The following is a 71,812-nucleotide window of genomic DNA, read 5'->3' on the forward strand; positions in this document are numbered from 1 at the left end:
CTTTTGTGCCTATATCTATAGTGTATGCATTGTTCATTCACTTTTTCTTCATGTGTGTACAATTTCATGACATTGCGTATCTAGAACTTGCTTGAGACCTCTCGAGGCTACTTTTAGCTTGCGACATGATAGAAAGGATTGAGGCATTAGGACTATATACCACCATGGCCAAAGAAGCATGTGCCCAAAGATATTTACCACTAGATTGCCACTTTGAGCCTATATATATTGTTAGCCTTTTTGTTCATTCGCACCACAAATTCCTACCTAGCCTATACACTTATATCCTACCCTTCCATGGTAGTTGGTGAAGCGATTCGAGAGAATGACTTTATGTTTGAGTGCTTCAAAAGAAAAGAAAAAAAAAAGTCAAAAGTGTGAGGTTACAAAAGAATAAGTGTGGGGGTGAGTGATTTTGTATAGAAAAGAAAGTTCTCAAAAAAAAAAAAAAAAAAAAAAAAAAAAAAAAAAAGTTGTGAAAATAAAAGAAAGTTCAAGGAAAAGAAAAGTAGAAAAAAAAAAAAAAGTATTACGTAATATAGTGTGGGTTGTACATCGGGATGAGAGTGAGTGACTTAGCATTCGAAAGCAAAAGTCTTAAATCTCTACAAGAGAGAGTTGCTTCATCAACTTCTATGGACTTTGTATTTCCTTATCTTTCATTTCTTTTAGCCACTTGCCCTTAGCCCCATTACAACCAAATAAAAGACCTCTTGATCTTGAATGTTGTGGGTCACCTAGCGGAGATGAGATCGAAGAGCAAGCATATGGAGGCGCATGTTGTGAAATTGCTTTTGAGTGAAACACATATAACCCCTAAACACTTGAGCGGTAATATTTAGTGAACCTTTGTGAGTTTAGTGGGTTGTATCGGGTCTTCTATGTGCCTATTTGATTGTGGTGGATTGATTTGACACACGGGTCAACACATGCATATACTTGAGCATTTCTCACATGTGCATCTTAATTGCCTTACAAATTCAAAAATCTTATGTTGTGCTTCGTCTACTTCATGGTCATATACATAATTAGTTCTCCGAGGGTTATGGTTGGAAATGCTAATACTACACTATCTTTATGTTTGTGAGTTTAGATTTTTATATTATTTTTCATTTAGTTGCTTGAGGACAAGCAAAGTTCAAGTGTGGGGGTGTGATTACACGCATTTTTATGCATGTAATCGTATCTAAAACACTATAAATAAGTTAATCCTCAAGTCAATTATTATGTAATTAATCTACTTTTATTTATTTTGTAGGAAATAAGTGGAGTTGCGGAAACGAAATAGATTGACGCGAAAATGGTGCAAATTTGAGTTTTCGACAAAAGGATGAAGTTGTAGATTTGTTAATTGCTTAATTAAGCTTAATTGCTTAATTAAGTTGAATTGGTTAATTAATCAAGCATGCACGTGCAGTTTTGTTTAATTGGTTGGAAACCAATTCCAATTGGACACGTGGCATGGCATGGTTAATTGGTTTAATTAAGCATGATTCTCACCTCATGTTGGCGTCCTCCCCTCACGCGCAGCAAGATTTCTTCCTCTCTTCCTCTATTGTCATGCCACGTGGCCCTAAGTTTAATTATCTCTATATATCCTCTTCTCTTCAACCCTACAGACCAACAGCCGCACCAGACCACACCCAAAAACAGAGGCAGCCCCTTTGGGCTGCTCTCTCTCCTCTCCTCCTTCTCCTCCATTTTTCATAATAGTTTTAGTTTTCTTTTGGATATTCATAAAATTTCTCACACAACCTTCAAGGATTCATCAAAAGCTACAAGATTCAAGCTTTAGGTATTTGTGGGAGTTGTAATTCAAGGGAAGTCATATTAGCTCCCTAGCTAATTGTGGCTACCTTTGTGTTCTCCTACACTTCTATAATCTTTTCTCTTTGAATTTTGTATCTTTGATGTTCATATTTATGGGTTGTGAGTAATTTTCTTGTTGGGTTTTAGGGTTGTGTCCCTAACCCAAATTTTGTGTAAAAGATGTTTAATTTAATGTAATGATGCAATTTTCATATGATGGATGCTTATATCTATTTTTGTTGGGTTAAAATGCATGTCTAGGAGCCTAGTCAACTCTAGGGTGTGTATTTTGAGCATGTCTAGGATGGAGTTAGAGGCTTGACCCCCTCTAATTCCTAAGCTAGAAACCTTCAATTTCGTATTCGAGGGGTTATAAGCATGGTGATTTACACCCGTTGCGTGATTGCGCGGGCGGATCGCTTAGTAGTCTAATTCCTCGATCTCTACGCCTCTTGATGTGAATTAGTGACCCTTGAACCGGCTCTAATTTATGTCAAGTGAGTTCTTACGACCCTTGAACCGGAGTAGGAATACCATGAAAGGGAATTTCGGTCCTTGAGCCTTGAACCGCCTTGGATACGACTACCGCCAAAGTAGGAAATTTGCATCTATATTAGATTAGCTTCCGACACATGAAATTGGGTGAAGGAACCTCCCTAACACCCGACATTCCCATTTATTTGGTTACACTTTTATTAATTTATTTTCATTTTTATTAATTTCTTTACATTTCATTATATTTTTGTTAATCTAAAATCATCTCTTAAAATATTGAATTTCGACTCATTGTAAATATTCATCACTAGACTCTTAGTCTTGATTAGGCTTTGGTGAAAATCAAAGCCGAGCATTGCTAAGGCTTGGTGTCTTAGATTAGCATTTTTATTTATTTTCTTTTGGTTCTTTCTTTGTTTGCTAAGTGTCTTTATTTCCGATTACCCAAGGATTGTGGGTTAGCCACTAATCCCCGTGGTACGATAAACTTTGGGCATAATATTTCCCTATCTTGACAACGATACGTACGCTTGCGTAAATGTGTATCCAAGTCAATGGTCACCCCCACACTTGAACTTTGCTTGTCCCAAGCAAATTAAATGAAATCTAATCCGAAAATTTACTAATTCACAAGCATAAAGAAAGTGTAGTATTAGCCTTTCCAACCATAACCCTCAGAGAACTAATTATGTACATGACCATGAAGTCGACAAAGCATGACATCTTGGATACACATTTACGCAAGCGTACGTATCGTTGTCAAGATAGGGAAATATTGAGCCCAAAGTTTATCGTACCACGGGGATTAGTGGCTAACCCACAATCCTTGGGTAATCGGAAATAAAGACACTTAGCAAACAAAGAAAAGAAAAAGAAAATAAATAAAAATGTTAATCTAAGGCACCAAGCCTTAGCAATGCTCGGCTTTGATTTTCACCAAAGCCTAATCAAAACTAAGAGCCTAGTGATGAATATTTACAATGAGTTGGAGTTCAATATTTTGAGAGTTGATTTTAGATTAACAAAATGTAATGAAATGTAAAGCAATTAATAAAAATGCAAATAAATTAATAAAAGTGTAACCAAATAAATGGGAATGTCGGGTGTTAGGGAGGTTCCTTCACCCAATTTCATGTGTCGGAAGCTAATCTAATATAGATGCATATTTCCTATTTTGGCGGTAGTCGTATCCAAGGCGGTTCAAGGCTCAAGGACCGAAATTCCCTTTCATGGTATTCCTACTCCGGTTCAAGGGCCGTAGGGACTCACTTGGCATGAATTAGAGCCGGTTCAATGGTCACTAATTCACATCAAGAGGCATAGAGATCGAGGAATTAGACTACTAAGCGACCCGCCCGCGCAATCACGCAACGGGTGTAAATCACCATGCTTATAACCCCTCGAATACGAAATTGAAGGTTTCTAGCTTAGGAATTAGAGGGAGTCAAGCCCCTAACTCCATCCTAGACATGCTCAAAATACACACCCTAGAGTTGACTAGGCTCCTAGACATGCATTTTAACCCAACAAAAATAGATATAAGCATCCATCATATGAAAATTGCATCATTACATTAAATTAAACATCTTTTACACAAAATTTGGGTTAGGGACACAACCCTAAAACCCAACAAGAAAATTACTCACAACCCATAATCATAGACATCAAAATTACAAAATTCAAATACAAAAGAGAAGAGAAGTGTAGGAGAAAACAAGAATAATCACAACTAGCTAAAAAGCTAGCATGACTAGTCTTGAATTACAACTCCTACAATTACCCAAGTCTTGAATCTTGTAGAGGAGATGCCTTTGATGAATCTTTGAAGCTTTGGGTGAGTAAATCCTTAAAATCCCTAAAATAAAACTAAAGAAAAGAGGAAAAATGGTGGAGAATGATGGGGAAGAGAATGAGAGGAAAGAGAGCAGCCCAAAGGTTGCCCCTGTTTTTGGTGTGGTGCGCGGCGCTCTCTGTACTAGGGTTCTCCCCGAATGAATGAGAGTTTATACATTATATATATCTTGGTCTCGGTGGTGTGCAGAAAACATAAGATGCAGTTCCATTCATATTAGGACACGTGGCTCCTCTTGATTGGTGCTTGGATTATCTCTTGGACAAGAGACACAGTGAAGCATAATTATTTGATTTTGAAACCAAAAGGGTGGTGTGAGTGCCACGTGATCAGTATCTATCAAGTCTTGAAATCATTGGCTCCCATGTTGACGTACCAAGATACAAAGAGACCGTGGCTAATTAACCATTATGACTTCACCTCACCATGCACTCTAGTGAATTATGCGAACTGATCAACCATAATTGGAGTCTTGAACATTAATCATTGTTGTCCTGTTTCGTTTTTAGTCGAAAACTCCCATTGATATCGTTTTTGCATCGTATTTTGCCGATTTCAGTAATTCCACTTATTTCCTACAAAATATATAAAAATAATTAATTAAATAAAAATTGCTATGAGGATTAGCTTAATTCTAGTGTTTTAGATATAATTACACGTATATAATTGCGTGTAATCAGCTCTACAAATATGTGCCCAATGATCAGACACTCCACATTGAGAACATACATCTCTTTGCTCAAACTCCATTGATTGAGGCACTTTGAAAGCGTCATTAAGATGGCTCTTAGTGTTGGTGGAGCCACCAACATGGCCAGAGGCGTTGCCTCCCTCTCTCTTTCCACGTTGACCTCTTTGATTCCGTGTTCGCCTATTTTGGCGATTACCTTCCCAAGTAGAGCGATTATATGGACCAGAAAGTCCATAAGTATCCCTAATGTTAGGGTTTTGCTCTTGGCGCCTTCTCTTAGGGGCACGACTATAATTGGATTCCGGAATATGCTCTATTTCCACGGATCTCGAATTATAGTTCTTCACAAGGATGTTGTCATACTTTTCAGTGACATTCATAGCTCCAATGAGCTCATGAAACCTTGTGATCCGTCCTGCAGTAACATCAATTCGATAGTTCTTAGCAACCATCAATGCAGAAACGGGGAAGGTAGAGAGAGTCTTCTCAATCAACATCGCATTTGTGATCTCTTTACCACAGAATTCCATTAAGGATTTAATGCGAAGTGCTTCCGAGTTATAGTCAAGAACTGACTTGAAATCATAGGAGCGGAGGCTATGCCATCTCACTTCTAGGTCAGGAAGCAAGGAAGGAGTCACGGACGTTGCCAAATCTTTCTTCGAGTGAGACCCACAGCCTTCTGGGGTCTTCTTCATTCATACACTCGTACTGGAGCGAATCATCCATATGACGAGTCATTAGGATGATGGCTTTCGCCTTATTTGCCTCTAAGGCTGCTCTATTTGCTTCCAAAGCTTGAGCTTGCTCAACAGTTAGCACGTCCTGGCTAGGCTCGAGAATCGTATCCAGGATTCCATCGGCCTTGAGATGCTGGCGGACATCACGAACTCACCTGTGATATTCAGAGCCAGTTGTTCCCAATGGAGCAAAGTCCAATTTGTTCAGGTTACTCATCCTGAAAGAGAACAAGAAATTAGGGTTAGTTTCGGAGCGTGAAAGGCTACCACGAAAACATATAAAATTTCTGAGCGTAGTCGCTTCCAAGAAATTAGGAATTTCCGAGCGTAGTCGCTTCCAAGAAATTCGATTCCAAGAGGGGTTGGATTAGATCGAAACAATGATGTGTGTGGTCGATCGTTTTCTTCTCAACAAACTCTTAAGTTTGGAGGACTCTACAAGCTCCAAGCTTGGAGTGAGCACGAACCCCCACAGTTCGGCTTTTGGTCTCCCCTATGAAGAAGAAAGGGGGGTAGAAGAAGGGAGGTTGCAAGTCCTCGAGAAAAAAAGAAGAAAAGTAATAAAAACTTCAAAAACGGGAACTTTTAGAAAAGTTTACCTTAAAAGATGGCCGGAAAAATGTTGCCAGAAAAGTACTGTAGCTGACCGGAAGTGGCCGGAAAAAGTCACCGGAAACTGCAGAAAGTGGCCGGGAAAGTCGCCGGAAAGTGGCCGGAAAAGTTTCCGGAAAAGTGTTGACCGGTCTTTGACCGGTGGGTTGACCGGTGTTGACTGATCGTTGACCGATGTGGTGATGTGGCAGATCAGTTTGGCGGCTTGGCGGCTAGGTGGCTTGGCTTGGCGGCTTGGCGGCTTGGCTTGACGGCTTGTCTTGGCGGCTTGGAGCCTACTGCAAGTGGGCTCAAGTTTTGGGCTGCAGCAAGTGGACTTGGGCTGTGGCTTCCTCCTTTTTTTTTTTTTTTTTCTGACGGTTCAGGTCATGAAGATTCCGGTGGCCGGTTCGGATATTTTCCGGCCGGTTCTGGAGGCGGGGCCGCCGGTTCTGGACTCCTGGAGTTGAGATCTTCAAGGTGGGCGGCGGTGGTTTCTGGGATTTGAAGGCTACGAATTTAGGATTTCAGGGTTAGGGCTCGTGCTGATAACGTGTTGTAGAGAAACTGAAATTGAGAGGAATTTGCTGTGTATTCTCATTGATAATAGGGGCCTCTTTATATAGAGGATTACAATGCATAGAATCTCAATCATACAAGGAAAGTAATTCTACATTGATTAGGATTCTAGATCCTTCTAATTAAATCATATTACCACTAGGTCAAGTAACCTAGAGTTTGGGCTAAACACAAATTAGGTTTTCCTTCAACAAAATTATGTTTTTTTTACCTTATTTAATTAAATTAACATATTTTAATATAATATTCATCAAAATTATACTCATATTATATTTTAGTCAATAATAGTGAAAATAACACTCCCATATAGCACCTCATGGTTGGAGATGAGAATTGAGTCCTATATGAATAGTGCAACAAGGGGGTGCTAAAATGAGAATAGCACCCCCAAATGGTGCCAATGGTTGGAGTTGCCCTTATAGTACATCCGTCCATTATTCCGTTAAAAATGCCTACGTGGCGGTCATGTGACATTCATGTGAGTAAAATGGTAAGGATAAAAGGCAATTTCTGGAATGCGCCCTACGTAGGGTGCGCCCCAGACGGCCGTTAACGAAAGGCCAAAATAGTCATTAAACATTTCACAAACGACAAGGTGGTTGCAATGGGTAAAAATCTCTCTTACTGTGGCGCCATCCATCTCAACAGAGGGGTGCAATGGTCATTTAACATTGAGTTCTCACGTGCCAATCAGCAATGTAGTCGTCGACTACCTAATCGAAGAGGAAGGCACTGAGTGAGGACTGACACCACACATCGGTTGAAGTTGAATGAGAAATCGGAGGTGGAAGAACAGTCGGTGGAGGAATGACAAAGAAGCTATGTGGAACAGTATTGCCTCAATCACCTCCTTGGTAGGGTCTCATGACTCATCTTCCTCCGAACCTTTGTAATTGGCTTCGACCATAACATGAATCTTTGGCCACTTTCCTGTGTCTTCTCCCTTTGCTCTCCGTTTCCATACTTAACGAATTCTGTGTTTATGAATTCAACCAAATATCAATACACAACTCACAGCACAAATCATCAACTCAACCCGGCCAAACGATCTGGCTTCGTCCTATCATCCTTTCGAGTTCTGGGACCAGGAGACCTACCGGAGAAGAGTCAGAAGTCCGGAATTGCTGCTGGAAACCGAAATCCCAATAAAAATCAGAAGTACCCAAAATACAATTTCTCCAACGATTAATCGAATTGAAGAACTACTTACATAGACGTGAATAGGACGAGGAGTAGACCAACTTTCCTATACCATGCAAGCTGAACCGTCGCCAGAGTCGCCGCCAGCAATTGCTTGAAAACTAGCTGGAATTGCAGCGGCTTCTTGACGTCGTACAGTCGCCGATTAGATGATCTGAGGTCACGGATCGCACCACACTGACGAGAGGGTTCAGCCGCCACGGTTCATCGACCTGAGGTGACCGGAATCAAGAGATGAGGTCTGGTCAAGCTTCCGCGTCGCACGGGGTCTGGTTCGAAGCTTCTGGGTCGTACAATCCCATCTGGTCTTTAATACCCCCACCTAAAATCAATTTCGACGGTTAAGATCAAGCGATGAATAATTTTAATGGCTCAGATTGCACCACGGTATTTTCCATTTTTCTTAAATGATTTTCCATAATTCTAAAACTTTAAAAAATCACTATAAATAGCTTGGGTGTCTAAAAAATTTTGCTGAAAATTCCCTTGCACTTATCGTATCGTGTACTTTATTATCAAACTCTTAAATCGAGGATTTTACCTTGTGAAAATTTCTGCAAATATTCTCGAGCACCTTTTATAATTACCGAGATCGTAAATTAAATCTCAACTAATTGCATTTCCACTTCTTAAATATTTTCCGGGGCTCACAATATACTATATGTTACAACTAATAAATAAATTAGACCACATTAGTAGACATATAAGGATTTTGTGTGATCCAAATAATCGAAATTGAAAATTGATAAATTGGATATTACCAATCTATTTATAACGTATTAATAGGTACTGTGTAAAAAAATTAAATCGTTCTGCCGTCATTTCAACATCGAACATATCGGTCAACCATTTATCTGCTTATACTTATCTAAGGGGAGCGAAACTATGAGAAGATAAAATTTCAAAAACTTTTATATTGGTTGATATAACTTATGTCCATGAGAGTGTGAGAGCTGACAGCTTGAAAAAGTAAAAAATAAAAGAAGATGTATATAAGTAGTTATGTGCATATTAGTTTTATGTATATTTAGGGCTTAAGGTTGACCATGTAGATTGAGATCTAAACTATGACGAAAAAAATTCAAATTTTGACCATCACCATTTCTTTCTGTCACGATAATATCTAACGGTCGAATTTGATAAATTTTATTTCCTCCTCTTTCTTTGATACGGAAGGTATACATTTACAAAGAACTAATAAATTGGACTACATTAGTAGGCATGCAAGCATTTTGTGCGATCCAAATAATCGAAATTGAAAATCGATCAGTTTGACATTACCCATCTATTTATAGTATATTATTAGGTACTGTATAAATAAATTAACCCGATCCGCTATCATTTCTACACTAAATAAAGCGGTCAACTCTTTGTATACTTCTATTTCTCTAAGGAGAGTTGAATCACGAAGAGATAAACTTCTTGAAATTTTTACATTAGGTTATACAACTCATACCCGCGAGAGTGTGAGAGTTGACAGATCAAAAAAATAAGTTGCGAATGAGCAGTTATGAGCAAATTAGTTTTATGTGGCATTTTAGGTTTAGAGTTGGCATAGTAGATTGAGACCCAAATAACTGCGAAAATAACTTAAATTTTGACCATGATCATTTCTTCTTATTATGACGGCATCCAACGGTCGTTTTTGATGAAGTCTATTTCCTCCACATTGTTCCTCATGGAATGCATACTATTTGATACAACTAAAACAAGTTGAGCCACATTAGTAGGCATGTAAGTATTTTATGCAATCCAAATCATCGTAATTGGAAATCGATTAATTTGACATTACCTATCTATTTATAGTGTATTAATAGGTATTGTGTAAAAAAAAACTAACCCGATTCGATTAAATAAAATAGTCAACTCTTTATATGCTTTCACTTTGCCTAAGGGGAGCTGAATCATGAAGAGATAAATTTCCCAAAATTTTTACATTAGGTTATGTAGCTCATGTCCACGAGAGTGTGGGAGTTGACAGTTTCGACTGGCAGTTATGAGCATTTTAGTTTTATGTGTATTTAGGATTTACAGTTGACAAAGTAGATCGAGACCCAAACTATAACGAAAAGAATTGAAATTTTGACTATAACCATTTTTTTATGTCATGATAATATCTAACGGTCGAATTTGATATATTCTATTTCCTTCACCATGTGTTGTCACGGAAGGTATACTTTTACATCTAACTGAAAAGTTAAACTACATTAGTAGGCATGTAAGTATTTTGTGCGATCAAAATAATGAAAATTGAAAATCAATCAGTTTGACATTAATCATCTATTTATAGTATATTAATAGGTATTGTGTAAAAAAAGAAAAAAAAAACTAACCCGATTCGCCATTATTTTGACATTAAATAAAATAGTCAACCCTTTATACATTTTTACTTCCCTAAGGGGGGCTGAATCATGAAGAGACAAATTTCCCAAAATTTTTACATTAGGTTATGTAGCACCTGTCCACGAGAGTGTGGGAGTTGACAGCTCAAAAAATAAGTTGCGAGCAAGCGGTTATGAGCATTTTAGTTTTATGTGTATTTAGGGTTTACGGTTGACCGCGTAGATCGAGACCCAAACTACAACGAAAAGAATTGAAATTTTAACCATAACCATTTCTTTATGTCATGATAATATCTAACGATCGAATTTGATAAATTATATTTCCTTCACCTTGTTTGTCATGGAATGAATACTTTTACACCTAACTAATAAGTTAAACTACATTAGTAGGCATGTAAGTATTTTGTGCGATCAAAATAATGAAAATTGAAAATCGATCAGCTTGACATTAACCATCTATTTATAGTATATTAATAGGTATTGTGTAAAAAAACTAACCCGATTCGCCGTTATTTTAGCATTAAATAAAATGGTCAATCCTTTATACGTTTTTGCTTCCCTAAGGGGAGCTGAATCATGAAGAGACAAATTTTCCAAAATTTTCACAGTAGGTTATGTACCACATGTCCACAAGAGTGTGGGAGTTGACAGCTCAAAAAAATAAGTTGCGATTGAGCGGTTATGAGCATTTTAGTTTTATGTGTATTTAGGGTTTACGGTTGACCACGTAGATCGAGATCCAAACTACAACGAAAATAATTGAAATTTTAACCATAACCATTTCTTTATGCCATGATAATATCTAACGGTCGAATTTGATAAATTATATTTCCTTCACCTTGTTTGTCATGGAAGGAATACTTTTACACCTATTAAGTTCAACTACATTAATAGGCATGTAAGTATTTTGTGCGATCAAAATAATGAAAATTGAAAATCGATCAGCTTGACATTAACCATCTATTTATAGTATATTAATAGGTATTGTGTAAAAAAAAAAATAACCGGATTCGCCGTTATTTTGGCATTAAATAAAATGGTCAACCCTTTATACGTTTTTACTTCCCTAAGGGGAGCTGAATCATGAAGAGACAAATTTCCCAAAATTTTTACATTAGGTTATGTAGCACATGTCCACGAGAGTGTGGGAGTTGACAGCTCAAAAAAATAAGTTGCGAGCGAGAGGTTATGAACATTTTAGTTTTATGTGTATTTAGGGTTTACGGTTGACCGCGTAGATCGAGACCCAAACTACAACGAAAAGAATTGAAATTTTAACCATAACCATTTCTTTATGCAATGATAATATCTAACGGTCGAATTTGATAAATTATATTTCCTTCACCTTGTTTGTCATGGAAGGTATACTTTTACACCTAAACTATTAAGTTAAACTACATTAGTAGGCATGCAAGTATTTTGTGCGATCAAAATAATGAAAATTGAAAATCGATCAGCTTGACATTAACCATCTATTTATAGTTTATTAATAGGTATTGTGTAAAAAAAAAAAAAAAACCCGATTCGCCGTTATTTTGGCATTAAATAAAATGGTCAACCCTTTATACGTTTTTACTTCCCTATGGGGAGCTGAATCATGAAGAGACAAATTTCCCAAAATGTTTACATTAGGTCATGTAGCACATGTCCACGAGAGTGTGGGAGTTGACAGCTCAAAAAAATAAGTTGCGAGTGAGCGGTTATGAGCATTTTAGTTTTATGTGTATTTAGGGTTTACGGTTGACCACGTAGATCGAGACCCAAACTACAACGAAAAGAATTGAAATTTTAACCATAACCATTTCTTTATATTATGATAGTATCTAACGGTCGAATTTGATAAATTCTATTTCCTTCACCTTGTTTGTCATGGAAGGTATACTTTTACACCTAACTAATAAGTTACACTACATTGCCTACTAGTATTTTGTGCGATCAAAATAATGAAAATTGAAAATCGATCAGTTTGAGATTAACTATCTATTTATAGAGTATTGATAGGTATTGTTTAATTTTTTAAACTTCCGCCGTTATTTCGACATTAAATAAATTGGTCAACCTTTTATACGCTTCTAATTCCCTAATGGGAGCTGAATCACGAAGAGATAAATTTCCCAAAATTTTTATATTAGGTTATATAGCTCATGTCCACGAGAGTGTAAGAGCTGATAGATCGAAAGACTAAGATGCGAGTGAGCGGTTATGAGCATTTTAGTTTTATATGTATTTAGGGTTTACGATTGACCATGTAGATCGAGACTCAAACTACAATGAAAAAAAAAATTAAAATTTTGATCATAACCGTTTCTTTATGTCATGATAATATCTAACGGTCGAATTTGATAAATTCTATTTCCTCCATCTTGTTCATTTTGAAAGGTATATTTTTCTGTATTACCAATAAACATGCTAGACAACTAGGATAACTGTTTAAGGATTTTGTGCAATTTAAAAAATTATTGAAAATTGAAACATTTGAAATTAAACAGTAAGTAACTTATTAAAATAAAAATGCTTATTTATTTTAATTAAAATATAAATTTCTTTTATTTAAAAAGTATATCTCCACCTTTTCAAAAAAAAAAAAGTCTATGTCCACTATTTTTTTGTTCGATGAAAGAAAGGCAATCTCTACTATTAAAATCAAAATGATTACTTCTTTTTCTTAGTATAAAAATTAAACATTGAAAAAAGTTAAACAAATTAAATTGCCCTTTACCAAAAAATACCAAATAAATTTGTACAAAAAAAAAAAAAGGAAAAAGAAGAAGCTATATTTGTAGCCCACGTGGCTCAAACCTTTGCAGCCAACACATTTGCTAGGTGTCTTAACCACCATGTCGACCAACCTTAATATCATCCATTCATCTAACCACGTATTAAGAAGCAGGAACTAATGCAACTGAACATAATGGGGTCTGTTCAATACTTCGATCTCTCTCTTCCCCTATACTCTGCCCATCTCTCGACTCGAACTTGCAGCAGCTCTGAAAGCTTGTTGGATAGGAGAATACGCTGTAGGTCTCGAGTGTGGTTGTTGGGGTTATACTGGACCTCGATGGAGGAACCGATATCGGCTTCAGTGATTTCTTCTCGGTCCATAACTCCAGTACGTGTAGCGGAGGCGTTCGATAATGGCCTCGAAATTGATCCAGAATTTGGGACATAGCAACTCATCATCAGGTTTGATAAGGCCCCGAAAAGACGTACGGCACGAATTGTCGTCCACTAATTCAAAGTAGTCACTGGACAAGGCCATAGATGTGTTTATGAACAAGATATGAAGAAAGATGAAGATGATCGAGCCTCAGCCCTTTTTACCTTGTTTCGCATATTACATTAATACCCTCGACTTTCTACACTAACGGCAGCCACTTTACTGATAACGAAAGTTAGTTTTGCAATTACACTACTGCCCTTGTAATTCAAATCGTGTGGACGTGAGCAAGCCACGCGGGACGGGCCCATGAGGGCGCACCCTACGTAGGGCGTATTCCAGCCGCTCCCAGGATAAAATAGTATTTCATTCATATTTAGAAATTATTGAATTTAATATACTGAATATCTATAATTAAAAAAAAATTTTGACACAAAAAAAGAAAAAAGAATAACATCCAATTTATTCTTCACTGTTCTCGGGATACTTGGGGCAATTAATTATTATTATTTTTGAATAAAGGGCTGGTGCGGCTGCCCTCAGTCTTGATTAATGAAATTGCCGAATACAAGGGGGGGGACATTAAGCCTAAATCCCTGATTACAATAAGCAACTAGAGTATTTCCTGAAATAATATCAGGAATCTCTACATAAGACATGTATTCTAACAAGCACCAACTAGCAAAGAGTGCACTATTGGCTACTCCATTTGCTTTGATATAGCAGTGATATAACGGAAAGATAACCCGATATGTAACCCGATTATAACGTAGCATAATTACTATAATCTCAGCTTTCCTACTATGTTGCCGCCAGATGATAAATCTGGCGACACTTAGCTTCACCCTGCCACTAGGCGGAAGCGACCATTTGATGAAGCAAACTCGCGGCCTACCTAGAGCAGACAAGACACTTTGAGTGCATACACAGACACATAGCCCGACTAGTCCTACACAATTATTGTAGGAACTTATTTCTCGCAAAAAGCGGAAACATAGTAAATAGCATAAATAACAAACAACTTTCAAATAAAAAAACCTTAATGGACCTAAGGTGAAGCCCCAGGCCCAAAAACCACAAGGCCTAAGGCAGGCCCACAATCGAAGTAGGTCAACGAGGGCCCAGATAGCCCAGCCCAAACACGGTCCTGCACAGGAAGCACCACCGCCGCCTTCCCATCTCCCAGATCGCCACTCCATGTCCGCTCTCGGACCTCGACCGCCGTCGAACAAGCGTCGCCGACAGAGAACCAGCAGCTGTCATCCTCCACCACTACACCCCCAAAACTCGAGTGCCCAGATCCCTGATGACGAGAAGCACCAGAAATCAGACACCCACTGTCTTCCTTCCCGAACCGACTGTCGTCCTCCCACATCCCTGCTGCAAGATCCGAAAGCCCGACTAACTCCACACAACCGGACATTGCCTTCTGCCGCGCACCCCCTCCCAGTGCAGGCACCGCCATAAATCGAAATCCAAATAACTTGGACCCTCGCCGGCCCATTCTCCGATCATCAGACCAAATCCCAGACCCCACATCTCGCCCGACCGCAGTGCAGCCGGACGAGAGCTAGAGAAGACGGCGACAAACTTTGGCTAACCTAGCGCATGGAGCACGTACTAAGAGAGAAGTACGTTGTTTATTCTGATGGGGCAATTAATTTAAGTACTCTTGGTTTTGTTCAGTTTCTTTTTTATGAAAATTTAATATATATTAATTTGGGTCAACTAATGAGATAACTTTTTTCTCGAACAATTAATAGGATTAATCAATGGAGATGGTAGGTAAAAGAAATATAAAAAATAGGTGTTTAGTTTAGTTTAATAAAAAATTTGTAAAAGAAATATAAAAAATAGGTGTTTTACGATTTTACTCATACTTTAACAGAATAATTGACAGAAGTACTAAAATGGCTAACGGAGGGATAATACAAGTAACACTAGACTCCCCAAAAAGTACATTTCGTGATAGTTCAGGTACCATATAAAGATTTTACCCTAAAGATAAACCATCAGGATGAAACGACGATGGTAATATATATCCCTACTTCCACGACACGTCGTTTTATCACCGTTGAATGATATGCTAGCTTGTCTTCTTCCTAGTCAGATCATTCCGACACAGTTGAACTGCTGAAGCTCAAAACCAATGAAGGCGGTAGTGGTAACGACCCCCGGCGGACCGGAGGTCCTCCGAGTACAAGAAGTAGAAGACCCAGAAATCAAGGACGACGAGGTTCTTATCAGAGTGGAGGCCACCGCGCTGAACGGAGCCGACACTTTTCAGAGGAAGGGACTGTACCCACCACCTCCGGGGTCCAGTCACTACCTGGGCGTCGAATGTTCTGGAACCATCGAGGCCGTCGGGAAACACGTGTCAAGATGGAAAGTGGGTGATCAGGTAATCTGGAAAAAAAAAAATGATCTTATGCTAGGAATTGGTCAGTTTTGGATGTAAAGTTTAGAGGCATAAAAATGTAATGATATTTGCTAAAAAGGGATTGGAATCAGTAGTATTCAATGACCCTATTGTTACATTCGGTTAGAGAAATGGGATTTGACGGATTATGTAGGTGTGTGCTTTACTTAATGGAGGAGGGTATGCTGAGAAGGTGGCTGTTCCGGCGGGACAGGTTCTACCGGTTCCACCTGGGATTTCTTTGAAGGATGCTGCGAGCTTTCCGGAGGTGGCGTGCACTGTCTGGTCCACCATTTTTATGATGAGCCGGCTATCTTCGGGCGAAACACTTTTGGTAACTTGCTTGCATATTGTAATCTGGTGTATTAATGTTACATTGGAAATGTTGTTTTCTAAGTTACAAACATCTCTGGTTGCTTTTTGTTTCTGTATTGAATCACTTGCAGTATTTGGTTTTCCCAAATTGTAGCTTGATACTTTTTCGTGATGATGTATGGAATGTGCTACTAGAAGTAAAATTTCTATCATGTCGATAATATCTTTATGTTGGTATCTATGGCACTGTTTTTCTTATATTGTCTTGAACAAAGCTTTAGATCTAGGCATAGAATAATTGAACAAGTGAATTGTTTTAGCTTTGTGTATCTCCATAACAGAGGTGAAATTTCAGGTTCATGGGGGTTCCAGCGGAATCGGTACATTTGCTATTCAGATTGCTAAATACTGGGGAGTAAGGGTATTTGTCACAGCAGGTAAGCCATACATTTTCATATGTGGAACAGAATCAGTTTTCAGGTTTTCACATTTAACGTTATTGATCTTGGATCATCAGGTAGTGAGGAAAAGTTAGCAGCTTGTAAGGAGCTTGGGGCTGACGTAGGTATCAATTACAAGACGGAGGACTTTGTTACACGGGTAAAGGAAGAGACAGGCGGCAAAGGTTTGTTCTATGTATTAACGCCCGATTAATATTACGCAAGAGCATTACTATACCTTTTTGTGTTCTTTCAGTTACTGTTGAGTATGAAAAACATATTGGTATATGCTCATTGGCAGGTGTTGAAGTCATCTTGGATAGCATTGGGCAAGCCTATTTTAAATGTAACCTTGACAGCTTAGCTTTTGATGGGAGGCTTTTTGTCATTGGGACACTGAGTGGCGCTGTCTCAGAAATAGATCTTCGTATGGTGCTTTCAAAGCGCCTCACCATCCAAGGTACTAAAATTTTTACTTGGTTTTAGTACCGTAGGCTTTTTGCCTCATATATTGTTTTTCAGAAATTTCTCATATACAGATGATAGAGTATCTATGATAGTTTATGATGAAATCTGACTTTCATTTGAGAGGAAAATACTTTGTGGATACCCATGTTTGAAAATGATTTGTGATTTTTAAGTATCCTTGTGGCTATCAATATCAAGCATTTCCAGAAGTTCTCTTATGCTTAGTATTGTGACCTTTTATGGAGTTGATGTTTCTTAATTAGCACGATGTGTTTTCTTCGACACTTCTGTTCCTTTGTTCCTTAATAGTGTTCTCTCAGTACATTACTACATTTCAGTATTACATGTCATCTTGCATATCTGCTTCCACAACAGTGATCAAATCTTGAGTTCAGTATTAAGTATTAACACCTTAGTGATAACCCTCCTCTTTTGCAAAGGGTTACCGCACTTTGTTTAGATACCTCTAAAATATTGTTGTTGTGCATGCAGCGGCTGGTTTGCGATTCAGAAGTCCAGAAAACAAAGCAGTAATTGTTAGAGAGGTGGAGGAGAACGTGTGGCCTGCAATTGTGGCTGGCAAGGTGAAAACTGTTGTCTACAAGCGTTTCCCATTATCTGAAGCCGCTGAGGCTCACCAGCTATTGGAAACTAGCCAGCATATTGGAAAGATACTACTTTTTCCGTGATGCTTCTGACCTCATGCACCCAGGTTCTACGTTCTGGGAATAAAGCAAAGGTTAATGTGACTGTGGTTTTGCTATGTTTATGTTGTACTCTTATTTTCTGATACATGAATCTTAGTCTATCATACGGTTTGTAATTTCGTGCTTCATGCTAAACTGATTCATCTCGATAAGTAATGATACTGTATACTAACATTTGTGTTCTTGCCTAGTGTTAGATTAATGTTACTTATTTCTTCCCCAGTAAAGTGCCAAACAAAATGATAGGGACAATATATATCGGAGTGTGAGTATTATTTCACAAATCTGAAGCACTATAAATTAGGGACCAAAGGAAAATAAAATTCTCTCAATCCTTTGCTTGCAAGGCATGCTTGTGAGCTACTGTTGACCAAAGACAAAGCCAACTAGACCGTCGGCATAAATTGAGGTTGAGGACTGAAAATGAAATTAGTAATAACAACTAGGCCTCAAGAAGAGACTCCCAGCAATGGAGTCACCCAACTAGCGTCCGTATGCTACTATGTTCTCGCCAACGGCGTCATGAGGGCTTCTCTGGTCATGTGCGTTGCTGCCTTCCCCACCGTCTGTGCTCTCGACATGGTAAGGATCAATTTTCTAATTTTGGAAAGTGATTAGGTTGAACTTTTATAGAAAGCAAATAGTGAATGGAAATTTCTTGCTTAGAACTCTGTTTTTGGTGCTTTGATATATACAGAGCCATTACCATTACCTTGATATGACATTGATTCAGTGCTTTGTGTGAAATTGTTTTCTACATTTTGTATTAACCTTGCATTGGCATTATTAAGGTGAAGATAAGGCGCAAAATTTTGTATTAACCCAAAATCTTCATCAAGAATTTGTTTGGTGAAGATAAGGGGCATTGAGTGTGTGGTTTTAACTACGATAAAAGTGATTTTGATTGTATTCCGTGGGCATAATTGTTGTTGTTGAATTCTCTATATACTTCATCTTGAATAATAAGTATTGAAAGAACTTCATTGTTGTGTTAATTTATGTCTGGATTCCATATTTTACATGCAATGCATTATTGTACATTTAAAACTGAATTTGCTTCTCGATCTATTACATCGGTCAATAGCTACTCAATCCCCGTTTAGCAAACTTAAAATAGTTGGTAGACAATTTTGTGGTCCTTATATGTAATTGTATGAGTAGAGTTCATAACATAAAAGAAACATGAATTGGTGGTGTAATCGGTCTCTAAGAAGACCATCTCGATCACTGTCTGATATATCAAATTCTATCAGGGATCTTATTAATTTGCTCAACTGCTTGGGTCCCGCTACCATATCGGTTGTTCTAGCGCTTATCTTGTCCGATAAAGTGATTTTAGGGTGTGACTATTGATGTCTAATTTGTTTCACTTTATAGTATTCACTCTTTCCCTTAATCTTTTTGGTCAAAGGCTATTGAATCATGTCTTGGTAATTGCAAGGACTATCACTTCAAAAGTATGTAGTAATCTTTGCAAACAAATTACAGAAGAAACCAAGGGTTAGTTATGACCGCTAATGACTCCTATCATCGAGAGAGAGAGAGAGAGAGAGAGAGAGAGACTTTTTGTAACTGGATAGTTCATAGTTGATGTTATTACAAAATCTTATAGAATCGTCATTTCACTCTTTTCTTTTCTTTTTTTGGGTTAAATGGGATGATGGGGAATATTTTTTGTTTTTGTTTTAAGAAACTTAAATAAAAGTGTCCTTGACCTATAGCACTAAAATACACTAAAACTAGCCCACTTACACCACTTCAATAAAAATAGACAATTATGTCATTCAATCATGGATTTTGTGGTCACTCACCATTGGATTTAATATCACGGGTTGAGATTAAAAGAATTAATTTAAGTGTTTCAATCTCAACCGTCAAAATTAAATTTAAGGGTCGGTGACCACAAAGTTTTGGATCACCTGGTGATTGTGTGATCATCGTTCAATAAAATCTGTGTAGTGCTTGAAGTGAGTACGCCCACCTTTTGAAAAGTGTCTTACAAATCAAAATAAAGTGAACTTTTTAAAAAGTGTAATCTAATTTGCTAGATCATATTTAATAGGGTTTTTGTCCATTTACCCCATTTCTAAGTATTTTTTTCCCACTTTACTCCATTAAGTTTTTTTAATTCCTCCTACACAAAACACTCTAAGGAAGTCTTCCCTAATAAACCATTAATTTTTTTTTAAGAATATTTTACCCTCATCCCTTTGTTACTTAGAGAGAGAGAGAAACCATAGGAGACTTCGGTAGAGCCCCGGATTCTGGTCACCGATCGTCGGATTTTGGTCAAATTTCTCCTGAATCCGATCACCGGTAGCCGGATTCAGGTCACCAGCTGCCGCCCACCGGACTTTTCTGAAAACCTCTCTGGAGGTCCTCAAAGAGGTTGTCGGAGATTTCATAGGTCGCCGGAAAGGTCTATTGCCCCCAATAGTATATTGCCCCACAATAGACGTCTATTGCCCCCCAATAGAGGGGCAATAAACCTCTATTGCTCCCCAATAGATGTCTATTGCCCCCTAATAGAACTTTCGGTAGCCTGAATGAGAACTATTCTTTATAAAATTAGACAAATAAAACTTTGATTAAAGAAAAAAAACAAAGAGATTATATCAATTTTAAAACGTCTATTGCCCCCAATAGACATTCAAAACTTTTTATTTTCTTTCCTTCTGTCCCATTACTTAAAAAAATAAAAAATCTGATTTGAGCACCCATGTCCTCTTCTCCTTTCTGGTTGCAGTCGAACTCGAACCCAGTAGTCGGAGTCGAACCCATGTTTACACTTGAGGCCTGCGTCTGCCCAAAGTTACCCAAAAAAAAAAAAATTGGGCACCCACGTCTTCTTCTTCGCCGGTTGCAGACCGGGAGCGGAAGCGAGTTCGCCTCCCACACTCCAGAAGACCGCTCCCACCGCCGGTTGCAGTCCAATTCCAATACTCTATCCAAAACTCTAACACAACTCTCCAATTCACCACCGCCATCTCTCAACTGCTTTCTCGAATCATCCAGTAGCTCCGCCCGCTCTTCGAAACCATCACTTTTCGCTTTCTCCTTCTCTATGCTCTCCAAATCGAAACTCCCCCGCAAGCCTCCGAAATCCTATCGATCAAGCTTTGAAGTAGCAGCAGAAACTCGGTGCGCAAACGCAGACTGGATGTGGACAAGCAGGTGGTCGGCGACGATGGTGACTCAGAAAGAGTTCACAAACGAAGCCGAGACCTGTTGCCCGTCACCGCCACCAATTTTGAGACTGCCCTACGGTTCCCAGTCGGCTCCGCCACTTTGAACTTTGATGCTGGATGTAAGTGTCGGGAACCAGATTTTGGAGGGGAGAGAGACAGAAAGGAGAGATCGATCTGCAGAATGAGGAGCAAGGACAATGATGTAGTTTGTTAATTAGGTGGAGGGTAGAAAAGTCAATTTACTTTAAATTGGGTAAGTGGAAATAAAAATTTGTTACTGGGGTAAGTGGGATAATTTTGGCTCATTTTGGTGCTTTTGGTCAAGGACCCTATTTAATATGGAAATCTAACTTTGCTAAAAGTGAAATTCAACACATTTAAATGTGAGCCAAATTATGAAGGAGAAATTTTAAGAACTATACATGACATATGGGCCATTCCGAAGTTCGACACATTAGGTTTCAAAGAACTAATATTGGTACATGAAGTTACAATTCCGACACACTTTTAGTACATGACGTCAATAACACTGTTAACTCTATGCAATTATTCAATTTTCAAAGGGTGATTTTGGATTTTCCTCTCTCTCTCTCTCTGAGCTACTTCAAGCTACACATTTTCTTCAAAAGCTTCATCCCATCATCAGTGATCTTACCACACATCTTTAGTACCAATTTGTTGAGCGTTTTCAAGGTAGACCCAGTTGCCAAACAACTCAATCCACGATCGGTAACGTTGCAACATCTCTTCAACTTCAAAATCGTAGCCGAAGACGAAGCAATTGCTCTAAGAGCTGGATCCCCAATCAAGTTATGTCCCAATTCCAAAGAGTGATGATCGGGAAATGGGAAGAGATTGTGGAATTATGTGATTGGGGACTTGGGTTTGATGGGTTTGTTGAGAAGTTAGATGGGTGTATGGAGGAAAAAGCAGAGGAGAAATGAGTTTGGTAGGGTGAGGTGTTTGGGTCTCAGTTGGAAAGCCAATATTATTGGTGAAAACAAAGAAGACTAACATGAAGAAGGGATTGCAGAATTTGGGGTTTTAAGAAATGGGTTTTGGCCACCGGTGAGGTAAAAGTGGTTGGGAGGAAAGGTTATTAGAGACATGTAATCAACTTCAACCTTAATTCTGCATTTTCAGTTTTGATGGGTTTGTACTCTCTCTCTCTCTCTCTCTCACTCTCTCAACAACCACACCTTAAGAAGCTTGCTCTTCCCAGATTTCTAGATCATGAGCTCCTTCAGCAGCACCACCAACTTCGACAACCTGATGCTCCAAATCCTCATGGGTCGCCTTCAAATCCAACCCCCAACCACCACCAATAACAACTCATTCCTTTCCCAAACCCTTGAAGACCTCCTCTTCGAAGCCGCCAATCTCTTCAGCGGCGACGACGACAACCACAACAGACCCAGCTCGCCAAGGAGAAGTCCAAGCTTGGGTAGATTAAGAATATGTAATGGTGTAATGGAGTATTGTGTACTCATTTGGGGAGAGAGAGAGAGAGAGAGAGAGAGAGAGAGAGATGATAGGATCATTTTAATGCGATGTTTTAATAGTTATTTCCTCATATTTTACTTAGTTATTTCCTTAAATAAATAAATTTTAATTTAGTTTCTATTTTTTAGGTACATCGGAGAAAATGACAAGGAAATGAGCTTAAAGACACATGAGAAAGATGTGAGACGTTGGAGATAACAAAGGCAAAGCACAAGGGATGCAGAAATGAGCTGAAATGAAGTATTCCTGGTCCGATTAGGAATCCCAGTCAAAGTAGGAATCCTAATGAGGCTAGGAAACCTGAGGGCACTAGGAGACCATGTGGCTTCAAGATGACTCAAAACTCAAGATTCTTCTAGAATACTTGAGAATTTTCGGCAAAATGAAGAACCCTAGATATTATACGGTCTTGGAGGTAAAATGAGTAATTTTTGGGCATAAATACATGATTTTCCGTGAAAATAAAAGAATATTCAAGAAAGTGACGTTTTTGAAGTTATCATGGAGAGTTTTAAGAGATTTATAATATTCAGGAATGTTGAAAACAGGTCCAGATACATTCCTTGAGCTCTACACTCCATCCTTGGCCGAAATTGAGATAAATAAGAAAATAATCATGTAATTGATGCAAAAATAATCTCCCTAGAATCAAGGTGCTAATTTGAAGGCTTCTTATTGGTTGAATGACATAGGAAGGATGATGTGGAATTATCTGATTGGCTAATGCTATGTGGATCAATCTTGAAGGCTTTGAGACCAAGTTTCCATCCTCCAATAAATAGAAGCATCATTGACACCAGTTTTCCCATAATTCTACACACAAAAATTCTCTCCATTCTCTAGTCTTCTAGCTCTGTGTCTCAACCAAGGAGGAGAAGAAGTCATGCAATACATCAAAATCCTAACCGCCATCCACCCTTGTGTCGTCCCTAGAAGATTGCTTACTTTCAAGAATCTTCAAGTTCTTCGTCTCAAGGCTTTATCATTCATCTTTCGCGGTGTATTTCATACTTTGTTTTCCTTTGTTTTCGTAGAGTTATGAATTCTAGTTAACATGACGTTAAGGAAAAAGTTTAAAGCCTGTTTATATGTTTTGAAATAAAGATGTGATTTCTATATGTGGGTTTCTATGTTGCTTATGGGAGATTGCTTAATTGATTTTGGATTACAGAAAACTTGTATATGTTTATGTTCTTTGGTGGCCAACTTAGGATATATGCATATAATTGGAGCTAGATTTAGGTAAACAATTCACCCAATAGTTTTGTGAACCTATTTCATAAGTAGTAAAGGCTTTGGACAAAAGTCGAAATTAATTAAGGAGGATTGCAAATAGATGAACTTTTTCATACTAGGTTGTGCAATTTGGTTGACATCCTTTCTTTGTTCTTCATGCATTGAATGTGTTCTTGAGTAGCTAGCTTTCTAGATTATGGTTGCATGTTCAATAGGATTGATCTAGGTGCTTTCACTTAGATCAATTATTCAAGGAAAGTAATATATGAGAAATCGTTTGCTTATTAACGTTTCACATGGTCAATTCTTTCTCATGACATAGAAAATCAACTATAGGAATTGTAACTGGATTTCTTGCATATGGATGTGGTTTTGATCTCTGTTCCTTGCGTTCCACCCTTGTTTATATGTTTTTACATTTTCTTTATTTTTTTTATTTAATTTTTGATTTAATAATCCTAACCCCCCCCCCCCCCCCCCTATTTCTGTTTACTTGTATATATCAACATTCTTTGTTTTATTTTTGTAAATAATACTTTATTATTTTATTAATTCTTTATTTTTTTATGCAATTACAGGTGTACCATCAATCCCCGGCTTGAATGATCGATCCTTACTTATTCTATACTGACAACTACATTTTGTAGGGTTAAATTGTGCGCTTGTTTTTAGCGTATCAAGAGAGAGAGAGAGAGAGAGAATATTTTTCTGTTTATTTTTTTTTCATCAATAAGGCTTGAAGAGACAGATTTGCCCCTCAAAGTTTGACGGAAAGCACCCTAAATAATAGAAAGAGTAACGACATAGACATATTTTGGGTCGGAATTGCAACTTCATGTACCGATATTAATTCTTTAAAACTTGATGTACTGAACTTCGGAATGGCCCATATGTCGTGTACAGTTCTTAAAATTTTTCCACGGAGGTGTGTGATTTTAACTACGATAAAAGTGATTTTGATTGCGTTCCGTGGGCATAGTTGTTGTTGGATTCTCTATTTACTTCATCTTAAATAATAAGTATTGAAAGAACTTCATTGTTCTGTTAATTTATGATCTGAATTCCGTATTTTACATGCAATTAACGCATTATTGTACATTTAAAACTGAATTTGCTTCTCGATCTATTACATCGGTCAATAGCTACTCAATCCCCGTTTAGTCAACTTAAAATAGTTGGAAGATGTAAAGTGATTCTCTCCAATTCCCCTTCCGGAATGGGAGAAGGGTTTGCATCTGCTCCAGCAGTGACCTTTTTTTATATATTTTTTTTAACCCTCTTTTAGGCAATTCATAATTCAGCTCGATCACGAAATAAAATCCAGTACACTTGTATATCCAGATATCCATGACAGGATCTCTTGTTCTCGTCGTCGGCTCCGGCAATGCCGGTAACTTCCCTCTTCCTCTGATTCTACTTATTTTCTACTCTATTGGGTAGTTCAAATCCTAGGACTTTTGTCAATGCTAGGAATCGAATCGAGTATGATGGATTGGATTCTTCGTGTTGTTAGTTATGTCCGAGGACATGGCGAAAAATGGATATGAAGACATAATGAACATTGACATCTCATCAGTGGCTATCAACCTCATGAAGACCAGAAACAAGCACATCCCTCAGTTGAAATGTAACCAAACTCCTCGTTAGAATCTCTACCCACTACACTTTTATGTTGTATTGTCTATAGTAACTTGGCGTTTTTATTTTTTGTTTTGTTTTTGATTCCTTAATAGACAAGCAAATGGATGTGAGGGATATGAGCTTCTTCCCAGATGAATCCTTTGACGGTATTATTGATAAAGGTACAGAGTCTGTTTATTTGTTTTGGTTGATTTTTAAAATACACGGTATCGTATACTAATTGAAAATACCCAACGGAACGATATTGTGTTATAAACAAAAGAACAACTTAACTACAAGAGTACTATATCAAGAGGGACACAGAAATTGCTAACGCAGTGTAAACCTCTTCACTGAGGAAACTTCACTCGTGGCTTTTAACGTAGCCAACACGAAAGATCAATCCAATATGAATCAAATGAGTTTACAGTATACAAGTTGTGTTGTTCATAACATACACATTCACTTAGCAACAAATGCTAACTTGATTTACAACTGATCTAACTTTTACTTGATTGTCAATCTATCGACTCTAATCAAATCACTGATCTTTCTTGTTCTCAATGTCTCACTGATCTTTGAGAATGATTTATATATGAAAGTACTGGACAACACAAGAGAAAACATGAAACAAATAACGAGAGTTTTCAGAAAAATGGTTTTTGACAAAAACCCATGGTTCAAGTGTGAACAATCATTTTATGCTGCAGATGAAAACCCTAAACATGTATTAGTTTCGAAGCCTTTTATACAAGAGGAAAACTGTAATACCCCGAAAAATCCAAATTAAATTCCGTGGATTTTTAGAAATGATTTCACGATAATAGGAGCGAGTACGAAGCTTGGAAAAGTTGTGGAATTAGTTCGAACGATTTAATTTTCGAAAACGAACGTTTTTAGGGGGTCAACAAAGTTGACTTTTTATACGTTCAAAATTTGGGAAAACTTCCTTCATGAAAGTTGTAGAGCTCGTCGATACGAGTTCGTGGACATGTGGAACGCAATATTCGGAGTTCGTATGATTAAGTTATGAATATTTGAAAATTAGGAATTTTCTATAAATATCGAAAAAAAAATCAGAAATTTCATTTGAGGACGAAATTTTATTCTTTTTGCTGAACGGTCCCCGAAACCCTCCGTTCTCTCTCCTCAGAACCGTCGGGTACCAGCTGACCCGACCCGGCTTTTCTGCCGCCTCCGGCGTCCTCTGGCTCAGGACCCGGCGCCTCCCGAACTCGCCGCCGCACGCTCAGTCGCCTGGTGGTGTCATCTTGCTCCGCCGCTGCCCCCAGAAGTGGATCGAAGCCCCCCCGAAGCTAGAACCCGACCCGACCGGAAAACCACTTTTCCGGTGTTGCACGGGCCGATCCTCCCCATTTTTGTGATCTCCTCCTTCCCCTGATCATCCTCATATCCTCCTTGCTTGACGATTTGGAGTGTGGAGTGAAAGATCACGAGTTGAAAATTTCGACGTCCCTGATTCAATCTGGAATCTGATCAGACGCACGAGATTAATCCAACTTCAACGCTTGATCTAGGACGATCTAGGCCAAACCAGACTTAGCTCCAGGTATGGAAGTCGACCACCCTTTCATTTTGAACCAGTTTGTAGTTGGTCACTTTAGCGTCTGAGGTGGTTGGCCGGTGTTGACCGCCGCGTTGACCGCCGTCTGACCTCCGCATGTGGCGGCGCGTCGGACCATATTTTGAGTTTATATTATCTGGACGGTGATCTATGCATCCATACGAGCGTTTTGATATATTACAAGGTTATGTTAGAAAAAGTTGGTAAATAGTGGATTTACGTTTTTACGTTACTATTTACGGTTTTTACGTTTTATCTTCGGTTTACGATCTGCGAAGATCAGACCATCGGTTTTACTTCAAATTTTAGTATGTTGATCGTATGACTGTCCCGGTGACTTTGTGAGGTCACGGGCGAAGATCCGACCGTTGGATCTTCGTATAATTGAGAAATAGTGATTCGGAAGGCGATTCGTGAGAATCCGACCGTCGGATTTTCATATAATTTTGTGGAGATGTTAGTAAGGGCGATTCAGGAAGATCTGACCGTTGGATCTTCGTGATAATTTTGGAGGATGATCCTAAGGGCGATCCGTGAGGATCCGACCGTTGGATCATCATATAAATTTGATCTGACCGTTGGATCATCATTAAATTAGAATCCGACCGTTGGATTTCTGTATATGTGTGGTCTATGAATGATTTCTAAGTTAAGATCGTGTTTGACTAGGTGGTTGATGGATTGATTGGTGAACGATTTCGGATCGTTGTTTTTGAGCTGTTAAGAAGACGCAGCGGGAATTTAGAGGTGAGTAAACCTCACGTGGTTCATATTACGAACCGAATAAATTTATTTACCTTATTTTGTCGTAATTGTGTGAAAATATTTATGGAATAAATATTTGTTTTAAAATCATATGGACTTGATCAATTACGGTCCATAGGTAAGTAAAATGGTTTTAATTATACAAAATGAATTTCACGATTTTCTTGTGTGAACTATAGTTGGTATTAGTGGTCATTCCTGAGTGGGTGATTACGTATATATATATTTACGTGATTATATGTGGAATGGTGTGACATTGAAGAGTGTGGAATTTGGGATGATTAAAATACTATGAATTGAAATTTGACTTATCATATTTATATGTGATGATCATGATTGATGAGTGCTTGTTAATATTCATGATTTACATTGGAGTATGTATAGAGTTGGAGAATGTAGGATTCTGAGGACGAGGTGTCCGAAGTTTGACGGTTATGGATAACCGGAGTGTTTGTGTACTGAGGACGGGGATGTCCAAAGTGCGACGGTTTATTATTAACCGAAGTTGTGTACTGAGGACGGGGATGTCCAAAGTGCGACGGTTTATTATTAACCGAAGTTGTGTACCGAGGACGGGGATGTCCAAAGTGCGACGGTTTATTATTAACCGAAGTATATGGTGCTGAGGACGGGGATGTCCAAAGCGCGACGGTTATAGTGTTAACCGAAGTATTTTTGCCGTTGCTTGACCCTAGGCCAAGGTGTCAGAGGTAACGAGGCAGTTAGAGCTCTAACGTGTTATTGGGATGGACCAGAGTGGTGTTATGTGGGTTGGGTGTTTGCAGGACCAGTGTGGTGTATTGTGATTTGAGGATTGTGAAAATGTATTCCTTGTGGTTTTCCATGAGTGGTTTGATGTCTCTTTGCAGACGTAATACTGTTGAATTTTACTTGAATTGTAATTTAATAAATCAACAGTTCTTTCTTGTTTACTCATACTGGCTGTAAAAAGCTTACCGGGTTTTGTGTTGTTGCAACTCCCGGTACACTATTCAAATTGTGTAGCGGGTAATCCTACAGGACAGGAGAACCAGGACGGTGATCGTGCGGTTAGAGCAATGGTTATAGTTTTACAGCAATTGTAATAGTGAGGCGAGTTAAGCTCATTTGAGCCTTACAATTTGATTTGGTGGGAGTGTGCTGTAATAAATAACTTGAGGATTTGGGTTATTGTAAATTTGAGAGTTGTGAAGTGTGGTTGTTTGTGAGAAAAAAATTCAGGATGTTAGTTGTAATTTGTTATTATTCATGTTTCGGATTTGAATTGATTATTCAAAATTCGGGGCGTGACAAAAACTCCCCCTCAAACAAATCTTTTCTTTAATCATCAAATAAGATAGATATAGAAAGATATCAAAACTTATTTGTTATGCATGCAAAAAATTCTTTAATGCAAAATGCACCAAATCAATTTAATAGACATGTAAATCAATTTAAATTGTGCAACATGATTTGGAATGAATATATATTAAACTCAAGATCAGTTTCCATCCTTTTGCTTGATCGTATCTTCCTCTTTGTTTCCTTGAAGCTCCGGTTTCCTTGTGACAATGGGAAATCATGCATTGAATGGTAATGGCCCAATATACTTACACTAATGTTGTCTTCTATGCCTTGATAATATATTGCTGCTGTCACCACTTATTGCACGTGCGATCTGTCGAAACCTTGATATAGGTTGCTCTGCTTATTCAGTCAAGTCATTTACAAATAGAAGATTTACTGGTTCAACTATGAGACACCAATATTGAAATAAGACCTTAGTAAATAAAGCTACCAAATGGAATGTTTCCGAAAATTTTCAGAAGTCATTAACCTCCAATGATCCCTCAGCTATGATCCTAAATGATTCTAATACTATTAAATCCTCAGATGTGGGTAATAGAAAAATAGACGGCAATGTGAAGAGAAGTTCAAGAAAGAAGAGTAGAAAGAAGGGAAAGCAGAGCAAGAAAGTTTCATGCAATGTTGGCTCTACTGACCACGAAGTGATTTCTGAGGAATATGGCAATGTAAACTCAGCTTCTGAAACCTGTGGTAACAAGGACGGGGATGGACCAGCACCATCTTCAACTGCACCAGAAATTTCATTGCTAGATTCTAAGAATTCCAGTGATGAGATGGGCACTGTGAGTAATTTTGAAAATCATATTGTACTGGAAGACTCTGCATTTCCCATCTTAGATGGGGTGGAGGCTATTCAGCATACAAAGGCAAGCTGTTACAATGATCTCTATACCAAAGGTTACTCTGAGATGCATGACTCCTACGTTTTGGATTCAATTTCAATTGGCTCAAACAGTGATGGTAGTACTAATCTTGGTCATGATGAAAAACATACTAAGAAGGAAATGTACAACAGATATATCTGACCCAGCAGATTTGAGTTCTTGAAAGGGATATTTTACTGATCGAAGGTCACTGAATGATGTTGTAAACACCTATAACCACACTGAGGACGCAGGGCAGGGTACTCATGATTTTGGCAGTAGTAGCGACATGAAATTTGTTGTGCCTAACAAGAGAAGTAGACAAAACAAAGTAGGACAACGGAGTGCAAATGTTCCCAAATCTGGTAGTGTTGGGAATATGCGTACAGGGGTCTGGCAAAAGGTCCTGAAGAATGATGCCAATGATTGCACTGGTGAATTGAAGAAAGCAAGTTCTGTTTACTCAAGGCTTGATCTCCCTTTGAGAGAGGCTCCCATGCTCAATAAAACCTGTAATGCTGTTGATATTAATGTCTTTTTGTAGAGTGAAAATAGGAAACAGCAAAAAGATAAGGTCTCAAAAAAGTTGAAAAGAAAAAATGCTCCAGCATTGAAACGAGAATACAATTGTTATTCCAGGAAGGGATCTCATGCTAGCTTGGCTGGCTCAGATGGTTCTTTGAAGCTTCGGATGGATCAGAGTTATATATCAGATATCTTGTCTCAGGCGAAGGACAAGAAACCTAGTCGTCCAACGGCTGGATTCCAGAGCAGCAAAGTAGAATGCATGAACTCCGTATCAGTTCAAAGCATGCAACTCTGTCCAAATGAGATTGGTCATCTTGAAAATGTGTGTAAAACCGTCTCAGGCATGAAGAATCAAAATGTAGGAAATCAGGATGGCTCAATGCAAAAAACATGCAATTCCTGGAAGGAACCAAGTCTGCTTCAGGTGCAATCTTCAGTCTACCTTCCTCATCTACTTTATGATGCAGCAAGTCAAGAAGTACTGAGACAAATCCCTCTTGCAGAAAGCAGCAAGCAAAACCGGAGTAGTTCTGGATCTCTTACACACAAGTGGATGCCAATCGGGTTGAAGGACTCTGAGTTGGCAAGCGCTGCTAGATCTGAGAGTTCAATGCTTGAACATTCTGATGAGGGAGCTTCTAAGAGATAGACGATTAAAGACACTGTTAAAGGCAATGTGGTTTCTAAAGCTGCAGTTGAGTCCATGGCTCAGGGTTCTGGACATGTAACTCGTTCTTCTGATGACACAGAGGGCAGGCTTCCTACATCAAATGCAGTTGAAGAGGTGGCCAACAACAAGCTTCATGCAGCTAACTATGTGAATAGTTATGATGTATCCAAAGGTCTAAATGCTTTTGAAGCTTATTCAAACAGAGTATTAGAAGCAGTAAATAATGCTTGTAGGGCACAGCTGGCATCTGAAGCTGTTCAAATGACCACTGGTCATCCAATTGCCGAATTTGAAAGACTTCTGTATTATTCGTCTCCCGTTATCCATCAATCACCTAGCCACACAAGTTGTCACACTTGCTGTTCATGGAACCAGGTTGACCAGGTTGGTGGTGTGTCATTGTGCAGACATGAGACACCAAATATCACTTTAGGATGCCTATGGGAGTGGTATGAGAAATATGGGAGCTATGGGCTGGAAATAAGGGCTGAGGAACCTGGGAGTCCAAAGAAATTGGGTGCTGATCGTTTAGCATTTCGTGCTTATTTTGTCCCTTATTTGTCAGGAATTCAGCTTTTCAGGAATGGTAGGAGTACTGGTACTGGAGATATTGACAATAGACTTCACAATCATCAAGTGTTAAGCGCATGCTGGAGTGGTGAGATATCCAGAAAATCCTCTAGTATTGGTAGTCTTCCAATATATTCACTACTTTTTTCTCATCTTGATTGCAAGGAAGATGCAGTCATCCCACCACTTGTAAACGAACTGGGTATTCCAGAAGCTTTTGCCAAAGATGCACCTGTTCAATCAGCTGACACAACAGGTTTCAGTGATTTAGAGCAACTTTTAGAATATTTTGAATATGAACAACCTCAACAAAGACGACCTCTATATGACAAGTAAGTGTTATTACACTTTTTACTGAAAGTTGTGGTCATTGAATAACATGCTTTAGCAATACCACATCGGTACTTAAAGCAGCCTTTGTAGAGACATAGACATGGGGTTTTGAATCAATGGATTTTTATGTTCTGATGAGTTACTAAGAGAGTAGTTGTACAGAACAAATCAAATACATGTACATCTATTGTCTCAAACTTCATTTTAGTTGGAAACTCATTTATATAAAAGCACTTCCCGTAAGTACATTTAACTCTCTAGTCGATGGATATCATATTGATTTGACATTTTGTGGTATGAGCATAGCACGTGTTAATACCATATACTGTAAGATTTTTTTTTTTTTTTTTTAAGTTTTATATCCACAGTTTTACTTTATTGTTTATTCTCCCATCATATGTTTGAATGTTTTTCTACCTGCTGGAAATGCTTTTTAAGATAGTAGGCACAAATCAGAGATTTCTTTTGTGTTTCTCAGTTACTATAATATTGAGCATCTGTCAGTACGCAAATATGCATGTTTGTGTAAGTATCTACTTTTTGGATCTGTGATGATCCTTATGAACTTTATTTTGACCTGTACTTTCAGATGATCTTATTCTGTTCCCTCCCTTTCAGGATAAAGGAGCTGGTTAGAGGTGATGGACATTCATGCACATTCAAAAGTGTATGGCGATCCAACTACACTAGACTCTATAAATCTAAATGATCTACATCCCAGATCTTGGTTAGTAATACAAACAGATTCAGACCTTTACATTGTAAATTAATCAATATTGTTTGTAATTGACCCTGTTAGGTTCATAGCTAAAATGAATATAATTACTAGTTAAAGAGTTTCAAGGGGAATGCAATTGACACTGATGAATGAACAGTACAAAAATATCAGCTTTTCTGAGTTCCTTAAATTTCTAAATAGCATGTAACTTTCAAGTGCGATCTGATTTTCAGGTATTCAGTGGCATGGTATCCTATTTACAGGATACCTGATGGCTTCCGTGCAGCATTTTTGACCTACCATTCACTTGGTTGTCTGGTTCGTAGAAATGCCATCTTTGAGTCTCGTAGCGTGGATGACTATATTTTATCTCCAGTTGTGGGTCTTCAGAGTTACAATGCTCAGGTAGTTAATGGTACAGAGATTGTGAAATATTGTGCAGTGTATTTTAACATGTAATTCAAGCATACTGTTAGATCTGTGCAGCTTTTTTGAAATATATATTTTATGTCAACAAACAGAGTGAATGCTGGTTCCAGTTTAAGGCCCTCAGCACCAGCACAGACAACATTATCAAACTAACCCTTGTGAAATACTGGAGGAGCGTTTCAGGACACTTGAGGAGACGGCATCTCTTATGTCAAGAGCTGTTGTGAGCAAAGGAAGTATGACATCTGTAAACAGGCATCCAGACTACGAGTTCTTCCTCTCTAGGCGGCGCTAGCGGCGACATATTGAAATTTTCTGTAACTGATTTTAACAACTCATAATTAAACTAGTGTCAGTTCCCCATTAAGCTTATCTACATTCAAGGTAACATCTAACCTCAGGTAGGCAGAAAGGGTGACCAACCTTTTTATTTGTTTTTTTTGTCACATACATGTATAGATAGCCTTTGAATTCCTTCCAGGATGCATGTGAGTGCCTCAGAATATAATGCAACTCTTTCAGGGATTTGGAAAGGTACTGTAGTGTTACTGAAGAAAGGTAGTGTAGTGTTATCAGTTTAGCTGCCTCCTGATAATGTTGTAAATATCTTACAGAATACATGATCTGTAAATAGCGTTCTCAGTTTGGAGTTTTTATCCAGTCACTGATTCATATGAGATGAAAACTTCTCAATCTCAATTCAATGAGAATTCTTATATAAGCCTCTCATTTGATTCTCTTTGGTAGAGATGTTTGTTTTTTGTAGAATGAATTATGAATTTTAGCCTAGTTCTTCTCGATCAATTGTCTAAACTGCAAGCGATTTAGAGATAGAACACACAGCCTCTTTATACGATGCAAGTATTTATTAATAATCAACTTCCAATAATCCACTGATCAAGGAAGAGGTACATTACACAAGCAACTGCCGTCTTATTTTGTATTAAGCTTAGATATGTGTCGTATAATATGGGACATATGGCCAGCATCTTCTTAATTGTTGTCAAACCAGGACTGGTTCTGGAGATACTGAACGACATTTTTGTCAAGTTGGAAGGCGGTGGTGAGAACATCAGGGTTGATTGACGGGTTGGAGCCGAACACTGTACTGCCTATGGTAGTGAAACCAGGAAACTGGCTGCTAAAACTGGCAATGGCTACGGCGTTGACCTTTCCGATGTTAAGCTGGAAGTGAATTTGACCAAATGGGAAGACAAACACATCTCCCTTGTATAACACTTTGCTGAAGAGGCGGTTGCCGTTATCATTGGATGTGACGAAGCCAACGTAGAGAGTGCCTTCCATGACCATAAGGACTTCCGTGGCCCGAGGGTGGATGTGAGGAGGGTTTACTCCACCAAGTGCATAGTCTACGCGAGCGAGGGATACCCCAAGAGTGTTCAGTCCTGCTATTTGCTGCACATTCGCCTGGGTGGCGATGGAACCAAGCGGATTTGATGTGTTTCCGCGCATCCGGAGCCCGGAAAAGAAGAAATCATCGGGTGTTACCATCTTTGGGTCCTTGCAGAATCTCCCATTCACAAACACTGCAATATGGAACATCATATCAGAACATGCATTCATTCATGCAAATACGAAAATTAATCATATAATCCTCTTATCCTCATATATATGGGAAATATGATATGTACATATGCTAGCGACTACTATATACCAGCAGAAATATCAGTGTTGGTGGTGTTAAGTGCTACACAGAAATCTTGGAGAGGACTAGGATCAAAGGCAGAGACAAGGTGGAAGGTTGCCAATGCCAATAGGGCAAAAGCAGCAGCTGTAGGGCAATGAGCACCTTTCATCATATCGTGATCGCAATACTCGTATATGATAGTGTTTTGTATAAGAGAGATCGAGGTGGGTGAAAATCTTGTATGGAGGAAATGCCTATTTATAGATGGAAGAGATGGAGAGAATGTTGTTGTTGACTTCACTTAAATGATTGGCTTAGTCAAAAGTTGTCTCCCATGTGAACTAGCTGCATATGCTAGGTGAATGAAGTTGGCACAGCCGAAAGAATTGAAAATTCTTTGGAGTAGGTAGCCACATGTTTCCTTCATTCCATGTGTGCATGCATGTGCAAAGTAATTATACACATGTAAACAAACAAGGGAATTATTGCAGCCGTATTTTTTTTTGATACGCAACATAAAATCAGATACAAAGGCCACGTTGGCCTCCACCGTTTACAGAGTCAAATAAAATAGCCCTGGTGACCGCATGTGGGAAGCGATTCGCCCACCAAACACGATCAGGATAAATGTGGCCAAGAGTAGTAACAGCATCAGCAGCAAAGTTTGCTTCTCGAATTATTGTATGAAGCCATAGAAAGAGATAGAGAAAGAAAAAAGGAAGTCAAAAAGAAACAAAAGAAGAATGAATATGTTTCTTTGACATTGACAGCCAAGATGTGATATGATTGCACGCATTTTTATGCATGTAATCGTATCTAAAATACTATAATTAAGCTAATCCTCAAGTCAGTTATTATGTAATTAATCTATTTTTTATATTTTGTAGGAAATAAGCGGAGTTGCGGAAATCGAGATAAAATTGTTCAAAGTGGAGTGAACTGGAGTTTTTGGCAAAATTACGAAATAGTTTAATCATTACTTTAATTAATTAATCATCACTTTGATTAATTAATCCTTGCTTTGATTAATACATGATTGGATAATGATTAATTAATCATTTGAGTTAGCCATCACTGCCATCACGTGCAAGGAGCAGCAATTAAGCCATGCTTTGCTTAATTGACTTTAGCCACTCACATGCTGCCACGTGGCAGATACCCCTTTTCTTTCTCTAAGTGCAAACACGCAGATAGCACACGTGCAGACTATCAATTATCCTCATCAGTCACCACCCATATATATAACCCTCTCATATCCATCCCGGAGAGAACCCTAGACCAACAGCCGCACCAGACCACACCAAATAGAGGCAGCCCCTTTGGGCTGCTCTCTCTCCTCTCGTCCTTCTCCTCCATTTTTCATAATAGTTTTAGTTTTCTTTTGGGTATTCATAGAATTTCTCACACAACCTTCAATGATTCATCAAAAGCTACAAGATTCAAGCTTTAGGTATTTGTGGGAGTTGTAATTCAAGGGAAGTCATATTAGCTCCCTAGCTAATTGTGGCTACCTTTGTGTTCTCCTACACTTCTATAATATTTTCTCTTTGAATTTTGTATCTTTGATGTTCATATTTATGGGTTGTGAGTAATTTTCTTGTTGGGTTTTAGGGTTGTGTCCCTAACCCAAATTTTGTGTAAAAGATGTTTAATTTAATGTAATGATGCAATTTTCATATGATGGATGCTTATATCTATTTTTGTTAGGTTAAAATGCATGTCTAGGAGCCTAGTCAACTCTAGGGTGTGTATTTTGAGCATGTCTAGGATGGAGTTAGGGGCTTGACTCCCTCTAATTCCTAAGCTAGAAACCTTCAATTTCGTATTCGAGGGGTTATAAGCATGGTGATTTACACCCGTTGCGTGATTGCGCGGGCGGGTCGCTTAGTAGTCTAATTCCTCGATCTCTACGCCTCTTGATGTGAATTAGTGACCCTTGAACCGGCTCTAATTCATGCCAAGTGAGTCCCTACGGCCCTTGAACCGGAGTAGGAATACCATGAAAGGGAATTTCGGTCCTTGAGCCTTGAACCGCCTTGGATACGACTACCGCCAAAATAGGAAATATGCATCTATATTAGATTAGCTTCCGACACATGAGATTTGGGTGAAGGAATCTCCCTAACACCCAACATTCTCATTTTTTATTGTTTACATTTCATTTTTATTTTTTATTGCTTTACATTTCATTTTTATTTGTTAAGTTAAAATCAACCCCCAAACATTAAACTCTTCCACTCATTTGTGCATATCCACCACTAGGCTCTTAGTTTTGATTAGGCTTTGGTGAGAACCAAAACCGAGCATTGCTAGGGCTTGGTGCCTTAGATTAACATTTTTATTTATTTTCTTTTTCTTTTCTTTGTTTGCTAAGTGTCTTTATTTCCGATTACCCAAGGATTGTGGGTTAGCCACTAATCCCCGTGGTACGATAAACTTTGGGCATAATACTTCCCTATCTTGACAATGATACGTACGCTTGCGTAAATGTGTATCCAAGTCAATGGCGCCGTTGCCGGGGATTAGGGTTCAATAGCCTTAATCCCTTGGTGAATCGGTTCTTTAGGTCACATTAGCATATTTTTGTTTCTTTATTAAAAAAAAAAAAAAAAAAAATCGGTTGTTTATTTTGTTTGCTTATTCTCCAATTTTATATTTTTAATTTTTTTTTTTTTGGGTTACTAATCTTTCTTTTGGGAACTCATAGGTACTTATTTTCTATTAATTTGAGCTATGGATCGATGGAGTTATGCATGGGAAGACCCAATGGGATATGAGCAACCTCCTCAAGATCGAGCTTATGCACCTTCAAAGCCATCCATCGAAGAATTGTTTGCTCAATTCAAAGCTATAAGTGAGAGTGTAGATCCAATCATGGAGCAATTCAAGGCTAGCCTACTTCAAGAGCAACCTCCCACCACTTTATATTTGCAAGAGCCTTTCTTTGATCAAGTGGAGCCTATTTCAAGAGAAGAAGTACATATCAAGCATCTTGAGCAAGAGTCGTTTATGCAAATTGATGATTATAGTGATGTTGATGTACAAGAAAGTGAGCTTGGTTATGAAAGTTCCAATGCAAGTGGGGTGAAAGACTACACTTCGAAGGAATGGGTGCAATATTGGAAATCTAAGCTTCCTAATGGAGGGGAGATATTTGAAGATGATTCCGATGAAGATGATGTCTTTTCTTGTGAGGAGGATGCGGAGTTTGAAGTGATGCACCGCAATCGCTTATTCATTGAGGCCGTATTTGAAGATGATTCTGATGAAGAGGATGTCTTGTCTAGTGAGGAGGATGCGGAATTCAAAGTCATACACCATAATCCTTTGTTCATTGAGGAGGATGCAGAGCTTGAAGTCATACATCATAATCCATTATTCATTGAGGTTGATATTTCCATGGAGGAAGAGAGTCCTTCACTACCTTGTGATGAAGAAGTTGAAGAACCAAGGACTTTCTCTCCTACCACATCCAAAGAGATCCATCATGAGTTTCCCAAGGTGGATTGTAGAATATTGAGCACTTATGTTCTTAATGAGAGGATTGGGATCAAGGTACTTTTACCTCCCAATCCACCATTAAGTGGTCAATGTTTCTACAATGAGGTGATGGATTGGAAAGGAAATGGAGCACTTGCACTCACCCTTTCCCATCACTCTCAAGAGCTTCTACCACCTATTGTTCCTATGGGTATCATTTCTACACCACTTGAGAAGGAGAAGGCAAGGATAGCTCCTAGAAGAAAAATTGAGAAGAAGAGGAAGATTAAGAAGCTATACTTTTGGCCATCAAATGGAGTATTCTTATGTAGCTCTTGGTCTTGTCTCTATGATACATCAAAGAGTCCCTTAGCCCCAAACAATAGGGTGGTCGTACTTGAGAAGTATCCACCTTGACAAAAATTACAATCTATGGACCGGCAATGAAGTCCTTAAACAAAGCGCTCGCTAGGGAGGCAACCCTAGCACATCATCGGTAGTATTTCTTTCTTTAGTAGTTTAGTTTTGTGGTGAATAAAGCTTTTTGGCCATTTTTGGGAGGATGGGAGGTGTTCGGAGTTGGAAGTGTGAAAAAAGAATGAATGTGATAGTGAGCAGTTTCTGTCCAGAAATTTCAGTTCATTTTGGGTGACTAAAGTTTCAGATTTACAAGTTATTTTGAGCTGAATTTTTCTGTAGACATTCCACTATGTGTCTACTGTCTTGTGCCAAAATTTCAGACCCTTTAAGTCCTTGTAACTCAAGTTACTTAATGGTCAATGCAAGGAGGTCAGAACAGAGATAGCTACTGTAGAGTGACTTTGGGAAGCTACACCTTCTATATCCCAAGCAATTTGGAGCTAAAATTTTTCAGGGATGTGTCTTCACATGTCCTCTATATGCAGGAGAAACAGTTTTTGATTTGAACCTTCCTAGCTTCAGATATACTGTTCCAAGTGACAGGGGCCAGAAACAGGGCACAGCAGAAACTGCAGATCAGATTAGTGAGTTTGGAGGCCAATGATTTTTGACTCAGAAATTATATTTCAGTGAAATTTTACCATCAGGTATCTTTATGAGTCTAGTTTTATATCTCATTGGTCTCACCCTCTTTGCACCTCTGGAGCTTCAGATATTGCAGTTTTGGTGACTGAGGGTCAGCAGAAAACTTCTTGACAGATTGGCAAGTTTGACCAGCTTTAATTTTCATTTCAATTGGAGATAGGTGGCTTACCTTATATGGATAGAAAGATCTCTGAGTCTACTTTCTATTCCATGAGGTCTCACTTATTTATCTATTTCTGAGTTTGAGATATGGGCATTTGAAGACAGAAAGGTCATTGCTGGAAGTCTTCTGCACTCACTAGTTTTGTTCACTCGGGTTGGTTGGACTTCTTGCACTTCAATCCTTCAATGGAGGTTAATGTATGGGCTGTTGTGAGGTTATTGGATGTGGTCAAGGCCATGTGCTTGCTGGAGGACCTTGTCCTTATTCTTTGGTGGCCTATTTGTGGCGCATTGCTCTTTGGACACTATATATTTCTCAATGGAGTCGATCTTTCTTAAGCACCTTGAGCTAGCTTGGAGCATATGTTAAGGAAGTCAAGGCTTTGTGCCTTGAGGTTGGTGTCTCATATTAGTCTTCTCCAGGGGTCGTGAGCAATGGAGGGTCGACAAAGGGGGTTTTCCGTAACTTTACTCCGCATTTAGATTTTTATTTTCATAATTAATTTTTCTGCTTTCGCCCGGACTTCACTCTCATGCCTAACTCCGACATGGATTTTAGCTTTCGAGCTCACTTTACAACATTGAGGACAATGTTGGTTTTAAGTGTGGGGGTGAGAGCTCGGGTGCCCAAAAAAAAAAAATAAAAAAAAAAAAAAAAAATAATAATAATAATAATAATTAGATTAGCTTTATGTAATTATATTTTAGTGGTTAATGCCTTTTTCCAACCCCAATGACGAGTCATGGACTTAACTTGTTATGATTGTGGATAGATTGAGCATGATCTAGGATTTTGAATTTGTTTTGTAATTGAGTGCATATGTGATCTATGCTTGATTATATGTGTGCACATAGCCTATGTTAGGTTCGTTCATCATAGTTAGAGAAGCATATAGATTATTCGATTAACTTGCATGCCTTATTTGTGAGCTTTTGAGCTTAATATCTATAGTGTATGCATCGTTCATTCACTTATTCTTTCATGTGTGTACAATTTCATGACATTGCGTATCTAGAACTTGCTTGAGACCTCTCGAGGCTACTTGTAGCTTGCGACATGATAGAAAGGATGGAGGCATTAGGACTATATACCACCATGGCCAAAGAAGCATGTGCCCAAAAATATTTACCACTAGATTGCCACTTTGAGCCTATTTATTTATTTAGCCTTTTTGTTCATTTGCACTACAAATTTCTACCTAGCTTAAACACTTTTATCCTACCCTTCCATGGTAGTTGGTGAAGCGATTCGAGAGAATGACTTTATGTTTGAGTGCTTCAAAAGAAAGATAAGTCAAAAGTGTGAGGTTACAAAAGAATAAGTGTGGGGGGGTGTGATTTGTATAGAAAAGAAAGTTCAAAAAAAAAAAAAAAAAGGGTTTGTGAAAATAAAAAGAAAGTTCAAGGAAAAGAAAAGTAGAAAAAAAAAAAAAAAAGTTCTGTGAAGAAAAGAAAAAAAAAAAAAAGAGTATTACGTAGTATAGTGTGGGTTGTACATTGGGATTAGAGTGAGTGAGTTAGCATTTGAAAGCAAAGTCATATATCTCTACAAGAGAGAGTTGCTTCATCTATTTCTATGGACTTTGTATTTCCTTATCCTTCATTTCTTATAGCCACTCACCCTTAGCCTCATTACAACCAAATAAAAGACCTCTTAATCTTGAATGTTGTGGGTTACCTAGCGGAGATGAGATCGAAGAGCAAGCATATGGCGGCGCATGTTGTGAAATTGCTTTTGAGTGAAATACATATAACCCTTAAACACTTGAGCGGTAATATTTAGTGCACATATGTGAGTTTAGCGGGTTATGTTGGGTCTTCTATGTGCCTATTTGATTATGGTGGATTGATTTGACACGTGGTCAACACATGCATATACTTGAGCATTTCTCACATGTGCATCTTAATTGCCTTACAAATTCAAGAATCTTATGTTGTGCTTACATCTACTTCATGATCATTTATATAATTAGTTCTCCGAGGGTTATGGTTGGAAAGGCTAATACTACACTATCTTTATATTTGTGAGTTATTTAGATTTCATTTAGTTTGCTTGAGAACAAGCAAAGTTCAAGTGTGGGGGTGTGATTGCACGCATTTTTATGCATGTAATCGTATCTAAAATACTATAATTAAGCTAATCCTCAAGTCAGTTATTATGTAATTAATCTATTTTTTATATTTTGTAGGAAATAAGCGGAGTTGCGGAAATCGAGATAAAATTGTTCAAAGTGGAGTGAACTGGAGTTTTTGGCAAAATTACGAAATAGTTTAATCATTACTTTAATTAATTAATCATCACTTTGATTAATTAATCCTTGCTTTGATTAATACATGATTGGATAATGATTAATTAATCATTTGAGTTAGCCATCACTGCCATCACGTGCAAGGAGCAGCAATTAAGCCATGCTTTGCTTAATTGACTTTAGCCACTCACATGCTGCCACGTGGCAGATACCCCTTTTCTTTCTCTAAGTGCAAACACGCAGATAGCACACGTGCAGACTATCAATTATCCTCATCAGTCACCACCCATATATATAACCCTCTCATATCCATCCCGGAGAGAACCCTAGACCAACAGCCGCACCAGACCACACCAAATAGAGGCAGCCCCTTTGGGCTGCTCTCTCTCCTCTCGTCCTTCTCCTCCATTTTTCATAATAGTTTTAGTTTTCTTTTGGGTATTCATAGAATTTCTCACACAACCTTCAATGATTCATCAAAAGCTACAAGATTCAAGCTTTAGGTATTTGTGGGAGTTGTAATTCAAGGGAAGTCATATTAGCTCCCTAGCTAATTGTGGCTACCTTTGTGTTCTCCTACACTTCTATAATATTTTCTCTTTGAATTTTGTATCTTTGATGTTCATATTTATGGGTTGTGAGTAATTTTCTTGTTGGGTTTTAGGGTTGTGTCCCTAACCCAAATTTTGTGTAAAAGATGTTTAATTTAATGTAATGATGCAATTTTCATATGATGGATGCTTATATCTATTTTTGTTGGGTTAAAATGCATGTCTAGGAGCCTAGTCAACTCTAGGGTGTGTATTTTGAGCATGTCTAGGATGGAGTTAGGGGCTTGACTCCCTCTAATTCCTAAGCTAGAAACCTTCAATTTCGTATTCGAGGGGTTATAAGCATGGTGATTTACACCCGTTGCGTGATTGCGCGGGCGGGTCGCTTAGTAGTCTAATTCCTCGATCTCTACGCCTCTTGATGTGAATTAGTGACCCTTGAACCGGCTCTAATTCATGCCAAGTGAGTCCCTACGGCCCTTGAACCGGAGTAGGAATACCATGAAAGGGAATTTCGGTCCTTGAGCCTTGAACCGCCTTGCATACGACTACCGCCAAAATAGGAAATATGCATCTATATTAGATTAGCTTCCGACACATGAGATTTGGGTGAAGGAATCTCCCTAACACCCAACATTCTCATTTTTTATTGTTTACATTTCATTTTTATTTTTTATTGCTTTACATTTCATTATTATTTGTTAAGTTAAAATCAACCCCCAAACATTAAACTCTTCCACTCATTTGTGCATATCCACCACTAGGCTCTTAGTTTTGATTAGGCTTTGGTGAGAACCAAAACCGAGCATTGCTAGGGCTTGGTGCCTTAGATTAACATTTTTATTTATTTTCTTTTTCTTTTCTTTGTTTGCTAAGTGTCTTTATTTCCGATTACCCAAGGATTGTGGGTTAGCCACTAATCCCCGTGGTACGATAAACTTTGGGCATAATACTTCCCTATCTTGACAATGATACGTACGCTTGCGTAAATGTGTATCCAAGTCATGATAGAATCGGAAGCAAAGAGAAATAAAAGCAGAGAGCAAAGAGAAACAGATTGAAGAGAAGGGAGAAACATAAATTGAAAGCCATCCTTGAATACTCTGTCTTTCCTCTCCTTTTGGAGACTTAGCAATTCCATAGTTGAAGCTTCTTAAGCTTAGTTGTTGGTGTTGTTAAGTATTGTATATGAGAAGTAAGAATTCTTCTTCTTCTCTATTTGAATCAGAGGAGAGTTAATAGGTTTGGGTGTATTGGGGATTTGGGTAGAGAGAGTTGTTCATAAACTCTAATTGTATGTTTCTCCAAATTGATCATAGTGGAATATCTTGCCGGCTCCGAAAGTGGATGTAGCTCAATCACACTGATTGAGTGAACCACTATAAATCTTGGTGTTCTTTGTGGTTTGTTTATTAGGTGTTTTTGCTTTGTTTGTTACTGTTGAATTCATATCAATACCTTGTTTGTTACGCTTCCGCACAACAAACTGGTATCAGAGCTCCGGTTCTGAATTTGGGAGTTGTGTATTGATTGGATTCAATGGTTGACACAAAGAAAAATTCGAGTTCGGGTTCATCGTCGACTACTAGGCCATCAATTGGCAATGCCAAATTTGAAGTTGAGAAGTTCGATGGAACAAACAATTTTGGCATGTGGCAGTGTGAGATGATGGATGTCTTGTGTCAACAAGAATTGGATATAGCTCTTGAAGACAAACCAGAAGATATGAGTGAGAAGGAGTGGAAGCAGATTAATAAGTGGGCTTGTGGTTCTATCAGATTGTGTCTTGCAAAGGATATGAAGTTCTTTATCATGAAGGAAACTTCGGCAAAAGCTCTGTGGAAGAAATTGGAAGACCAATACATGACCAAGAGTGCTGAAAACCGGTTTCACCTGAAGAGGCGGCTTTTCCGATTCAATTATCGACAAGGTATTTCTATGTCTGAACACATCAGTGATTTCAATAAGATACTTGCAGATTTGGCTAATTTAGATGTGCAAATTAGTGATGAGGATAAGGCTTTGTGTTTGCTAAATTCTCTTCCTGACGAGTATGAGCATTTGATTACAACTTTGTTGCATGGAAAAGAATTTGTGAAATTTGATGATGTGTGTAATTCATTGATAAATAATGAGTGTCGAAAGAAGGAGAAGCAATTGCAGAAAGTGACAGGTGAAGCACTTGTAGTAAGAGGAAGATCTGGAGATAGAAAGTTTGGTGGAAAAAGAGGTAATTCTCGTTCCAAGTCAAGAGGCAAATTTCCTGCAAAAGATGAGTGTGCCTTTTGTCGCCAAAAGGGGCATTGGAAGAAAGATTGTCCCAAGTTGAAGACTAGAGACAAGAAGGGTTCTGAAGTGAATGTTGCAAAATCTGAAGATGATGAAGATTTTGGTTTTGCATTGAGTTGTTCATCTACCTTTGATGATGTTAAAGAGGATGAGATTGATTTTGCTTTGGCAAGCTCATCTGCACTTGATTATTCTGAGAAATGGATTTTGGATTCGGGTTGTACACACCACATGTGTCCTAACAAGGAATGGTTCTCTACTTTAAGAGAACTAAATGGTGGAGTAGTTTTGATGGGAGATGATAGTCATTGCAGAACTAGAGGGATTGGTACAATTCGTCTCAAAATGCATGATGGGGTTGTTAGAGAATTGACAGATGTTCGGTATGTTCCGAACTTGAAGAAAAATCTTATCTCTTTGGGAACTTTAGAATCAAAGGGTCTTACAGTTACATTGAAGAATGGAGTTGTCAGAGTTGTGTCAGGTTCACTTGTGATGATGAGAGGTATTAGAGATAGAAACTTGTATTTTCTACAAGGGAGTACAGTGACAAGTGAAACAGCAATTTCTGAGACTACAGATGATGCAGATACTACCAGATTATGGCATATGCGTCTTGGACATGCTGGTGAGAAAGCAATGCAGGGATTAGTGAAGCAAGGTTTGTTGAAGGGTGCAAAGACTTGCAAATTGGAATTTTGTGAACATTGTGTATTGGGAAAGCAGACTAGAGTGAAGTTTGGTACTGCAGTTCATCAGACTAAAGGTGCTCTAGACTATGTTCACACAGATGTGTGGGGACCTACCAAAACTGCATCTTTGGGAGGTAAACACTACTATGTCTCTTTTGTTGATGACTTCTCTAGAAGAGTATGGGTGTACACCATGAAGCATAAAGATGAAGTCTTAGATATATTTGTGAAGTGGAAGAAGATGATTGAGACTCAGACCGGTCGAAAAATTAAGAGGCTCAGATCAGATAATGGTGGTGAATACAAGTCTGATCCATTCTTGAAGTTATGTCAAGATGAGGGCATTGTGAGACACTTCACAGTTAGAGAGACACCACAACAGAATGGGGTAGCAGAGCGCATGAATCGTACTTTACTGGAGAAAGTTCGATGTATGTTGTCTAATGCTGGATTAGGCAAAGAGTTTTGGGCTGAGGCAGTTACATATGCAGGCCATCTCCTCAACAGGTTGCCTACTGCTGCAAATGAGGGTAAAACGCCCATGGAAGTATGGTCTGGAAAACCTGCTACTGATTATCATTACTTACATATTTTTGGTTGTCCTGCTTATTTTCATGTCAGGGAAAGCAAGCTTGATCCGAGAGCCAAGAAGGCTATTTTCTTGGGATTTAATGATGGTGTGAAGGGATTTAGGCTTTGGTGTCCAGATGTGAGGAAAGTTATTGTAAGCAGAGATGTGACATTCGATGAGGCTGTTATGGTTAATCAAAGTGAGCAGACTGATTCTCAAAAACAGGAGATGACCATAGAGAGTTTGAAGCAGGTGGAGTTTAAAGAAAAATTTGGTGAAACTCCAATTGATCCAGGTAGTCCTACAGTTGAGTCAGATGATTCAACAAATGAAGATTCAAGTATTGAAGTAGAGGCTCAAGCTCAAGAGTCTCCACAGCAACATGGACCTATTGCACTTAGAAAAGGAAAAAGAAATGCTCCAAAGCCAGCTTGGCTAAATGATATGGTAACTTATGCACTTCCAATTACTGAAGAAGAAATTCCTTCTACCTATGAAGAAGGTGTGATACATGCAGATAGTGTAGAGTGGGAAAAAGCAATGGATGAAGACATGAAGTCTCTTCACAAGAACAAGACTTGGGAGTTGGTTCAGTTACCACATGGGAAGAGAGCAATTGGCTGCAAATGGGTATTTGCTAAAAAGGAAGGATCTCGGTACAAGGCTAGATTGGTAGCTAAAGGCTATGCACAAAAAGAAGGAATAGACTACAATGAGGTATTCTCTCCTGTTGTGAAGCATTCTTCTATTCGTATCCTATTAGCCTTGGTTGCACAGTTTGATCTTGAGTTAGCACAACTTGATGTCAAAACTGCATTTTTACATGGTGAATTGAAAGAAGAGATCTATATGACTCAACCAGATGGTTTCAAAGTTGCTGGTAAGGAAAAATTGGTTTGCAAACTGCATAAATCATTGTATGGTTTGAAACAGTCCCCAAGACAGTGGTACAAGCGGTTTGATAAATTTATGTTTGGTCAGAAGTACACTAGGAGTCTCTATGATCCATGTGTTTACTTTCGCAAGCTACATGATGGGACCTTCATTTATTTGCTCTTATATGTTGATGATATGCTAATTGCATCTAAGAGCAAGGTGGAAATTGAAAAATTAAAATCACAGTTGAGTGGTGAATTTGAAATGAAGGACTTGGGAGAAGCTAAGAAGATTTTGGGCATGGAAATTGAAAGAGATAGATTGAAAGGCAAGATTTGTTTGTCACAAAAACAATATTTGAAGAAGATACTACAGCGGTTTGGCATGGTTGATAAATCTAAACCTGTAAGTACACCTCTTGCCTCTCATTTCAAGCTTAAATCTACTATGTCTCCTAGCACTGATGATGATATGCAATATATGGCTAAAGTTCCTTATGCTAGTGTTGTTGGTAGTTTGATGTACTGTATGGTGTGTACTAGACCTGACATTTCACAGGCCTTAAGTGTGGTGAGCAGATATATGCATAACCCAGGTAAAAGCCATTGGCAAGCAGTGAAATGGATTCTACGGTATATTCTTGGTACTGTGGATGTTGGAATTGTGTTTCAGCAGGATAAGATGAGTCAGTGTGTTGTTGGATATGTGGACTCTGATTTCGCAGGTGATTTGGATAAGTGCCGATCTACTACAGCTTATGTGTTTACTCTTGCTAGTGGAGCGGTGAGTTGGAAGTCGAACTTGCAATCTACTATTGCTTTGTCGACTACAGAAGCTGAATACATGGCGGTAACAGAGGGTGCAAAAGAAGCAGTTTGGCTTCGTGGTTTACTTGAGGACTTGGGAATAATTCAAGATTATGTGGATCTCTATTGTGATAGTCAGAGTGCTATTCATTTGGCAGAGAACCAGGTTACTCATGCTCGCACTAAACATATCAATGTCAAATTTCACAAGATTCGTCAACTGGTGGAGGATGGTGATATAGAGCTCCTGAAAGTTGGAACTGAAGAAAATCCTGCTGATATGTTGACCAAACCAGTTCCATTGAGCAAGTTCAAGCATTGCTTGAACTTGATTGGTGTTTGTAGCATTTGATCTTCCCTACGGGGATGTCGGAGCGGCAAATTGGTATGTGATATTCTACTTGTGATATTATTGTATCAAGTGAAGCCAAGGTGGAGATTGTTGTTGTTGACTTCACTTAAATGATTGGCTTAGTCAAAAGTTGTCTCCCATGTGAACTAGCTGCATATGCTAGGTGAATGAAGTTGGCACAGCCGAAAGAATTGAAAATTCTTTGGAGTAGGTAGCCACATGTTTCCTTCATTCCATGTGTGCATGCATGTGCAAAGTAATTATACACATGCAAACAAACAAGGGAATTATTGCAGCCGTATGAAGCCATAGAAAGAGATAGAGAAAGAAAAAAGGAAGTCAAAAAGAAACAAAAGAAGAATGAATATGTTTCTTTGACATTGACAGCCAAGATGTGATAGAATCGGAAGCAAAGAGAAATAAAAGCAGAGAGCAAAGAGAAACAGATTGAAGAGAAGGGAGAAACATAAATTGAAAGCCATCCTTGAATACTCTGTCTTTCCTCTCCTTTTGGAGACTTAGCAATTCCATAGTTGAAGCTTCTTAAGCTTAGTTGTTGGTGTTGTTAAGTATTGTATATGAGAAGTAAGAATTCTTCTTCTTCTCTATTTGAATCAGAGGAGAGTTAATAGGTTTGGGTGTATTGGGGATTTGGGTAGAGAGAGTTGTTCATAAACTCTAATTGTATGTTTCTCCAAATTGATCATAGTGGAATATCTTGCCGGCTCCGAAAGTGGATGTAGCTCAATCACACTGATTGAGTGAACCACTATAAATCTTGGTGTTCTTTGTGGTTTGTTTATTAGGTGTTTTTGCTTTGTTTGTTACTGTTGAATTCATATCAATACCTTGTTTGTTACGCTTCCGCACAACAGAGAAATACAATTGAACTAGTCTTGGATTTGCCACGTCTAAGGAAGCAGGTAGTAACTCAAAATAATTAACTCCCTCATCTTCTCCAATTGCAATTAATCCACCGGAAGAAGACAAGTTAATTTGGTCAACCTCTTCTTCTGGCACACTCACGGCAAGAGAGGCTTTTCATTTTGTAAGGCCTTCTCTACCTACGGTGGATTGGGGTCGATTGTTTTGGTGTAAGTATGTGGCACCTCGTATGTCAATTTTAGTTTTGAAGGTACTGAGGGGAAGGGTGCTAACTGAAGACTTTTTACAATGACGTGGTGTCTCTTTGTGTTCAATGTATCTATTATGTCGACAACAGACGGAGTCCAAAGAGCATGTCTTTCTTCACTGCCCATATGCAAGGTCTATATGATCTTATATGTTGGACAAATTTGAGTTGGGTTGCATTCCTAATTCATTACATGAGCTATTTTCATTGGGTTTAATGATTGGTCGCAGCCCCCAATTGAGAGAATTATGGGTTGCTTGTTTCTGTGCCTCTCTTTTGATTCATCTCCAAGCTTCATTAATCAGTTTTGTTTAAGAGATAAGTTGGGTCTCTCTAATTTTCGTTTTAGATGAGTTTTTTGTTTTTGTTTTGGAAGGCAGGATGTTGTTTGTCATTCATTTTTCGTAGTACTTTACATCTGGGAAGTGTAGGATATTTACTTGTATTTATCTTTATTTTTAATAAATCTTTTACCTCGCATTTGCGAGGTTTGATTCAAAAAAAAAAAAACTCAAAATAATTAACTCCTTTATATTCAGAAGCAGGTAAAGATTGTACGACGATAATGACTTGAAATACACTTGATAAGACGGACAAATGGAAAAAGAACTATTATATAAAGCCACCGTAGCAACCTCAAAAGCCTTATAAGATATTATACATACTAGCAATTCACATACGCGATGCGTGTAAAACACATATGCGATCTTTAATCGGTTGTGGAAATAATAATTCTTCTCAGGAATATAATATGATAAAAAACAATTACTAATATGATAACAATATTATCATAGCTGTTCGTTTATATCTGGGGTAAGAATTATCTCAAAAAAAAAAAATATCTGGGGTAAGAAAAGGCGCTTCTGCTCTTACTTTTCTCTTCTAATTGCAAGTTTGTCTTCGTGTCTCATACTATGTTGGGTGGGCATATCTGTCTTTCGGCAATGGAAGGGGACGACGAAAGGACCTTGTCCTGCTTTTTCTTCTGCAATTTCAGGTTGTTCTTGGTGTTTGGCACTATGTCGGCTGGGCATATGTATCTTTGCGGAGTTGAAGACGTCGTGGTGGGGTTTAGAAAGACAAACAACAAAGCTGATCTGTACTATTCGGAAAGCCTCCATCCAAATCAAGGTTCACTGTGAGTCGGTGATCAAGAACAAGAACAGTGACAACTCGGTGAGACTTTAGTTCTAAAAGAAGGAGTTTTTTTTTTTTTTTTTTCTGCAAAAGGTAGACAGCAATATTTTGATTCGTGATTAGCTTGGCATAGAAAACAAACTCAGGAGAAAGAGATCACTCAACAAATGAAGTTCAGATTATTACCTTTTGATTAAATCGGAGTCAAAAGTGATTATTAAATTACTATAAATCTGAACTTCATTTGTTGAGTGATCTCTTTCTCCTGAGTTTGTTTTCTATGCCTGTCTCAATTGTTCTATTTCGGCTTTATTCAGTTTGGCATGCATGTAGTTTTTGATATGCAGAATAACTACAAATGCATATATGTACCTCAATGATATAAGTGTAGGGTTTTCTATCAAGGGAAAATGAAAGCACAGAAGTGACTGAGAAAATTATTCACTTACTTGATCAAACTGTCTGAGAAGTCTCCTGATCCATTTCAAACCAGCCAGCAAAATTTTTGTACGCATTTGATTTGTTTGCTCTATTTCTTTCAGCAAAATTGTTTGAGGGAGGTTAGCTCTATTTCTTTCAGCAATTTTTTTTTTTTTTTTTTTGGATGATTTTGATTTTTGTACGCATTTGATTAGTTTGTTCTTGATTGTGTAGAATGACTTTATGAGCATTTTTGTGTAACTTATAAGCTTTTGTTGTGAAAAGATTTGAACTTTGTTTGTTAGACAGTTTATATGTTGTGCATTATGTGTTAAAGGGACTTCATTTGTGATATGGTTTTTGCGGCACAAGTCTTTCTTGAAGCAGATGCCTGTAATGTTTTATCAATCATGGGCCAATAATCTTTGTTTTCTTTATGCATAGAACCTGAAAGTGGGTACTGCTCTCTTGCCACATTTTTTCAATATAACAAGTAGCTTATCTGTTTATCAAGTTTACAGCTTTATTATATTGTATATGGCACTGCTATGGTACCAAGATTTAGCAGAGCATATTTGACAAAAAATGACTCTTTTCATATTATTCTTTGTAGACTAATTTTAAAGGGTTCTTGACAGACCTTTTTAGAGTTAGAGTTTATATTCACTGTTGTGATTTGCTGTCAGTGAATTTTAAGTTCAAATATTAGAAATGGAGAGTATCTATCTTATTTATTTTGATTGTGAGTATCTGTGATGTGGTTGGATATTAGAATATTAGGATTTTCTGTGCATATTATGTAGGATTTGGTTGGAGTGGATTTGATGTGTTGTTGTACCCTGGTTTGTCCTGATGGGAATCAAATCTGCTTCAGATTCCACAAGCATTGAAAAGGTTTTTATTGGGATTTTGTTTATGGTTTGTTTCTCAGTTAAGGAATGCTTCCAAATTACAATGGCGTGATCATGCCCTCTTGGTGCGTGTTTTTCACACAATGCTCAATGCACTACTGATAAGAGAAATGAATGCCTTTATTGTGTTATATATATATATATATATATATATATATATATATATATATATTTATATTTATATTTGTTTGTTTGGGTGCAAGTGTTTTAAGTGTTTGTTTTATATATATATATATATTTTTATTTGTTTGTTTGTATCATGATCTTCATACTGATTAATTTGTTAAAATTTTCCAATTTATCAACACAAATATCTTTCTTCTTTCCTTCTTTTGTTAATTAAAGGTCATTTAATTCAATTTTTTATATATCAAACTTGATTTCATTCTGTAGTGTCTGCTGTGACTTCTGAATATATACAGAAACCAAATCTTTTTGGCACTGTGAAATAATGACAGCAAACCAAAACTACAGTATTTGTTATATAGTATATAGGTCAACGAAAAACTTTTCAGTATAGTCAATACATGAATGTAGGTGTTATATTGGGTGAATGACATTTTGATTGTTATCAACTAAGATCTCTATCATTAACTCATCCTTTTACCATACCATACTTAGTTCTGTTGAAACTAAGCTAAAAGGTAGATACTTGGGTAATATCTAAGCTAAAAGGTAGGCATAATATCTGATTGCTTTACAAAGCCTTTTCTTCCATTAGTGATGCCATGTTTGGTTTTGGTTTTCTTATGTTTAAAATTCTGATGGACGTCTAATCTCTGTACATCACAGGCTATTCTCATGTGGGACAAATAAAGAAGGGGATTCATACTTGGTGGAGTGGAATGAAAGTGAAGGAGCTGTAAAGCGTACCTATCATGGTCTTGGGAAGCGGACTGTTGGGGTTGTGCAGTTTGATACCACCAAGAATTGATTCTTGGCTACTGGTGATGAGTTCATGGTTAAATTATGGGACATGGACAATGTTAACCTTTTGACAAGTACAGATGCAGATGGTGGACTGCCGGTAGGCATTACATCATGTTTATTTATTTATTTATTTTAATAAAATCGTTCTTTCCAACTAATCATCATGGTCTTAAAATTCTGCAGGCTTCTCCTTCTATTAGATTTAACAAAGAAGGAATACTGTTAGCTGTCTCAACAAATGACAATGGTATTAAAATCCTAGCAAATTCAGATGGAATTAGGTTGCTGAGAACAGTGGATGCTTCCAGAGCTGCTTCTGTGGCTGTTGTGAAGGTAAAGTTTCATTTTGGCATATCTTTAGATTTGTTAGCTTTCTTTGGTGATATTCACAATGTGCGTCTGCTTCATTAATATGCAGGCCTCAGCAATAGGAACATTTGGATCGTCTAACATTACTGTTGGAACAGGCATTGGAGATCGAGCAGCTCCAGTGCCAGCCATGGTTGGACTGGTGAGTGTCATGATTCTCTCTCATGGGTGACTCAAATCCCAGAAGAAATCCATATAAATCAATGCTAACGTAGCTACACATGTTACTGTCATGAATTTGTTATTTGATGGTAAGTCCTCAGAAAGCATGCTCCTATTCAGTTCCGCATGCCATAATAAGCACACTTGATCTTTCTAATATCTTAAAATTTAAACAGTCCAGTAGTACAATTGCTTTCTGATGTTTCAGATTGTATAGTGCATGTTTTTCTGTTTCATAATTGTTAGTTTATTACATGGAATAAGAACCTGTAGGTTGTTTAGCATTATTACTAAAAGGCATTTCCAAATCAAAACACTGCTGATGACAAACTTATGGTGAAGGAATATTAAGCCTATATATATGTCAACAGGTGAATTGAAAGTATAAATAAAACTATATTTGTTCCTTTTATTTAGGTCGAGTTAAATGGAGCACTTGAAACCCTGTGTTAGCAAGGATTTGGTGCATGGTCATATAGAATGTTGGGATTTTGTCTGCAAGCCTTTTCCATCATATCTGCTTTCCTTATTCTATAGAGTACATCATTCCAGGGTTGTATACAGAATTACAGATCGAATTAAAATATGTTCATGAACACACCAAGTCGAACAAGTCAGAGATAATAATCTGTGCCATTAAGTAACCTCAATGCAATATCTCTGCAAGCCAAAGCAAAAGCCAAAAAAATGAAGAAAAAAGAACAAAAAAACTCAGAATGAAGTTCAATAGATTCTGAAAGTTAGATCAAGCAAATACACTTTTTGGTTTAGATAGCAATATAGCCTATAAACCAATGAAGTTCTATAGCATTCAAAAGGTAGTCCCGATGTTAAAGTTTGGATCTTTTAAGTGTATGGTTTCTGGGTTTTATGGGGTTTTCAGATTTTGAATTGAAATGGCTGGAATGGGTAGGAAAGTTTAGAACTTTGGGGTTACCTTTTGCTTTCTAGGTTTTTTAGGTTTCAAATGGAAAAGGGTAGTCTAAAGTCTGCATGTGGTCCCAGCGCTGCCTCACCTTCCCTGTCATACAGTCATATTCCGACGAGCCATTAAAAAGTACTCGGGTCTTCTTCACTCACTCAGCCACTTCTAATTTTCTGTATCTGCATGCGTCAATTATGACATTCAATTGATGATTTCGGATTTTAGATCAACGGCATCCTTTCGCTACAAAATGTTGAATCAACTAGCATAAAGCACAACAGAAGAGCATGTGACTGCTGCAAGAACAGAACATATTGAAGTTTCATAACATACTTACAGAACCAGTATTTGCAGGAAATATAAGGAAAAAGAGCAACGACAGCAGCAGCATCACATGCATTATGGAGAAGGAAACCACTATATTGAAGGCTGAAGAGCTCAATAAGAAGCATCAACAAGTTGATCATATTGAATTGATACATTAGATCCCTGGCAGCGGACAAGTTCATGAACTTTTGAAAGCTACTTCAGACCCATCTGCCAATGTTCTCGACATCGTGCTTTACTTTTCAAGGGTAGATGTTGGTTATCATAAGTGATAGTGTCTTCAGGCGGTACTTTTTTGTTATGCTTGATGTCTTTTGGCTGTCCCATATACTGAAATCTTAGGCCATTTTGATATGTGCTACCATGATTTAGGGATAAAACCTTGAACTTAAGTACATAGCAGTTTAGACAAACAATTTTTTTCGTATGCAGCAAAAGAAATAACTAAGAAATTGAAATTCTTACTTTTTCAAGAAATTTCTATTTCAGCAGATATTAAGTTTATAGGCCTAACGGAAAGATTAGGGGTATTTCAGCAGAGATAAAATCGCACCACCAGCGGGAAGAGGTAATTGATAATCATTCTCTGAGATTATGAGTTCTCTTGGTTCAAGCATCGAAATGTCAGAGTCTAAGTTCAAGAATGTAACTTTTTTGATAATTTCAGGACGACAAAGTACTAGATGAAGAAATTGAAGAGGACGAGATGTTCTGGAATCAGGAGGCTCTTAAAGAGGTAATATTTTTTTTTCTCTTCTCTTTCTTTTTTTTGAAGTTTTGTTTACTGTAATTTGTACTACTGTACACTGTTTGTAATTTACGTTCATGAATGGATATTGTGGTAGGAGGAAGAAGATGATAACTATGAAGTGGAGCTGAAGTTGCTGATGTGTTTGATAATGACTTTATTAAAGATGTGAGTTCTCTTCTAACAGGGCTCAAATTGTTTACTTTAATTTCAAGTTTTCTAGCATTTTAGAGGAAATGTGTGAGTTTAAATTACCTCTATCGATTTGTTTGTGCAATTGATTGGGAACTAAGCTGTGATTATTTTGAGTTGACGTCGACAGATCTTTGTATTTCCTTTGATTATGTATTTTACAAACTTAATAATTAATACCTGAAGTCACCAACTGGTGTATAAGAAATTATGCTGATTTTGGGGTTTTACTAATTTTGAATCAATTTGGCACCTTAAAAAAACAAATGGTGAGCAATGTTCAATTAGCATTTTAATTAGTACTTGGAAATTGGAAGTACAGAATATCTTTTGCAAGGCTATAGATTGTGTTAATATTAATTATAGTTGGCTTAAGACTATCAGTTCCTAAGCTGGATTGAGCGATGCTGTGATTTGGTGTTGAAGCATCTTTCAGTCATGCAGAAACAAAGGTATGTTGCTACTCTCTTAATACACTATTTGTCTCTGTCTCACTAAATGTACTAATACATATTATGACTTTTCCAGATGCTGATGAAAAAAGTTGATGCATTGATGAAAGCCATGGAGCGGAGTCTATGAAAATAAAGAGAAAAGCCGTAGCTAAAGATAAAGAAGCTGCAGCAGCCAAGGTGAATGCTAACAAAAAACTCATCTAAGAGGTTGTAATTACTTTTCAACAGCCTCAATACCATTCTTTCCTTTTGTATTTTGCTTCTGTAGCAGCATCCCTTTCAAATATTAAAATTTTGATTGACTTCTAATTGCTGGGGGTAACAAAAGCATCTTGAATGTTTGCTTACACTAGATTTATTGAAGATCATGTGGATATTTAGTCTTTATGAGCAATGTGTCCTATTTTTTTATATTAAGAATAATCCAACTACTGTATACTACTACAGCTAAATTAATAAACTACAAAACCCGCAGCAAAGCGCGGGCACATTACCTAGTTCTGTACTAATTGTAAGCTAATTGACCCGCTCTCTGCCATATTCATAAAATTAACAAATTATTATAGGATATTATCCGCTTCAAATTAAGGGTGCAAGCCTTTTTACCTCTTACCTTTTAGCATTAAGAAGACGAGTATACTAGTAGTAGTAAGTTTCAATTGACTATTTTTTTTGGGGTCTTGCTAGATGAATCCATCAAAGATGTAAATATATCTAGCAGACAGCATTTAAAAAATAGTCATCTAATTTCCACTTTTAATGCCATAATTGTACCCAACAATCTTCATCCCTTCCCCCACCAACTCTCCATCATATTGTTCCAACCTTCAACATTGATCTCTCCTTAGTGCCCATACGATCCAATTCTATATAAACTTTAAAGTTATTGATGATTTTTATCAATTGTCTGACTAAGAATTTCTCCATCAAAAAGTTTCTTTCTTAGATGATTCATCTAATTGTAGAATTTTCATTTGGGACTTTAGGTGTTGAAGATTTCAACATTTTGAACATTAGATTATGGGTTTCTTGAAGTGGCAGTCACCATTAGTCATAATTTTTTTAGTCATTTGCTCATACATAGCATAGCTTGTGTGTTAATCTATTTCAAGCTCTTCTAATTGAAAGACTTCGTCACGAGAGAGGGAGGGAGAATCATTTGCTCATATATAGCTTAGCTTGGGTGTTTAATCTATTTCAAGCAAAAAAATTGATTTAGTGCTGCAATCAATGTAGTCGTATTCTGCACTACTATTATCACCTTTGAAAATTTTGAGCTGGGCCTATTTCCTCAATGAGTTGTCGAATTTGAAATTAAATTATGTGATGCTGGAAGATTAGAGAATCAATCCATTCTTCAGAGAGCACAACACCATAATGGTTATTTAAATTTGGGATTTTTTTTTTTTTTTTTTTGAGATTTGAGACGTTGTGAGTTGAAAGGCTCAGCTTGACCATGGGTAAGAACTCCCAAGTGTAAGCGGATATTACAAAGAAGATATTTATCTAGGATTCATTAAGGTACGTACATCAATATGTCGATACAACAAGTGGTCAATCAATTAAGATTTAGATTAACTCCATGGATTAGAGACTAGTTTGGGACTGCTCCACCTTTGTATCAAACTAAGTGCACATGATGTATCGATATATTAATGTACTGTAAAAATGGTAGAACTTCCCATTTAACACAAAACTCGGAGGTTAATTGAGTAAGAAGGAACATAGATCTGTAAAGCAAGATTTGTTTAGGGGGAAAAAAGAAGAGAGGAACATAAAGCTCTACAAAGAAGGATAATGGATTCCATACTATTATGTGAAAAGTTCAACAACTTAATCTGACAACACAATCGTTTTACTCAAGATAGATTTCTTGGAGAAGGTTCACATAGTACTCAAGAGATCTAGGAAATAAATCTGCAAACTTTTTGTTCCTAGAGCTTTTATATAAACCAAGTGGAATGGAGTATCACACAATGGAGCTCATGGTATTCTGAAATCCCCAGTGATAGCAAAGAGTTAGGTACTTAGGTTTAGAATTTAGAAACCCGTGTTTTCCATGACTCCGACCCTTTGGAACATGGAAGATGTAAAGTGATTCTCGACAATTCCCCTTCTGGAAATGTTTCCAATTCTGAACATAGACTTGAGAGATGGGAGAAGCGTTGGCATCTGCTCCATCAGTGACCCCCTTTTTCAGTAAGATCCTCCAATTCAGCACGCTCTTTTTCTAAAATATAAACAAACAAAAAAGAAAAATATTAGAATGACATAAAGATTGATAACTACCAAAACAAAAAGATGAAAAAGTTAGCAAATTTGACAACTACCAACTGTCGGTTTCCGAAAATTGAAAGAAGAGGTAAAACATTATACACCATCACTTGCCTAGCAAACTTTATTTATTCAATAGAACAGTAGAAACGGCACTACAGCAAGACATATTCAATCAGATTATAATATCAGATCTGAAAGCTATATTCTCTTTTGTCAATGACCTTGTATTACTACCTAACATTTTTCTTTTCTTCAACTAACTCAGAAAATATCTAAAGCATCTTTTATCATTCTAAATTCTAAACATAAAGAGGCCTATTCTTAGAGCACTAAACATGCAACTGAACTTAAACTATCTAAATATGCATATGCATCTGTCGTCATTTGAGCAATGACAGGCATCACACAACTTATGCTTCCCTTCTCGTTCTGTTTTGCTTCTCTTATTATATGACCCCAAACCCCACAAAAGCTAAAGCAAAAAAAACCTGGTCAACCACTTATGCTTCCCTTCTCGCATCTCCCTTCCTCTTTAATTAAGAGAGGTTTATCATAAACAAAACTTTTTTGGCAAGCTGCTTAAGAGATATATCAGAAACATGGGATTGTATAACAAGCACTAACAAAATTGAATAATGTCAAAATCTGTTTCTAAGTGTCTACTGCATACATCATCAATTTAACAAAGAAGAAAGCTATCTATTAAGCAAATACAAACTCCCTGCAACCTCTGATAACATTTAGTCATTTACATACAAAGGCTAATGAATATCTCTAATTCCACACTACATCAGAAGTAATCAAATATTCACCTGATATGCACTACAAGTCTACAAGAACGAGCTGAAAAATTGGAATGGCTTCTAGAAAGTAAAGCAAAACCACACCATTATTCTCTTAAACTCAGATTCAGCAAACTATTAATTGAGAGAAGCAACAAAACAGTAAAGTGGGTTCTATATATTTTGTTGTTTGCGATTGTTGGTGAACACTACAGAGAGAAGCAACAACCAAACCCAATGATATAAATTCAATGATTTAATCCATCAAGATCCATACTTTCAACAACAAAAGAGCACAGATTAATCAAAGCAATAAAGACAAACTGAGAACTGAAGAGAGAGATCAGAGATGGTAACTTCACTACCTTGTTTCCACCCAAATCCCAATAAGCACTTCAGAACCCAATCCCAGGCATCCCAGCTCAGATCTCTCTCACTCTGAAATTGTGGGTTTGGATGAAGAAGAGAGAGATGGAGTTATGGAGTCTACGAGAGAGGCAGAGAGGGTGAGAGAGCCATCGTTGGATATACTTGGATCGCTTCTTTCAACAGAGTAGAAAGGGTTTTAATTTTCAGAAATAACTTAACGGGTTCCAACGGGTCTAGCACGGCATGGTTTGTTAATTTACGGGTTTTTGGAGTGCGGGTTTTTCTCAGTCTAGATTAATAATTGGCGGGTTCGTACGGGCTTTTAGCGTGCGGGTTTGTGGGTTGCGGGTTCAAATGTCAGGCATATCTGGAGGGGTCTATATTTTGGTAACTAAAACTCACTAGATTAAGGCTTAGTTTGGCATTGCTGTGCTGTGAGCAGAAGTGCTTTTAGCTCTGCTGTGGCCAGAATTGCTTTTGGTATTGCTGTGAGGAGAAGTAGTTAAATGTTTGGTAAACTATTTTTCAAAAGTGCTGTGAGAAAAAAAAAATTAATATTAATTTTTAAAGATAATGAACATAACTTTTTTGAGATTGTGATAATCAACATAATTAAACATTCTTTTCATCTCTATCTCTTTTTGGTCGAGATCCATACCCAGGAGTCTAGGATCATTCTATTTTCTAATCATTCCCCAGCAACCATTTCAATTCATGAGTTACCAAGTGCAGATGACATTGAAATTGCATGGTGCAAAATCGTGAAACCTTTACCCACTCAATTTGTTGGGAAGAAATGGGATGAATTTGCAGATTGTTCAGAAAGGGGGTGAGAGGGGCAGAAGAAGATACACGATCAATTAAACTGCAGACTTCAGGGAGCCGAGGCAGAGGGAGGAGAAGAGAGAGGTGAAGCTTTTGGTGGTGGCAAGGAAGGCCCTCTCGATGACTTCGAGAGCTCTAAAGGTCTGAATGGTCTGGTTCAATGGGGGGGTTTTTGAGTCGAACCAGTGAGGATTGGCTTTGAGGTTGGGGTGTCGAAGCTCACCGGATACGGCTTCTCAACTTGTCTTCCTCCATCTTCTTCCTACAGTCTCTGCGGGTTTGTGTCCAAATTACTCAATCTTCGGTGATTTTGCAGTCTCTGTGGGTTTATCTCAAATTCTTGTTTTTCACCTTATGTCTGCAGAAGCCATTTTGAAAAGCTACAAATTGTAGCTTCTGAAAACCTGCTGTTGGAAGAAGCTAGAGTGACCAAAAGCAGCTTTTTAAGATTTTACCAAACACCTTGGATTAGACCCAAAAGCGATTTTGGTTCCAAAAGCACCCTAGGAAGCAATGCCAAACTAAGCCTAACTTTTATTGGAAGTTGAAAGTACTAGTGTGTAAGAAAGATCAAGATAACTAGACCTGTAAATGGACCGGGTTTTAATCCGGACCCGCTCCAGATCCGTGGCTATTGGACGGGTTTGGATCGAAAATTTTGATCCGTTGATCCGTTAATGATCCGAATCCGTTAACTCATTTATTTAACGGATTAAATATTGATTTAGGTCGATCCGATCCGTTAATGATTCGGCCCGTTTTTATAATAATAGAATATTATTTTTATTAATATATTATTATTTTTAAAAAATATAAAATATAAAATATAAAATATGAGGTATAATGATATAAATTTAATATTACTATTTAAAATTTTAAAATATTTGAAATTATAAACGGGTCGGATTAGCGTTATCAAGATAAGTAGATAACGTAGATGTTTTAATTTACCAAACTCTGGCAACTCAGATATTATATAACCCTTGAAATAGAGCACTCGCAAGTACTGCAATTTTGGAAGTAAATCATATGTAACCTTATAAGCTAGATATGAGAGCCCAACGGTATCAGAAAGTGAAAGTGGCAGGAATGTCCTCAGACGTATACATTTAGGGTCAGAGTAGGCTTCAAACTTTTGAACCCCGTCATACCTATCAAGAGTGTAAGACGAATAACATGCCTTGAGATGACATTGAAATTGAATGTTTATTCTTCCAGTTTTCCTCCAATCTAAAACAAGTCTCTCCTGCTGCCCATCGTGCCAAATCAGTAACAAGGTCATGCATTACATATTTCGAATTGTTCTTGCATGACTTTTGAAATAATGACCAGGATAATAGTGCTCGAAAACAATCACTACCTATATCTTCCTATTGGACCGAACCTTCTGCCATCCAAAGAAGGACCAATTGCTTCTCCCAAAATTCAGTCATTCGGAAATATTGAACAATTAATAGGCAAAACAACTAATACATAATTGAACCAGTATATGTGGTCCTTTCTCTAGTTTCCAGACCTGATACACCACTGCAAGACGAATATGAAGTTGTTGAGGTTGATATGCTGGAAACATAACAATTTTAGCCTTCCTGTGGGGAGTAATAAATGAGAATAATACTATAATCATTTTAGAAACAGAAGAATTGCTCAAAATTGCAGCAAGTGTCACAAAAGTAAATAAAGGAGAAATCTACTTGAGAGTTGCAGACATGGTCCTCCCTCCCAACTTCGCCTGCTCGAAGAGAGTGATTTGTAATTCTACCCGATTGATTTGAGTTGTTCAAAGTCAATGATGACCTATCTTCGTGTCGTGATCTGTCAAAGAGAAGAAGGGTAGGAAAGACATTTACTTCATACTCCTTTGTTTATATAGGAGAGTAAAATTGAAGGGTTAATGCTCATACACCCTGATTCTATCAAAATACGTCCCAAAAACCCCAACAAATTATTTTCATTCCTCTTCACCCAGCCATCTGTCCCTTTCTTCCTTACTTACACAACTTTCACCTTTTCATTCCATCAGTACCCTTCTGATGTTTTCTTTATATATTAGTTTAATATTTCTGTTACGGTTGATGAAACGTGGTGGACCAATTCTTAAATTATTTGTTTAAACAGAAGTCGGATAGATTTCATCCTCTATTCAAAGGTAAACAGTACGATTTACTATTCATAATTTCGATCGTTGACAGACTCGAATTAGTGGCCATCTGTAAAAATACTAGCAAAGAATTGCAAAAGGAAAGAGAAAAATTGAGAAAGTTGAGAGCCTATAGAGATAGTCTTAATAGGGAATCACCCAACTATTGGGATATCATTTATAGACTTCAGACTAGAATCTATAAAATAGAACAAGAGATTGATAACCTCTTATATGTTCTTGAAGAGGAACAAAAACCTCTTGATTATTTGAGCATTGGTTAGATCCGCACTCCACTGGTATCAGAGCTTGTAAAACAGCTCAACGAGAACCCCTCCTTAATGGGGACAATGTCAGAATTGTTATTAGAGAAAATAAATTCTCTACTGAAATCTTCTGATGAGAAATATCAGAAGCTGTTTCTAGAAGTATCTAGATGTCAAACTCATTTAGAAAAATTACCTGCTATAATCCACCAATTAGAAAGATTGGAAAACAAACTGGATTATATCAAAGATCTTCCAAAAACGGAAGAAGAAAAACTAACGAGTGTTAGTAGACTAATCAAAGAACAGCAAAAAACGCTGGATTCTATACTGAAGGACAAGAAAGTGCCTACAGTAAAAAAGAAGACTAATGGATTCAAACCATTAGAAAAACCAGACACAAATCGTGTTCCTAACATGATTTTTTTGGAACCATCTACTAGTCAGACTAGTATCCGGTATGAAAACCCGAAAAAAAAAAGAGAAATGAAGATGTTAAGCATCTTTGGAAAAAATAAAGGAGTTCAACTCCTAAACTCTGAAGAATTTGAATACAATGAAATCGAGCATGAGGTAAAAAACGCCTCAATTCCAAAGCTACATTTCAAACAGATCTATAGAAGGGGAACATTTGACTTGATGGATAGCCATCATTTCAAAGTACTTGAATTCACAACCCCCTCAACAACAGGAGAGACAGATCTCTTGATGATCACCCCTGCTGAAGTTGCCAGAGCACAAGCAAAGAAGTATCAATTTATGCACATTGGAGCAGTCCAAGTCGGCATAAAGCTTTTGGCAAGAGAAGGCATCAACTGTTCAGTCCTATGTGTCCTGCAAGACAACAGACTGACAGACTTCCAAGCTAGTCTGTTGGGAACTCTAGAAGCATCACTTTGCAATCAAGTGGCATATTTCAATTGCTTCCCCAACTTCACCACCAGCCTGAAGGATGCAGCCCACTATCTCCGACTGAGAGTCAAGACAGATGGCATATCAATGAAAGATGATATGCAAGAATTGGCGATAGTATACCGAGTATACTATAAACTGATGAGCACCACAGTAGAGCCGAAGACACGGATCTCCAACATCCCTGGTCTCACTACTGGATTCCTCACCAGCCAGAAGAACCATTCACAACAGATTCACAAGGTTGCTTGGAATGAAGTAACTTTTCCTCTTGAATGGAAATTATCCGGTCCAAAAAAGCTACCGGAAAGAGCAAAAGCAAAGATCTACGAGAGTAGAAGAACTGGAGAAATCAGCCTCAACTTCGACAATCACAGAAAAAGTGACGTCTGTCCTGAGAACATCAGGATAAACAACAGTCTTCTGAGAAGAAGCTACAGCACTAGAGAAGCTAGTGTTAGTGGTACAAAACCCACTATTGAAGAGCCAATATCAGAAGAAGATCTGGAAGCTGATCTACTCAGACCAGTCCATATGCTAAGAGCTGAGAGGCTCTATGATCTTTATGAAGAAGCTGAGAATTGTGAAAGTCCTGAACGATTAGAAAAACTAATCGAAGAGATGAAAGAATTCAAATTCAGAAAGACGAGAAAAGTCTTTCCTTATCAAGATATTGAAATGGAAGATAGAGAAAGCTCCAAAACTTTCATAAAAAGAGAAACAAGGGAAACAAAACTCCCATTTCAGAAAGCCCCCACGGGTAAAAAAAGGGGAAAGAAATTCCCAAAGATTTGTCCCAGAAGACAATCTGCCTAGAGTTCCTATCACGAACTATGGCATCTGGTTAAATCTAGACAAGAGTCTAGACAAAAGAAAAACCATTGACCAATGGGTAGATAGCCTGATGATGGCTTCTGCACTTACCCTTGGCAAATTTGAAGCACCAGATTTGCAGGTGTACTATGAAACTACTCTTACTGGAGTGGCAAAAAAGTACTACCTATCTTTCAAAGAAACTGCCAGAGGAAGAGACTGGCTTGAAGAGATAAAAAATTCAAAGTCTCCGTATGATTTTGCAGTACCCCTGTACGATCAGTTCTGTGGAGATCTCTCAAATCTGAGTGAGAAAGCCAAAGAAACGGCAAAATCGAATATCTATGCTCTCAAAATTTGTGACATGAGATATTTCGAAGAATACCTAAATGAATTTCAGGAATATTAATGTACAATTGGTGAACTAGAGAATACTGATCTAGTTAATCTGTTGCACAGAAAACTCCCTGAACCATGGAGAACAGCTGTGAGAGAAAGCATAGCTGAAAAACCAATTGAAAAATTTTCAGTTGGAAGAATTGCCGACAGAATCCGGCAACTACTGAAGGAGCAATGCAAAGCCAATCTTAGAGCTAAGATGGCCAAGAAGCAACTCAAAGGAGTTGAAAATTTCTATTACGGAATACTGGATATGCCCACAAACTGGGGATGTCATGAATCCAAATTCCACAGAAGGAAGAAAAAAGAAAAATATTACTCTAAAAAATTCAAAAAGAGTAATCAGAAAAATTGGAAATTCAAGAGAAGTTCCAATTACAAGAAGCAACAGGATGAAGATCCTAAAAAGAAATTCTTCAAGAAAAAGAAGAATACTAATCAGCATAAACAACCTAGCAAGAAAGCTTGCAGATGTTGGTTGTGTAAAGCTGAAGGGCACTATGCCAACGAATGCCCGGAAAAGGGTAAAAGATCTACTAAAGCTCTCTTTGAAGAATATGAGCAAATAGTAGAGGTAGCAAACATGAAAGGCTACGAAATAGCCTATTTTGATGATGAAGATGACAACAGGTCTGTTTATTCTGCCTGGTCTGAAGAAGAAAGTTCATCAGAAGAGTCGTTTGAGATAGATTCTGAAGTAGAGTACTTCGAATCCAGACAAATGAATGTTTTAAAAATCAAAAAATGGGAAGAAAGTAAGACAGAATCTTTCATGTCTTCTTATCAGGTGAACCCTGGTACATTCGTTTGTGACTACTGCTTTTGTCACGAAAAGAATGGTCTCCCTATGTTTTGTGAAGAGTCTAAAAAGACTTATCACAAAGAATGCTTCATAGCTGAAGCAAGAAGAAAAACCAAAAATGGCCTTGTAAGCCAATTGGTTGAACAAGAATATGAAGAATATTTCGCTGAGAAAAAAGCGAAAGAAGTAGTTGAAACTCTATTCCAGGAAACCATGGAATCTTCTTCTTAAAAAATAAAGGAAGAAATCATCGGTGAAGAAAAAAGCGATGAAGATATTGAACTGGTTGAACCACCAGAAATTGTTCCAGAAGAATGTAAACCGTTCATTCCAAAGGAACAAACTCAGGAAAATGAGCTTCAACGTACAATCGAAAGTCGTCTCTACTAGTAGATACAGTAACTACATAGAGATTGGACTAAAATTCCCTGATCACAAAAAGTATCATCTACATGTCTTTGTAGATAATGGATCGGGATTTACTGTTGCAAAGAGATTTGCAATTCGAGATGAACTCTGGAAAGAAGATAAGAAAAAATATGCTACTGGTGTCACATTTGATGGAAGCCATCTAACCATGAAAAAAGTAGCAAAAAATGTTCATATCTCCATTGGTGGAGGAACATTTATCATCCAGAATGTTTGGCAATCTGAAGGCCAATGATCTGATTTCTTGTTGGGCAATGACTTTATTCTCCAACAAAGATTCATTCAGGATGAAGAAGCAATCGGCTTCAGAAAAGGAGAACGGGTGTTCTGGGCAGACCGACTCACACAAGCAAAAAGTGTGGTACGTCCAGGTTTTACTACTCAGTATCAGAGATCGCAACAGAATAGTGGTGATCTTCCCCCATACAAACCCAAATTTGAACCCATACTCCAAATCAAACAACAAGAGGAATTACTTGTTGAAGAATCTTCTGAAAAAGAAGAAGAAGAAGAAAAAGATGAAGAAGCTAGTTTCATCCATGAGCACAACCTCAAGCATTTTCAGAACAAGCTTGAGTCTCAGAAAATTCCCACTCTTGAAAAAATCAAGAAACTACTAGAGCAGAATGTGGATACAAATCCTCAAAAGTTTTGGGAAAAAGACCCAGTGGTATGTGAATTGAGATTGCATGACATGAATGCCATCTGTCATGTCAAAGCCATTCCTCAGTACAAAGAGGAAGATCAAAAAGAATTCAAAAATGATATTGAAGATCTCCTGAAGAAGAAATTAATTCAACCTTCCACTAGCCCTCATCATGCTCCAGCATTCTACGTGAGAAATCATGCAGAAAATCTACGAGGCAAAGCTAGAATGGTTATTGACTACAGAGATGTCAATAAGAAGACTGTCAAAGACGGTTATCAAATTGCTCAAGTAAGAGTATTGATTAACCAGCTCAGAGGAGCCAAAGTCTTTTCGAAATTCGATGCAAAGTCGGGTTTCTGGCAGCTCAAGATGCATCCTGAGAGTGTACCTCTCACTGCATTTGGAACACCACAAGGTCATTACGAGTGGTTGGTAATGCCTTTTGGTCTAAAGCAAGCTCCCTCAATCTTTCAAAGAAAGATGGACAACATCTTCAAGCATGTAGCGGAGTTCTGCGTCGTCTACATAGATGACATCCTGGTCTTCTCCAAAAACATAGAAGAACACATGAAACACCTCCATGAGGTAGTAAAGCTGATAGTTCAGCATGGAATTATCCTAGGTGAAAAGAAAATCTTCTTTATCCTCGATGAAGTTGATTTCCTAGGAATAAACATCAAGAATGGAGTGATAAAACTCCAACCTCATATTCTTGAAAAGATCTGGAAGTTCCCAGACAGAATTCCTGATGCTAAGAGTCTAGAGAGATTCCTTGGTGTCATAAATTATGGAAGAGATTTCATCCCTAAAATCTCAGGGTTAACAGCAATGTTATCTCCTAAAACAAGTTCCATTACTTCACAGAAGATGATGAAAAGATTGTGAAGCAGATAAAAAATCTCTGCAAAAACCTCCCTCCTCTCCAACAACCAGAAGAGAATGATGACATTATCCTCCAAACAGATGCGAGTGATAATTACTAGTCCGGTGTGGTTCTGGTGAAAGCGCCTGGAACTAACATTGAAAAGATCTGTAAATTTTGTAGTGGCAAGTTCAGCCCTGCAGAACTGAATTATCCCACAGGGGAAAAAGAAATTTTGGCTGTCAAGAAAACAATTTTAAACTCTCCAGCTTTTCTTGGAAAAACCTTTAATGTCAGCACCGATTGTGCTAGAGTAAAGAATTTTAAAAATTTTAAACTTGACAAAGCTGCTGATAGAGGAAGATTAGCCAACTGGCAATTATTTCTTAACCAATATGATTATATTGTTGAATTAATTGCAGGAAACAAGAATTATCTTCCAGACGCATTGACCAGAGAAATGGCAATGTTCAGCCAAAGAGAAGACGACGAAGGTCGTAATCCCAGAAGCAGAAGGACTGGGAAAGAACAGGAACCTGAAGAGGATCCTAAAGAAACCAAACAAAAAATTCTTAAAAGGTTTCTGCTAAGCCCAAAAAGCTTGGCCTAAGCTGATCAATCCCAGGGTAAAGGATTGGCTAGCCCGTCTCAAACGGCAGACGGTAAAGGCACATCAAGACCGTTGATGGCTGCTGCTTTGCCAAAAAGCAGACCAACTCCAAGTGGAGTTATAAATGTTTTTAATTATGAATTAAGAACTTTTGATACTCCTGTGTTCAAAACTGGCAGGAGACTAGCTTATCACCAGAAGGCAATCCTGGATAATCTCTTTTTTGCCTTTCAAGAAAGAAGCAGTGGTCTGATGTTCCCAGCTCTTTTCGCATTAGCTGAAGAACTCTACGCAAATGGAAGACCACAGGGTGAAGAGCTTCATATGCAGCAGAGTGCTGCAAGAAAAGAAAAAATTTCCTTCCTTGAAAGTCCAGAAAGTGCTAAAGTCCCTATCATGGCACTCAATGAGTCAGACTGGCATGAATTCCATAGTCTGATAGGAAGGCATAATCCTGAAAACTTAGTTCCTCCAACTCTCTTCATCGTAGCAGGACCATATGTTGGAAGATACCTGGTAAATGTTCAGAGTGAACATCCCCAAGAACACAAGCTTTGGCATGTTGAAAATGGTTTTGTCCATAATCTGTGGACTAAAACTAATGATGATCTAAAAGGCTTACCGCCTATTATTGTCAACACAGTCAAGAACATTAGGAAAAATGACTGTATGCTTCGTCTAAAGTTTAGATCCACTCCTCCAGAATGGATCCAGAAGACAAACGGTGAAGTTGAATATATTCCTCCATATCATTATGTGAGAATTATTCAAAGAAGATATCTTCAACCAGCCTGTGTAGCATACAATGGCCAACCAAATTCTAGCATCCCTTGGATGAAGGCCATGGCTCTTGACTACATCAAAAAGATCATCTCTGAAGACATCAACAATACCTTCCTGGCAGCAGGAGAAAAGATAATTATCACTGCTTACGATCATCCTGACGCAGTCAGCAGTGACCTATTTCTATCTCTCACCAGAAAAGAGATAGACTCGACAATGGCTTGCATGCGCTGGGTGGAAAAGCTTGAAAATGACAACCACCACAAAATGTATGTTGATACAGATGTCGAGGACAATGCAACAACAACTCGCATGGCCCAGACAGACAACAACTCCTTTGTCTTTGGCCACCATTCTGAAACAGACGAGAACATGTGAAGCTACAGGTGAAGAATCAACACCAAAATAGCAACTGTAGACTTTTAGACTTTTCTAAAGCTACTTTTTCTTTTCCCTGACCGACCTCCACCAGCCGGAGCACTCAGAAAAGCAGAAGTCACGGAGTTGTTCTGTACATTTTTATGTTTTGAATTCTAGTTTGAGTTCTGCTCCTTATATAAGGAGTTTTAGCTTCTCTTAGAAGGCATTCGAAGTTTATCATATTAGTTCTAGATTAGAAAATTGAAGAGAAGAGTCTTCTCTCAAGAAGTAAGAAAGCCATAGTAGCAGTGTGTTTTCTATTCGGTGTGCAGTAGTGTGCTTTCATTACAAGTAAGTACCTGTTTTTCATTTTCATGGATAACTAAACAGCCTTTTGCTGTTTACCTGAGAATGAGGCTCTGGATTTCTAACATGTATTTCTGTTGAATAAATAAAAGAATACCCACCCATGTTTGTCAAAAGTAGCAAAATTAATTATCTTTATCTATCACTATCTAGTTTGCATTATATCTATCACTATCTCGTAACCGTGTCTTCCACCCATCACCATCCACTTCCTATATACATTCTAAAGTTTGAAAAGTGTTTTGTTCACCAGAAAAAACCAGTTTTAAAACCAAGATTATGACAAGCAGCAGTGATTCCACCTGTTAAAGTATCCGCTAGGCAGGGAGCCGTTAGGAGAAAAACTTGGGTATGTTGAAGGCTAGTCTTGTGTTCAATTTTTGTTTTAAAATAAAGTTTCTATGGTAGACAAAAGCTCTAAAATTTAGGATAACACATAGGAATTACCCTTTTTAGTCTTTTCCAAAGCAAATAGTAAGATACGAAAAGTTTGGTGCATTTGGGCACAATACATAGGATTTTTGGGCAAAAAGGAATTACCCCAAAATTGAAAGCTTCAGGAAATGTGCCATACCAGATGATTACAAGCTATACTTGACAATTGAAGAAGATGACTTAGATGATGAAGATGATCCCATTTCAGTTGCAGAAGCTATGCAGTCAATAAATAGTGAAAAATGGAGATTGGCAATGGAGGATGAACTTCAAAGTATGGCTCAGAATGGTGTATGGATTTTGGTTGATAAACCACATGACTCTAAGCCTATTGGATGCAAATGGGTGTTTAAAACAAAGAGGGATGCAGATGGCAAAGTGGAAAGATTTAAAGCAAGACTAGTGGCTAAAGGCTACAATCAGAAAGAAGGAATTTACTATAATGAGACTTTCTCTCCAGTTTCAACCAAAGATGCATTCAGAGTTGTCATGGCTCTAGTAGCACACTTTGATCTTGAGTTACACCAGATGGATGTCAAGACTGCATTTTTGAATTGTGATTTGCATGAAGAAATTTATATGTTGCAACCAGATGATTTTGCAGAAGATGAAAGCAAGGTTTGCAAGCTCAAGAAATCAATATATGGTCTTAAGCAAGCTTCCAGGAAATGGTATCTCAAGTTTGATAAGGTAATCACTCAATTTGGCTTTTTGGAAAATAAATTGGATGAGTGTATTTATCTTAAGACCAGTGGGAGCAATTTTATTTTGCTCATTCTGTATGATGATGATATTTTACTTGCAAGCAGCAATAGTTGTTTGCTGAAAGAAACAAAAGCTTTTTTGTTGAGTCAGTTTGACATGAAAGATATGGGAGAAGCACATTAATTATGTGCTAGGCATTGAAATAACTAGAAATAGAAAGCAATATGTTTTAGGTTTATCTCAGAAAAATTATATGGACAAGATATTGCAGAGATTTGGGATGCAAGGTTGCAAATCAGGTGATGCACCAATATCTAAAGGAGATAGGCTGCACAAGAGTCAATGTCCAAAGAACATGTTGGAAATAGAGAGCATGAAGAATGTACCATATGCAAGATTGGTGGGGAGCTTGATGTATGCTCAGATTTGTACAAGGCCTGACATTTCATTTGCAGTAAATATGCTTTCAAGATTTCAATCAAATGCAGGCCATGAACATTGGATAGCAGGTAAGAAAGTTCTGAGATATTTAAAAAGGACCAGGAATCATATGCTAGTGTATAGAAGATTGAATGAGAAAGAACTTGAAGTAGAGACCTACACAGATGCATCTTACAAATCAGATATGGATCATTTGAAATCTACATCTGGTTATATATTTCTTCTAGCAGGTGGAGCTATTTCATGGAAAACTGCAAAGCAGACTTTGACAGCCACATCAACTTTTCAAGATGAGTATATTGCTATTTTTGAAGCAACAGGACATGCATTGTGGTTAAGGAACTTTATTTCTCATTTGAAGTTAATAGGTTCTGTAGAAAGGCCTATGGTGATTTACTGTGATAATGCATTAGCAGTCTTCTTTTCAAAGAACAACAAGAGGTCTTCAAGTTCTAGAAATATTGATGTTAAGTAGTTTGCAGTGAGGGAAAATGTTAGAGATAATGAAATAGAAGTTGTAAAGATTGGGCAGATCCATTGACCAAGGCTTTACCAGTGGCTAAGTTTGTAAAACATGCTGCAAATATGAGAGTTGCAGACATCATTTGATATTGAGGAACATATCAGCATTATCTCACAAGTTAGTATTGACTAGTATTTAAGTTGTGATATGATCAATAAAATGAAATTATATTATTAAGGTTTTATTCAATTAATTATCTGCTAAAATCAAGTTGTACAACTTTCAGTTTGCAATTTATTGAATGGCAATATATATAATGCAGATTGTGATAAAATTTATAGTGGAATATAATTTGCTTTACTTCTATTAATTTAGAAATTTTGGTAGGACTTTAAACATACAAGTGTATAATTGAATGCATTCATAACACAGGTGTGTTTATACTGTTGCTGTAACTGAGATTCATGTGATTTTAGTCTGCTGCATTGTGATCTTGGAACACTAGTGTTTATTCT

The 71,812-nt window shown here is 37.7% G+C and overlaps 4 protein-coding genes and 1 long non-coding RNA gene across 9 annotated transcripts; 3 read left to right on the top strand and 2 right to left on the bottom strand.

The window, feature by feature from the left end:
* Positions 1-15,561: 15,561 nt before the first annotated feature.
* LOC133718667 (uncharacterized) lies at positions 15,562-17,987 on the top strand. Its single transcript, XM_062145528.1, has 6 exons — positions 15,562-15,857; positions 16,030-16,209; positions 16,546-16,627; positions 16,708-16,815; positions 16,932-17,090; positions 17,591-17,987. Exons 1-6 carry the CDS (start codon positions 15,606-15,608, stop codon positions 17,785-17,787), a joined length of 978 nt encoding a protein of 325 aa, XP_062001512.1. The 5' UTR covers positions 15,562-15,605; the 3' UTR covers positions 17,788-17,987.
* A 12,483-nt stretch (positions 17,988-30,470) lies between these two features.
* LOC133714294 (uncharacterized) lies at positions 30,471-33,787 on the top strand. The gene is made up of 4 exons (XM_062140391.1): positions 30,471-32,012; positions 32,632-32,740; positions 32,965-33,136; positions 33,253-33,787. Exons 1-2 carry the CDS (start codon positions 31,144-31,146, stop codon positions 32,720-32,722), a joined length of 960 nt encoding a protein of 319 aa, XP_061996375.1. The 5' UTR covers positions 30,471-31,143; the 3' UTR covers positions 32,723-32,740; positions 32,965-33,136; positions 33,253-33,787.
* A 220-nt stretch (positions 33,788-34,007) lies between these two features.
* Positions 34,008-35,053, bottom strand: LOC133718896 (germin-like protein subfamily 1 member 18). Its single transcript, XM_062145773.1, has 2 exons — positions 34,836-35,053; positions 34,008-34,707 (listed from the first exon to the last, which is right to left on the bottom strand). Exons 1-2 carry the CDS (start codon positions 34,978-34,980, stop codon positions 34,154-34,156), a joined length of 699 nt encoding a protein of 232 aa, XP_062001757.1. The 5' UTR covers positions 34,981-35,053; the 3' UTR covers positions 34,008-34,153.
* Positions 35,054-49,921: 14,868 nt separating this feature from the next.
* Positions 49,922-55,956, top strand: LOC133714298 (topless-related protein 4-like). 5 transcript variants are annotated; one of them, XR_009848548.1, is made up of 8 exons: positions 49,922-50,209; positions 52,294-52,528; positions 52,615-52,764; positions 52,850-53,051; positions 54,242-54,950; positions 55,060-55,130; positions 55,539-55,606; positions 55,683-55,956. XR_009848548.1 is itself a non-coding variant. In XM_062140395.1 (6 exons), the coding sequence occupies exons 2-5, from the start codon at positions 52,460-52,462 to the stop codon at positions 54,203-54,205; spliced, it is 405 nt and encodes a 134-aa protein (XP_061996379.1). In that variant the 5' UTR covers positions 49,926-50,209; positions 52,294-52,459; the 3' UTR covers positions 54,206-54,950; positions 55,060-55,629. The 5 variants fall into 5 exon arrangements, 1 of the variants encoding a protein (XP_061996379.1); XR_009848550.1 differs by having other exon boundaries at positions 52,850-52,942; positions 54,227-54,950; XR_009848547.1 differs by having other exon boundaries at positions 49,924-50,209; positions 52,850-52,942.
* Positions 55,957-57,384: 1,428 nt separating this feature from the next.
* LOC133715757 (uncharacterized) lies at positions 57,385-59,298 on the bottom strand. Its single transcript, XR_009849202.1, has 2 exons — positions 59,034-59,298; positions 57,385-57,839 (listed from the first exon to the last, which is right to left on the bottom strand). It is a non-coding gene; the product is annotated as an uncharacterized LOC133715757 (long non-coding RNA).
* Positions 59,299-71,812: the final 12,514 nt, after the last annotated feature.

This window comes from Rosa rugosa, chromosome 6 (genome assembly GCF_958449725.1).
Source record: "Rosa rugosa chromosome 6, drRosRugo1.1, whole genome shotgun sequence".
NCBI classification, from domain to species: Eukaryota; Viridiplantae; Streptophyta; class Magnoliopsida; order Rosales; family Rosaceae; genus Rosa; species Rosa rugosa.

Bases quoted from the DNA above. Each gene is read 5' to 3' on its own strand.
- LOC133718896 (XM_062145773.1), bottom strand. From the start codon at position 34,980: ATGATGAAAGGTGCTCATTGCCCTACAGCTGCTGCTTTTGCCCTATTG. The intron at 34,708-34,835 runs GTATATAGTAGT...TCCATATTGCAG, and splicing joins CAACACTGATATTTCTGCTG to TGTTTGTGAATGGGAGATTC.
- LOC133714298 (XM_062140395.1), top strand. From the start codon at position 52,460: ATGGTTAAATTATGGGACATGGACAATGTTAACCTTTTGACAAGTACA. The intron at 52,529-52,614 runs GTAGGCATTACA...AAAATTCTGCAG, and splicing joins ATGCAGATGGTGGACTGCCG to GCTTCTCCTTCTATTAGATT. The intron at 52,765-52,849 runs GTAAAGTTTCAT...ATTAATATGCAG, and splicing joins CTTCTGTGGCTGTTGTGAAG to GCCTCAGCAATAGGAACATT.
- LOC133718667 (XM_062145528.1), top strand. From the start codon at position 15,606: ATGAAGGCGGTAGTGGTAACGACCCCCGGCGGACCGGAGGTCCTCCGA. The intron at 16,210-16,545 runs GTAACTTGCTTG...GTGAAATTTCAG, and splicing joins CTTCGGGCGAAACACTTTTG to GTTCATGGGGGTTCCAGCGG. The intron at 16,816-16,931 runs GTTTGTTCTATG...GCTCATTGGCAG, and splicing joins GGAAGAGACAGGCGGCAAAG to GTGTTGAAGTCATCTTGGAT.
- LOC133714294 (XM_062140391.1), top strand. From the start codon at position 31,144: ATGGCTCAGGGTTCTGGACATGTAACTCGTTCTTCTGATGACACAGAG. The intron at 32,013-32,631 runs GTAAGTGTTATT...CCTCCCTTTCAG, and splicing joins AGACGACCTCTATATGACAA to GATAAAGGAGCTGGTTAGAG.